This window comes from Jaculus jaculus, chromosome 20 (genome assembly GCF_020740685.1).
Source record: "Jaculus jaculus isolate mJacJac1 chromosome 20, mJacJac1.mat.Y.cur, whole genome shotgun sequence".
NCBI classification, from domain to species: Eukaryota; Metazoa; Chordata; class Mammalia; order Rodentia; family Dipodidae; genus Jaculus; species Jaculus jaculus.
In genome coordinates this window covers 5,881,657-5,942,604 of record NC_059121.1, presented here as the reverse complement: position 1 = coordinate 5,942,604, position 60,948 = coordinate 5,881,657, and the positions used below count along the sequence as shown (strand labels likewise).

The window sequence follows — 60,948 nt, the reverse complement described above, 5'->3', positions numbered from 1 at the left end:
GCAGGTGTGCATCAACACATCCAGATCCTCCTGCAGGTGTGCACCAACACATCCAGATCCTCCTGCAGGTGTGCATCAACACATCCAGATCCTCCTGCAGGTGTGCACCAACACATCCCGATCCTCCTGCAGGTGTGCACCAACACATCCAGATCCTCCTGCAGGTGTGCACCAACACATCCAGATCCTCCTGCAGGTGTGCACCAACACATCTAGATCCTCCTGCAGGTGTGCATCAACACATCCAGATCCTCCTGCAGGTGTGCACCAACACATCTAGCTGAATCTAGCTTTTTTTTACACTTTATTCACAGATATATTCGCATGTCTTTGAGAGTCCAGCCCCAGCACCGAGGGTCCCATTTTGGAAGGCTTAGTATGAGCGGGTGGTATGGCCCCCTAGCTCCTCAACCTTCACAGTGGTAAATGCCTGGCCTCTGCCTTGGGCTAGCTGGGCGTCATCTGACCTGGCAGTTTTTGAAACCTCAATGAGGCAAAAGTTCAGACTCTCAGAATCTTCTCTCTTCCCCAGGTGCTCAGCTGAGCCCTGGGCCAAGGGAACATCATGTCTGGGTGTGTCACAGAGCCTGAGAGGGCACTCTTTCCCGAGGCTGGCACAGGAACGCTGCACCCTGAGAACAGGCCAAGCAGCCACTGCAGGGACCCCCGCACTGAGGGAGGCTTCTGTGTGTGCTGTCCCCACGGCAATGACACAAGGCACACAATCCTGTCCAAAGGAGAGGGTTTCATGCCTCTGCCAACCTGGTATTCAGAAAGATGGGTGCTACCTCTAAATTTGCAGTGCCCACCCACAGCCCTCAGAGACCCTGAGAACTTCCGGTACTCCCTGAGCACGTGGCTTTCAGCTCACAGGAGTGAGTTATCTCACGACTCCACATAAGCTGTGGCCCGTACAGCCAACAGGCAGCTTAGTGTCTCCGTTACCATGAGCCAAATTCTAGTGTTAGGGTTCGGGTGTCTCTGAGATCAGTCTGAAATCCTTTCCCGCAACCACAGTTGTGTGCACCCGCATGTGTGACACACTCTATCATACATCCCTGCTACGGAGATGCTGTGTGTCCCGACGGCCCCAAGCCGCAGGTGGATAGAACACAGCTCTTTGGAAAGTTTGCTTTATTTTCTTATTTTTATTTTTATTTTTTTAAATTTTGAAGCAAGGTCTTCTTGCTCTCAGCACAGGCTGTCTTGGCATTGACTATGCCATCTCACTGACCTATCATCACAATCCCGACCTTTCTTTGCCTTTCAGAGCTTGGGACAATCATAGCTTTTGAAAAGGGTGCAGAACCTAACGGAAATGTGAGAAAATGCCCTAAGGGTACAGAGTAGGGTTCACTAATGAAACTGCAGCCTATCATTGGATCAGCAATAGAAAAGAAAGCCACTCGGACTGCATCCTCTCCCTCCAAGTCCCCGAGGGGGAGCAGGAACGATCATCAGTCTGTGGATTCCAGGGCTCTACGCGGTCAGAGCGACTTCTCTAGGAACGAACCACAGAAATGATCCCTGAAAAGTCCAGCCTTGGAAAGCTTGTTTTAATACAGGGCATGACATATTACAGAATGCACGCATTTTTATGATGGCGACAGGAACATCTCCGCGGCCAGGTTGGCACTCACTTGCTTTTGCCTTCGAAGCCCCGCGGGCCCGCGCACACGATGCGTCCGTGCCTGGAAGCTCTGGGGCACCATCGCTCCGTAGCAGGGAGCCCCAAAGGCCACCCCTGGTTGAAGGGCCTGCCCGCCTGGCTGCAGAGGCATCTTGACCATCCACTGTCCCCTCCACCCTGCTTGCCTGGACCCCGGGCCTGTCCTCGTCCACCTCTGAGAACGCTGGAGGCTCCAGGGACCGGTGAGCCCCACATGTAACCCATCGAAGACCCTTCTACTGTGGGTGACCCCCACATCTATTGCTGATTTCTCTGGTCACCCTCTTGTGCTGTGCTGGGCGTCATGTGGGGGAATACAGGATGCTGGGGACATGGAGGAAAAGCCACTTGCTCCTCAACCCCAGCCTCTTAACTTTATAATGAATAAACCTCAAAAATTCTGCAGTTTTCGTCCAACTCCCAGCCACAGGACGGAGACAACCCAAGGCACCCAAAGGCCGAAACACCATGAGGATGCCGGGAAGAGTATCCAAAATGTCCCAATCTGCATCACCAGTGAGAGGATTGGGCACTGTCCTGCCCTCGGGTCTGGGCTGCACGGATCTCACGGAAGCACGCGTTACTGGGAACCATTAGGAACATCGAATGTGCTGGTGTCTGCCTGGAATCGAGGAACATACTCGGAGGAGGGCTTTGTCTATGAGCGCCTGGCCTGGCACCGTCTCCCTGGTGCCCAACGTGACGTGTGCAGTCGGGTGTTGAGCTAGGGGATGGTGTCACTCACCCCTCCCCCTGTGGGCACAAGTTGGCACCTTCTCCATGCCCTGGAGGGTGAGCGGCTATGCAATGCAGTCCGGGTGTGGGAGGCCTGCGTGGAGGCTAGGATGGGTGGAAATGGTGATGGTGGTGGTCATGGTGGTGGTGGTGATGGTGATGGTGATGGTGGTGTTCATGCCGCTGGATCACGGGCACCGCGTAGCCCTCAGCCCCAAGCGTGGGCGGCAGGTCTCGCAGCACCTCATGCTCCGCCGTGGCAGGCTGGCCGTGCCCCTTGAGAGGCGAGTGACCCTCCCTGCCCTTCTGCCGATACCGCTTGTGGCCATAGGGTTGCGGCGGGGGCTGTGGTGGGGGCTGTGGGAGGTGGTGACCATCCTGGGTGGCTTGGGGCAGCGGGACGACAGGCAGGCAGTAAGTGAGGGCTTTCCCAGGCTTGTTGCCGCCCGGCGCCCCGAAAAGCTTCCCTGGACCCTTGGGGGATCTGAGGAACTGCTTCTCTTGTCCCTTGAACCGGGGCTGTGCAGCCAGGGCCCGGGTGGCGGGCTCCACGTTGGGCACAGGATGGTCAGCCAGCACCTGGGACCTGCGGTGGTGCACAGCGTGGGCATCTGAGTCCTGGGAGCGGGACCTGCTTGGCAGATGGGTAGCCCTGCTGTGGTGCTCCTGCCTGGCCTGCTCTGGCGGTGACCCTGGGGACAGAACACAGCACGGGCCCGGAGTGAGGCCTGGGACTCGTGTCACAGCGGCACGGGGGATCCCCATCGGAGAGGTCTTGCTCTGATGGCCGCGTGTGCCAAGCCATGGGCAGAGGTCCCGTCTCGGAGCACTCTGGGCGCCAGCTGTGAGTGGGCACATCAGGGGCCTGGTATCACCCTTTTGAGAGAGGCCCAGACCCCATGGAAACATGCAGGTTAAGCATTTCAGATCAGCCTTATACGGTGACTTGAGGCAGCACCCCTGAAAGCCCCCCCCCGATAGCATATAGGACCACCTCTTCACAAACGAGGCATCCTGCCAGGGACTGCCAGCCAGGATATCTGGAGCCAGTTAAAGCCATGCAGTTATTGTATTAGCGGTTGAACCGACTGGGCAGTTTGGTCCCCAGCTCTTAAGGTGCCAGCAACTGTGGTTCAGATATCTCTCTCTCTCTCTGTCTCTGAATGCCATGAGGGGCACTGCCTGATCAGGAAGGGGTGGTGGACAGGCCCTCGGGTATCCACAATGCTGGCTGGCCACCTCTTCTGCTCCAGCGGTAATCCTATCCTAAAATGTCAACTCCCCAGTGGTGGCAGGGGCTCCTGAACCTAAACCCAGTAGTCTTGCATCTTCCCTGGGCCCCGAGCGCCTCTGAGCACAGTCTCGCACCTTCCACGCTGCAGGCAGAGATATGAGTCCATGCCTGGACAAAAGGACCACTGGGGGCCCAAGAGGGGCGTGGACACTCAGGACCCAACACAGAGGGAACTTCAGACCGCCGTGCCTTCAGGGAGGTGCCTGGGAGGAGGGGTTCCCTAATACCCACCGGGACCAAACTTGGATGTGTAGTTCTCAATGCCAGCGAGGTCTAGGTAGTGGTTTCTGCGCTCCGTGTTCTCGTCCACGCAGTAGGATCCTCGTACGGAGCAGGGCTGGTGGTCAGCATTGGGCCTCCTGCGTGCAGCACAGAGGACGGGCCTGGACACCTGTTTGTGGCCAGAGCCTCAACCCTCTGTGGAGGGGGTGTCTGCAGAGGTTGGGGGGGCTGAGAACCTGACGAACTTCCACTGTCCAAAGTGGGAGACTGGGCATACAATGTTGTGTGTCATTAAAAAAAAACATCATGAGGGCTGGAGAGATGGCTTAGCAGTTAAGCGCTTGCCTATGAAACCTAAGGACTCCAGTTCAAGGCTCGATTCCCCAGGACCCACGTTAGCCAGATGCACAAGGGGGCGCACGCGTCTGGAGTTTGTTTGCAGCGGCTGGAGGCCGCTGGAGGCACCCATTCTCTCTCTCTCTCTCTCTCTCTCTAAGTGCCTCTTTCTCTGTCACTCTCAAATAAATAAAAATAAACAAAAATAATTTTTAAAAAGATGGGGCTGGAGAAATGGCTTACTTAAGGTGCTTGCCTGTGAAGCCTATGGACTCAGGTTCAATTTCCCAGAACCCACGTAAGCCAGATGCACAAGGTGGCGCATGTGTCTGGAGTTCGTTTGCAGTGGTTAAAGGCCCTGGCACACCCATTCTCTCTCTCTATCTCCCTCTCTTGGTCTCAAATAAAAAAAAAAAAAATCTTAAGAAAACAAAAAAACAAAAATGGGCTGGAGAGATGGCCTTGCAGTTAAAGCACTTGCTTGTGAAGCCTAAGGACCCACATCTGACTCCCCAGATCTTAAGCAAGCCAGACACACAAGGCGATGCACACACAAGGCTGTACATGCTCACAAGGTGGTCTGCATGTCTAGAGTTTGATTACAGTGGCTGGAGTCCTTGGTGTGCCAATTCTCTCACTCTTACACTCCCTCATTAAAGGCCAGTCTGAGCCGGGTGTGGTGGCACACGCCTTTAATCCTAGCACTCAGGAGGCAGAGGTAGGAGGATCGCTGTGAGTTCGAGGCCACCTTGAGACTCCATAGTGAATCCTAGGTCAGATTGGACTAGAATGAAACCCTACCTCAAAAAACAAACAAACAGAAAGGCCAGTCAGTTGGGCTTGCCTCAAAAGAAAAACAAACAAACAAACAAACAAAAAGACACCCAAGCGCACAGCTGATCACGGCTGCCCAGAACCAGTATGGTCATCAACCACAGGCCTCATGGGGATGGACTGGGTCCTGACCGTTAGGGTGCTCTATGGGCTGTGCTCCCGTCAATTCCAAAGGCAAAATGCCAGAGCGGTCTATTGGATCCCTCCAGCAACTGCCCGTTGGAACCCAGCCCATTCCTCGGACCGACAGCTGGGACGCCCTCACTCCTGTCCCCTTCTACAGCACACAGGACCCATCCCAGAGGTCTGCCTGGGTGCATGGCCCGCAGGAAGCACCCCACTTCTTACCTACTGTAGGCAGACAGCCGCCTGTCAGTCACTCGGGGCTCCTCGGCGAATTCGCTCTCTGCCCGGCTGCGAGCGGGCTCCCGGTCTGAAACAGATGGTGCATTCACTCACCCCTCACCTGTCTGTCCATTCATTCCTTCATTTCGCTCCTTGCCCCATTAGTTCTCACCCGCCTCCTACCCACACGCTCCTCTGTGCCTTTACTGAAGCTTTCTCCCCTCACTTGTCTGCCCTCGTTCTTTTTATTTATTTATTTTGGTTCCTCGAGGTAGCGTCTCACTCTGGCTCAGGCTGACCTGGAATTCACTATGGAGTCTCAGGGTGGCCTCGAACTCACGGCGATCCTCCTACCTCTGCCTCCCGAGGGCTGGGATGAAAGGCGTGCGCCACCACGCCCGGCTTCTTTTTAACTTTTATTTATTTTATTTTTGAGGTAGGGTCTCACTCTAGCCCAGGGTGACCTGACACCCACTCTGTAGTCCAGGCTGGCCTTGAACTTGCAGCGATCCTCCTAAGTCGGCCGCCTGGCCCTCATTCTTCATCCCTGTCTTACTTGGGCATGCATCTATCCACTCATGCTTTGCTTGTTTATTTTGAGGTGGCATCGCTGTGTAGCCCATGCTGGCTTTGAACTTCCGGCCCTCCTGCCTAAAGGCTAGGATTCATAGACTTTCACGGCCACACCCATGATTCATGCATTCCTTTTCTTGATCATCTGTCTACTCACTGAGCAGTTTTGTGCCTGGCCAGGTTGAACTTGGGACTTTGTGGAAATGAGAGGTTTTTTTTTTTTTTTTTTTGTTTTTGCCCTGAGGAGAACTGAGGGCGGTGGACAGGAAATGGGCATAGTTAAGCACCGATCCAAGGCACACCGGGGAGGTAATAGCTATGAGTCGGTGGCTCTCAGGGGTGGGATGCTCCTGAAGGCCAGATTTTTGGGGCAGCGCTTGCGGAGATGGGGCCGAGTGGGGAAGGCTTCCCGGCCCGCAGACTCCACCTTGGCCCGCGGGAGGACACTCCTTCCTCTTGCTGGAGGGCTCGGGGCTGACGGTGAGCTTCACGCGGAGGGTCTTGCTACTGCCTGAGGAGTGGTTGATGGAGGCGTCCACAACCTCATAGATGGTGTGCATCAAGCTGGACATGTCCTGGGACCGACAGAGCAGACATCATGGGACACTGCCCACCCTCCGTGTCGGACACGCCTTCATGCCCGGCTACCCCAGGGACCTTGGTTCCGCTCGCTCCTCATCCCAGACTGACAAGTGCACGCAGGTGTCTTGTCTGGGTGGCTTTGCCTTTTCTCTAGATCAGCCCAGGACACCGTGGAGTCACATCTCTAACCCTCTCCAGTCCATAGCATTAGATAAGCAAGCACGTTCACTTTTACCCAGACAGATGTATTTCACTGTATTAATGTCCCGTGGCCAACACAGGTGCTACCTTTCCAAGTGTCCTTGGCCATCCTGGACACAGCCTGGCTGACCAGGGGCCACTCCAGGGAAAGAGGCTGCCCGGTAAGGCTGCTGCCTTGGGCTCGGCCTAGGAATACTGCAGCTATAGTCAAAGACCATGTTGGGCTAGATACACGCCATCTGCCAAAGTCAGGGTTGTCTGTCTACACATCCTGGGGATCAGAAAGCTGTCTGTCCATATGTCTATTAAACCAACTTAGTCCCACTGGGATGACCTAAAAGGCACAATAGTACTGAGAAGAAGTGACGGAGGAGTGTCCAGCACTGAAACGTATCTGTCACACCTTCCAAGGCTCAGGGTTTAATGTGGAAGAGGTGGCGGAAAGAATGTAAGAGCCAAAGGAAAGGTACCACTCCTTACATACAACTGTCCAGACAGAATTTGGCCTTGATATCCATGACTTCACAGTGCCTAGCAATACCTTCACAAGACCCTCATAGCAGGAGAAAAAGACAATGACGTCAAAATAAAAGAGACTAACGGAGAGAGGGAGGGGATATGACGGAGAGTGGAGTTGTGAAAGGAAAAGTGGGGGGGAGGGAATTATCATGGTTTATTGTCAGTAAGTATAAAAGTTGTCAATAAAAATAATTTTTTAAGAGCTAGAGAAATGACTTAGTGGTGAAGGCATTTGCTTACAAAGCCAAAGGACCCAGGTTCGATTCCCCGGGATCCACAAAAGCCAGATGCACAAGGGGGCGCGCCCGTCTGGAGTTCGTTTGCGGCGGCTGGAGGCCCTGGCGCGCCCATTCTCTCTCCCTACCTATTTATCTCTCTCTCTCTCTCTCTCTCTCAAATAAAGAAAAAAAAAAAACCCAACTTGGTCCCGATCTCGTCGGTCACACCCTGACCCCAGCCCACCCCCAGCTGTCTGTAGCACGAGCAAGTTACCTCCCTGGTGACCTTGCCGCTGTTGTCAAAGTCATAGAGTGTGAACGTCCACTCCTGGCGGTTGTCCTCCTCCACGGAGACGTCACACTGGAGGGCCTGCAAGTGGCATGTGGGGAACAGCGGGCAGGAAGCACTCATCTGGGGCTCCAGCCCAGGAGTCTCTCTGGCTGGGGGCAGGAGGTGGGGGGGTCTTCCCGTTTCCAGCCAGGAGAGGGGAGCCCAGGGGCAGACTGTCTAGAACCATTCATTAACCCTTGCCTGGTCGTATCCTTCCTCATTGGGAGCTGTCTCAAAGCCCCACGACCCAAGTTTTCCCCACGGCGGCATGTGTCAGTGCCCAGCAATCACGTGGGGACCAAGTGTTTCTGCTGCCCCCTGCCTGTGCAGGGGGGAAACCCCGCTGTTGGTTCCCATTCTAATGTGCCGAGGACCCGCCTGGGAGAACTCTGAGATTATTCAGCGTCCCATTGGCCAGGCGTGGCCAAGTTCACAGCGATGTCCTCTGCCCACCCAAGAAGCGTGTTCTAGTCTTACTTCAAGGTCCTGAGACTGGCTAAGGAGACCACAGGGTGTGAATGCCCCTGGCCACCCATTTAGGCACTAGCATTCATGCTGGTTCTAGGGACCCCCCCCCCCACACACACACACTCAGGTATGCAGCAGGGAGGCACCCCACCCACGTGAAAGGACCTACGTCAATATTTAAGGACTTTCTGCCAGGTCCCCGTGGACCCTCGCGGCTGGTTGCTTTCTCCACGTCATCCACGTTGAATTGCTGAGCGGGATTCTCACAGCCTTCAGCCTTCTCTGGGGGCAGCACCACTGAGGAGACAGGAGCTGGTGAGGCAGGGGCCAAAGGGGCCGAAGTAGGGAAGGCAGAGACGGTCCTGAGCAAGAGTCTGCCTGGGGATTCGAACCGGGGTCCTTTGGCTCCAGAGTCAAAGGCTGTAACCGCTAAGCCATTTCCTGGTTCGAGTCTGCCCCTGTGTACCAGGCACCCAAAAGGGAAGGAGGTCTCACCTGGCCAGTCACAGCCAAGCACACTCTCTTGCAATGCCACAGAGCCCAGCCTGGCTCCCAGAGGGGCAGACTGTCCCTCTACCCTTGGATGCAGCTGTCACGGCACAGGTGGCGTGGGGGAAAGGCCCTTCAGGCCCATGGCAAAGCGGCCCCTGCTCCAGAAAATTCCCTGCGCTTCCCCAGTAGCCTTCAAGCTCAACCCACCGACAGAGTCAGTCGCACGCGGGGCTTTTACTCAGCTACACGGACGGCTTCGTCTCCCCTGCATCCCAGTGTGATGAGGAGCCCACTCTGGTTCTAACAGTAAGGTCCCTAGGACAGGAGCCCAAGGCTACTGGGCCGATCCTTGTCTAGGAGCGAGCGGGGAGGGTGCTCCGATCCTGAGCTTTCGGCAGGTAGGGCTGGGAGCCCCCCCCCGGGCTTCAGCAGATGTATGAAGGTGGCTCTGGAGTCGGACCCCTGCACCCACAGGACCTGTCACACGCCCCAGGTGGGGCTGATCACACCAAACACATATGTGCATGAGTGTCTTGGCTGGGGCTCGTGTCGCAGGTGGTCCATTCAGGCAGCGCTCCGTATCAGCACAGGACACAGCCCCGCCTCCCTGCTCAATCCTGGAACTCCAAACAGAAAGCAAATGAAGGGCGGGGGGAGGGCGGCTGGAGGGATGGCTTAGCAGTTAAGGCGCTTGCCTGCGAAGCCTTAGGACCCATGTTTGACTCTCCAGACCCCACGTAAGCCAGACACACAAAGGTGAGGCAAGCGCGATGCTGCGCATGCCCACTAGGTGGCGCAACCGTCCGGCGCGCGATTTCGGTGGCTGAGGCCCTGGCGTGCCAACTCTCACTCTAAAAATAAAAATTTTAATTAAAAAAAAAAAAACAAAAAACCAACCAGATGCACAGGGACATTGTAGCTTGGCTTTCTGATTTTCTGACTCCTGGGTCAGAGCCTCCTGTTCTGTAAGGACCTCGGCCAGAGTGAGGCTACTGTGTGCTCCCAAGCCAGCTGTTCTGGAGCCTGGGAACTGCTTTGAGCTCATGCAGGAGGGGATGCCCAAGGCTCTGCACTGCCAGCCCTGCTCCCAAAGTCTGGGAGGCCCAGCGAAGAGCAATTGCAAAGCCCAACTCACCTTCTAGGGAACCCTGGTCCTCTCGGAACGGCTCCTCTTTGGGATCCCCACTGGGAAGTTCCTGCAGGAGGACAGGACAGCAAATGACCATGAGGCTCAGCTGGGCAGATCGGGGAGAAAGGGGAGTGATAGACATGAGCTCTGCAAGGCTTGGACCAGAATGGACACCATCCTGAGACCTCATGGGTGTCTCAATCTCTGGTGCCAGAAACAGCAGCCTCCCAATCTCACACTGCAGAAGTCACACACAGGCCTCCGTGTGCCAAGGTCATTTCTAGTACTTAGCTCTTGCTGCCTACAGCGATGCCTGCCATTCAAAGTAAGATTTTTTTTTAAAAAAATATTTAATTAATTTATTTATTTGACCGAGAAAGGGTGGGGAAGAGAGAATCCACGTTCTAGGGCCTCCAGCCACTGCAAATGAACTCCACACACGTGCACCCCCTGTGCATCTGGCTAACGTGGGTCCTGGGAAATTGAACCAGGGTCCTTTGGCTTTGCAGGCAAACGCCTTGACTGCTAAGCCATCTCTCCAGCCCTCAAAGTAAGATTTGAGTCCATGCTGCAGCCAAGCTCCATGCTGCTGACCCCTGGGGGCCTCAAGTCCAAAAGCCCCACCTGGTCCTCTTCCCGGTGGCCCAGCCCACGGTGTCTCCCGCCAAAGCTGTCGCTATGGTTCCCCAAAACCCAAGGTGGCGCCCACCCTGCTGGAGCTACGGAGGGACTGGCACCTCCTCCAGGGCTGGGCTGAAGCATGGGGCCACCCGCCGGGAGACGCGCGCTGGGCCCACAGCTGATCTCAAGACTAGTTATGCAGAAACAGGAAGGACTTCAAACACATCCCAAACGTGTGGCAGCCAAGAAAGTCCGCGGAACAAAAAGCTCACATGGTTCTCGTAAATAAACCACAGAAGCAAAGGATACGAGCAAGGAAACATAAACCGTGCCAGGGAAGCCATCTGTAATCAAAGGGCCCCCGCGTGGTGGGGGGATGTGGGGTCTCCGGCTCAGCACTGGGTGGGGGCGGGAGGAGTCCTTGGGGGTGTTTCCTGACAGTTTCCTGCCATTTCTGTTAAGACTCCAGGTGGCTTCAAAGTCTTGAGAGCCGTAAAAGAGACGCGAAGCCAAGCTAAGACGCCACCCCCCTCCCCATCCAACTGACCAACTGGCTGTGTCCCTGGGGATGACATGAGCCAGAAGGAGACAAGACCCCCCTCGATTTTATGTCTCATCCAGAGCATTTTGAGAGCCCAAGTGGCCTGGCACATTCTCACCCCACTGCACTGACCACAGGAGCCAGAGAACATGGTCACATTCCTCACCGTAAAGAACAAGGGGACGTCTGGCAGGGTCATGTCCTACCAGACCACTTAGCACCATTTTCATGGGGTTTACGCCCACCTTTAGGATACAAAGGACGCAGCTTCCCTACAACCCAGAGCAAGGAGTCATAAAAACAGATGCTTTGGGGACAGGGTTGGGGGGGGGTGGTAAGCATCCCATCTCTAGTAGCAGACATAAGGCAATAACTGTGAAAAACCCCAAGCACTGGGCTGGAGAGATGGCTTAGCGGTTAAGCGCTTGCCTATGAAGCCTAAGGACCCCGGTTCGAGGCTCGGTTCCTCGGTACCCACGTTAGTCAGATGCACAAGGGGGCGCACGCGTCTGGAGTTCGTTCGCAGTGGCTGGAGGCCCTGGCGCACCCATTCTCTCTCTCTCTCTCATCTACCTCTTTCTCTCTCTGTCCCTCTCGAATAAATAAATTAAAATGACCAAAAAAAGTCTAAAAAAAAAAAAACCCAAGCACTTCAACCCAAATGGACAAACTACTCAGGAGACGTGAAAGAGACGCGCCAGACATGCTCAGAACAGCTCAGGTGCGCAGGATACGCAGGACCGCAGCCAACACGAGTTAGGCTGGGCGTGGCGAGGATACAGACCCACGTTCCTCGTGGAGAAGGGAGCCAGGGCCTCCTCAGAACCACCTCTGGAGGACAACGCGAACACCTACCGGGGACTGGTCACAGGCCCCCCCCTCCACTCCCCGGGTCCTGGAAAGCTTAGCTGCGTGCATGCGATGGCTGGGCCACTGTGGAAGCCAAACCCCAACTTTGCAGGAATCTTTACTTCAAGAGCACTGCTGTGTGGAAATCAAAATGAAGGGGTCCCCACCCTCACATGGAGGGGGACCCTGCCTTTCATCTCCAGAGCTCATATGAGCGCTCCCAAAATATTTTTATTTACTTACCTAAAAGAGATAAAGAAGCTAGAGACATGGCTTAGAGGTTAAGGTGTTTGCCTACAAAGCCAAAGGATCCCTGTTCAATTCCCCAGGACCCACATAAGCCAGATGCACAAGGGGGCGCATGTATCTGGAGTTTGTTTGCAGTGGCTGGAGGCCCTGGTGCACCCATTCTCTCTCTCTGTTTCTTCCTGCCTCTTTCTCTCTCTCTACCTCTTTCTCTCGCTCAAATAAATAAATAAAGAGAAGGAGAGAGAGAGAGAGAATAGTCATGCGTGGGCCTCCAGGTATTGCAAAAGAACTCCAGACGCATGCGCCACCTTGTGCATTTGGCTAACGTGGGTCCTGGGGAATCGAACTGGGACCCTTTGGCTTTGCAGGCAAATGCCTCAACCACTAAGCTATCCCTCCAAGCCCCAAACCCAGTAAATTCTAAAAAACTTGATTTGTAGTGTCTTTATTCTCTAAAGTCAAGACAACCTATGAAGCTGCGGTTCCAACTCCTGTGAGGTGTAGAGTGGGGGGTCTGGAGCCCAAAGATGTGCACTCCGCGGGCTCAGCTTCGTCTCGGAGAGACCCGAGGGGCCACAGCTCACGGGTCTGCTCCAGGTTACAAGACCGGGCGCTGCAAATCTGTGGCGAGCAGAAACAGTGACCCAGGGAAGTCAAGGCCAGTTGGCACCAGGCCACAGGTTGTGGTTTCTGCCAGCAGGGAGGGTGTGTTGTGTAAATGACAAGGCAGGTCTACGGCCACACCACCCTGAACGCGCCCTGTCTCCTCTGATCTCGGAAGCTAAGCAGGGTCGAGTCTGGTTAGTAGTTGGATGGGAGACAAAGAAGGCATCCCTGGGGCACCTGATCCTACCCTCAGGAGCCCTGCTCAGCCTAGACATGGGGGTAGGCAAGGGCAAGGAGGCTGCACGGTAAAGAGCTCTGAGGTTCTCGCTCTCCTCTCCCTGTGGCTTGTCCCTTCCCCCGTTAGGCTCTGTTAGGTGACAGAGCTTAGATCCTGTGTTACCAGATGGTCCTTAGCTTGTGGCAGCAACGGCCCTTTCGGGTCTGAGAGCCACATGCCAGCGGGTCTTGCGGAAAGAACTCCGCATCGCTCGACACACGGCCGGAGCCCCTGCCCCACACTGCACAAGTGGCAGCTTCCAGAAAACTGTCAGGAGCCGGAGAAGCTGGAACAGTCCCTGATGACCAGGGTTACAACGGGCAGGTTGAAGCCTACAGTTACCACGGCCCCCAGCCTGGCTGCCGATGGGCACCACGTGCCCTGCCCGTGAAGCTCAACAACTCTGTGAGGTTTACACCCTGTCTGTGAGGTTGCAATAGATGATCAAACGTGCCTTTCACGCCTTTAATCCCAGCACTCTGGAGGCAGAGGTGGAACGATCACTGTGAGTTTGAGGCCACCCTGAGACTACATGGTAAATTCTAGATCAGCTGGAGTGAAACCTTACCTCCAAACAAAACAAAAAAAAAACAAATAATAATCTGAGGCAGGAGAGATGGCTTAGCAGTTAAGACACTTGCTTGCAAAGGACCCAGGTTAGATTCCCCAGGAACCACGTAAGCCAGATGTACAAAGTGGCATATACGTCTGGAGCTCGTTTGCTGGACTAGAGGCCCTGGCGTGCCCATTCTCACTGTCCCTGTGCTTCTCTCTCTCTCTCTCAAATAAATAAAACAGGACTAGAGAGATGGCTCAATGGTTAAGGCACTTGCCTTTGAAGCCTAAAGACCCATGTTCAAACTGTCCAGATCCCTCATAAGCCAGGCACACAAAGGCGAGGCAAGCGCAAGGTCGCACATGCCCACTAGATGGCACAAGCATCTGGCGTTGGATTGCAGTGGCTGGGGCCCTGGTGCACCAATTCTCTCTCTCTCTCACTAAAATAAAAAAGAGGAAAAAAACCCAAAATATTTTTTAAAAAAATAATCTGAGCACCAGATTACTTTTTGGCACTTTGGCTGCACACAAGACTGAGGCATGGACATTCAAAACAGAAAGGGGGCTGTGGATGGAGCTCACAGGAAGAGTACTTGGCACAAACAGCTCTAGATTCAAAGTCTAACACCACAAGAAACAGAAAAAGAGGAAGAAGGAGGAGGAGGAGAAGAAGTAGAAAAGAAAAAGAAAAAAGATCCTGCACTGGTCTCCTGGAGACATTCCCAAGGGTGCTGTAACTGACCAAGACCACACTGGCTGTGCCCCCAACCTTGGGCATGGTCACCACAGCACAGTGGGTTGGCACACAGCAATCCTAGGACATGCAGGGTTTATAAGCGCTAAGCCAGCAGTGGCCGGAGAGCCCGGGCACCGAAGAAGGAAATGAGCGTTTGCGGGAAGAGTAATTCTGGCCTCTGCCTGGCGATTTCAGTCAAATCTGTCCTGCTTACATAGAAACGCCCTTTAATCTTAACTGTTGCAGTTAAATAGAAGAGCTGAGAGCTTTAATTGTAAGACATAAAACCTGTTCATAGCCAAAGGCCAGACATGGGCCCCCCCTTCCCCCGGGGCAGCCACGTCTCTATAACTTGGGCTCCCAGGCATGGCTGGCACACGTGGCCGTCGCCTCCCCCCGCTGTGCTGGAGCCTGGCCGCCTCAGCCCCCAACTGTCTCTCCTGAGGGCCCCACCCCCACATTCACCTCCCAAATCGCCTGAACCCCACATGAAACAACCGTCTGATGGACCCTGGCTGCAGATGCTACAGCGGTCACTCCCTCTGGCTCCGGCTTGCTGATTACACTCTGAGCTGCAGGACACTCATGTCTATTTCTGTCATCACCCTGGGACACTGCGCCAGGGTGGCCAGGACGCTCAGCCACCCAGTGAGGCTATCGCTTGGCAGTCTGTGCAAGCTCCCTGGTGCCTGAGCCATGGGCATCCTTGAGCCTGCCTGTCGCCCTGGTAACCGGGTCCCCTCCTTGTCCAGTGTCCTGGCGACTGCTGTCTGTCTGTCCGTGGGGCCCCTGTCCTAGTGTGAACACTACCCACAAAGACACTGGCAGGCGTTCATGGCACATCTGTGACCCGCTCATGTCGGCCTTGCCCGGCTGCAACGTCCCTGGACAGGTCAGACTTCGCAAACACCCAGGCTTTTTTTTTTTTTTTTTAACCATGCTCACCACTGTGGGGTCCCCATAGTCCCAGCCCTGCTTCCTTGGTCCCACAGAGTTTTCTCCTTCCAGGCCACCACCAACGTCTCCTACTGACTTGCTGTGGTGCTCAGACTCCAGGCAGCTGCCCCTTAAGCCACAAGCTCTTTAACACAACTCGCCCCTGCCTGGCACTGGCCATGGTGAAAATCAGCCCAGGCTACAGCTCCTTGGACGTTCCCCACAGTGGCCACTGGGTGGCGGTAGCAAGCCAGGCTTCCCATCAAGCTGCACTTCCACCTTCTAAGGTGTGTGGGGGGGGGGCAGCCTGTCTTGCCGCCAGCACTGGACAGGACCAGGGACAGTGATTAGCATAAGCCCCCACCATCAGCAGACGGAAGCGCGTCCCTGAGTTACACTGATAGAGATGATGCCAAGCCATCTACCCCTGCAAGGGTCCTGGGAGACCACACCTTAGCATCCTCACGGAGTTGAGCCAGTTCAGGGTGGGAGGGCCTCAAGGCAGTTAACTCCCCCCAGGGTTTTAGCTGGGTGGCTGAAGGTGCCAAGTTAGAACGGAGGGGACCCCATCCAGGCCAGGGACAAGCTGGTGCCAAGAATAAAGTTACTTTAGGCCTGCTTCAAGGGTCCTAAGCACCAAGATTCCTTTTTTATTTGGAAAGAAGCCAAGATATGGAGAAGGGGTTGCCTTGCCAACCACCTGCCCTTGAAGTGTGGGTTTCTGGAACAGTTGTGTGCATTGCAAACTCCCCCCAACACACACACACACACACACATCCAGGACCAACAGCATATTCGGCAGAGATGTGGCCTTGTCTCTAGCCACCCAGACCAAGTTAGGAACTCCTGATCTCATGTGACCCCCAACAATGAGGGGAGATTGAGAGTCCATAAAGCCAGAGCCATGGCTGTACGCATGCGGGTCCTCACTGGAAGGAATGGGTATGTTGGCTTGCATAGAAACCTCCTCTGGCTCCTTGCTGAGAATTTGTTTTTTAATTTGAGGGAGAGAGAGAGAGAAAGAGGCAGATAGAGGGAAAGAATGGGCGTGCCAGGGCCTTCAGCCGCTGCTAATGAACTCCAGACACATGCGCTACCTTGTGCATCTGGCTTACGTGGGTCCCGGGGAATCGAACCTGGGTCCTTTGGCTTTGCAGACAAGCGCCTTAACCACTAAGCCATTTCTCCGGCCCTGAGAATTCTTTTTATCATCATCATTAGTAGTAGTAGTATTTTGGAGGCAAGCCGTCAACAGGCGAGTCTTTTTTATGTGAGCCAGTGAAAGAGAGAGAGGCAGAGTTGGTGCTTTGTAATCGAACTCCAGATGTTTGCACCCTCTTGTGCACATGTTGGGTCTTGCATTTGCCTCACTTTTGTGCGTGTGGCTTATGTGAGATCTGGAGAGTTGAACATGGGTCCCTAGGCTTCATAGGCAAACGCCTTAACCGCTAAGCCATCTCTCCAGCCCTGTTATTATTATTATTATTGCTATTATTATTGGTTTGCTTTTTGTTTTATCAAGGTAGGGTTTCACTCTAGCCCAGGCTGAGCTGGAATTCGCTACATAGTCTCAGGGTGACCTCGAACTCACAGTGATCCTCCTACCCCTGCCTCCCGAGTGCTGGGATCGAAGGCGTGTGCCACCACGCCCAGCGCCTATTATTATTTTTTGAGACAGGGTCTCTGCTAAACCAAGATGGCATCTAATTCCCGGTCTTCCTGCTGGGATTATAAATGTGTACTACCACACCCAAGCTGGTGAGAATTCTACCTTTTCGCAGGGGCACATGTCTGCCCCCATCCAGAAAATAAACTCTGTTTCTTGTCCAAGAGGCAAGACCGCATTTCTCCTCCTGCCCTCGGCTCCAGGGACTTGTGCCCAGGCGCGCCAGGCAGTGGGGGCTCAGGTGAGGAGAGCGGGCATCTCCGTGGCAAAAACGCATGTGTAACCCTTAACCAAGCTCATAGCTTCCCTCGGTTCATGGCTTCTAGCCACGGCCTCGGGTTTTGGAAGCCCTGGTTGCAGCCATCAAATGTGAGTGAGGTCAAGGCCATGCAGCCTTCAGGGTACACTGGATACGCTATCAGGTCTCCTCAAAGCACCCCAGAAGTGGGGACAAGAGAATGGGGCTCAGTTTGTAGGAATCCGACCAGGAGATGGAGTGGGGTGGAAGACAGAGACACAGGGCTGGGAGAGAAAGAGAGAAAAAGGAATAAAGATCAGGTTTGGGGAGGGCACTGCCCCAGGAGAGGGAGCTGGGTGGAGGTACTCTCCACAGCTGTGCCCGACAGAGCAGTGACCACTGGGTGTCCCAGGCCCCCTGGAGAAGAGACATCTGTCAAGCACTGGGGAAAGGTTTGTGCGGGTACCCATCCCCTACTGCCATTGGCTACTGGTCGCCAGGGAAATCGCCCGCGCCAGTCCCCAGTAACCCCCCCCCCGGAGCTACTGTGCCCCCAACCAGAGGCAGAACCCTCCAGAACCACGTGACGGGCTTCCAGGAGGATCCCTCCCTCTCTTCAGCGCAATCCATCAGAGTCAGTCCCGTCCACTGTGGAGTCCAGTGCTGAGGTTGGGGCTGAGAACAGCCTGCTGGGGGGCCAGTGTGAGGCTTGCAGCGGGTTTGTGGGCTTGGGTCGGAAGGTGGGGGGCTGTAGGAGATGAGCCACTTGCCCTCGGGTAGGCTACAGCACACAGGCTCAGGTGAACACATGCCACGCAGAGGGCAGCAGCGACCCTGGTCAAGGGGAGGACTGTCTGCGCTTCGGTCTTCGGGGGATGTTAGGGTGTTGGACGTAGGATTCACGTGGGTTTCCCTTAAGCAGCTCACTACCCCTGAAACAGACTACACTCTTGGGACAGGGAGGACCACTATGGGACCCTAAGGAGCCACAAAGGCCTGGAAATTCATGCCGGTAGGATATTGCTGAAGAGGCGGAGGAAGGAGGATCAGGAGTTTGAAGCCAGCCTGGAAATTCTTGAAAGAGATAGCTGGAAAGGAGCCAGAGCCATGGTGCTTTCTTTAAAAAAAAAAAGAAAAAAAAAACTGGGCTGGAGGGATGGCTCAGTGGTTAAGGCGTTTGCCTGCAAAGCCAAAGGATCCAGTTTGATTCCCCAAGACCCACGTTAGCCAGATGCATAAGGGGGCGCACACGTCTGAAGTTCGTTTGCAGTGGCTGGAGACCCTGGCACGCCCATTCTCTCTCCCCCCACCCATCTTTCTCTGTCAAATAAATAAATAAACTTTAAAAATATTTTTTAATTAATTTATATGAAAGAGAGAAAGAGGCAGATAGAAAGAAAAAGAATGGGCACGCCAGGGGTCTCTAGCCACTGCAAAGGAACTCCAGATGCATGTGTGCCACCTTGTACCAATCTGGCACTATATGGGTACTGGTAAACTGAACTCAGGTCATTAGGCTTTGCAGGCAAGCGACCTGACCAGTGAGCCATCTCTCCAGCCCCATGACTCTTTTTCTTGTTTTGTTTTTCAAGGTACGGTCTCGCTCTGGCCCAGGCCGACCTGAAATTCACTACATAGACTCAGGTTGGCCTCGAACTCACGGCGATCCTCCTACCTCTGCCTCCCCGAGCGCTGGGATTCAAGGAGTCATGCACCACCACGCCCCGCCCATGTGCTTTTAAGGGGGGCTGGGGCTGGCAGGGTCAAGGGGGACCACAGCCCACGTGATGGCGTGGGCACTCGGTAAGGCAGAGTGAGGTTCAGAAGGAAAGAGGAGGTCTAAGGAGAGGGCTACGGGTAAAGGCGGGCCGCAGAGGCCTCGGGAGGAAATGAGCTGGGAGCCCTCAAATGTAGAGGTCCCGTTCCCCCACAAGAGTTTCTGGAAGGTGTGGCAACTGGCCCCAGGCTCCGAGGAGCAATATTTTCTTAGGAGAAGGCGCGGGAGCTGCTTTCCTGGCCGCCAGGGGCTGGAATTCCACTTCCAGGTGCGCCGCCCGCGCGTCTGTCTGGAAATGCACGGCCAGCTTTGAAGTCACGTCTCAGTTTCAGCGGCTAAACAGTTTCAGATGTGACAATGTGGTTTTATGGGCTTAATAATTCCAACACATGTGCAGCAGAGGCCCAGCGGGTCCCCTTCGTAAGCTGAGGGGGCACATGGTCCTGATTGCCCAAGTCGACGGCGGCGGGTAGCGAGGCACCGCGGGACGAGGATTGCAGAAATGCACAGAGGATTTCCTGCGTCGTCCGAGATCTGCAGGGTATTTCTTCTCTGCCCACTCATGCTTCTGGGTGAGGACCATTTTCAGCAGAGATTTTTATCCAAACTTGAAAGTTACATTTAGATGAGTAACTTGGGGGCGGTTGGGGGGGGGGTTAACAGAGTTTCCCAAAACATACGAACATCAACATACACCAGCACTTTGCGACCACTGCATTTTCCAGGCCAGAGATACAAATATTTCCATCTTGATATACCACTTCCACAGTCTTTCATCATCTCTAGCATCTTTAAAAAACAAAAGAACAACAAGGTGTTTGCCTGCAAAGCCAAAGGACCCAAGTTCGATTCCCCAGGACCCACATTAGCCAGATGCACAAGGGGACACATGTATCTGGAATTCGTCTGCAGTGGCTGGAAGCTCTGGCACACCCATGCTCTCTCTCTGTCTCCCCCTCTTTCTCTGTCAAATAGATAAATAAATAAGATATTTTTAAAAAACGATCTTTTGTTTTCATTTATTTATTTGTGAGAGATAGAGACAGGGAGAAAGAGGGCGCACATGGGTGTGCCAGGGCCTCCAGCCACTGCAAACACACTCCAGACACATGCACCCCCTTATTCATCTAGCTTACGTGGGTATTGGGGAATTGAACCTGGGGCCCTAGGCTTCACAGGCAGACATCTTTACTGCTAACCCATCTCTCCAGATCATCTCTATCATTTCAATAGAAAATGTGTTTGGGGTTGGAGATGGTTTAGTGGTTAAGCGCTTGCCTGTGAAGCGTAAGGACCCTGGTTCGAGGCTCGGTTCCCTAGTACCTAGACGTAAGCCAGATGCACAAGGTGGCGCATGCATCTGGAGTGCATCTGCAGGGGCTGGATGCCCTGATGTGCCCATTCTCTCTCTCTCAAGTAAATAAATAAATAAATGTTGGGGTTTTTTTTGTTTTTTTTTTAAAAAAAAGAAAGAAAATGTGTTTTCTCACACTTCCATCTCCTGGCCCATGGGAACTGACTCGTTGGCACTACCGACTCACTCAGAAATGTACTAATCCCACACGTGGCCCCAAAGGAATTCCTGTTCCATGTGTTCTGGGGACATGAGTGTCCACACATGTACCGGGGGGTCCAGAATGTGTGCAGTCACTCATCACCTGGATGAGGGACAGAGTGAGTGAATGCTACGAGAAAGCGTTACAGGACTGAGCCGTGGCCACTTGCTGGAGAAATTTCTCCCACACGAGACAGTGCAGGAAGGGTCATAAGCAGTAAGTGGTCTAGAACTTTCTACCTCTTGCTCAGATAGAGGGACTCAAGTGACTTGGGTCACCCACAAGAACCAACGCAAGTGAGAAAGAGAAACTCAGCCCGCAATTGTCCCTACACCCCCACACAAGGAGATTCCACATCTCTCCCCAGCAACCGTCATCACCCAAGATGATTGTGGGAACAGAGGACCGACCCTCCAACAAAACACACTTAGCATAGTATTAAGCCCCCCACCACCACACGTACATGCGCTTCCTGCCCAGAGAATTAAGTGATCATAAAATAAGCTACTTCCCTGGTTTTTTGCTCAGTACCCTATGATTGTTATTTATTTATTTATTTTGTGTGTGAGGCAAACCCAACAGACTGGCCCTTTTTTCAAAAAAAATTTTTTTGAAGGTAGGGTCTCACTCTAGCCCAGGCTGACCTGGAATTCACTACGGAGTCTCAGGGTGGCCTGGAACTCACAGCGATCCTCCTACCTTTGCCTCCCGAGTTCTGGGATTAAAGACGTGTGCAGCCACCAGAGAGAGGGAGGGAGGGAGGGAGGGGGAGGGGAGGGGAGGGGAGGGGAGGGGGAGAGAGAGGGGGAGAGAGGGAGGGAGGGAGGGAAGGAGAGGGAGAGAGAGGGGGGAATGGGTGAACCAGGGACTCCAGCCACTGCAAACGAACTCCAGACACATGCACCACCTTGTGCATCTGGCTTATGTGGGTCCTGGGGAATTCGAACCTGGGTCCTTTGGTTTTGCAGGCAAACACCTTAACAGCTAAGCCATCTCTCCAGCTCATCCCTGTCACTTTTGTCTTCAGAGCTGGCCGTTGAGAATTTTATCAACAAAGGAAACTAAGCCTGGTGGCCTCTCTCAGCTTACCCCCCGCCCCCCGCAGAGCTTGCAAAATGACAGGCAGAACTCAGACTCGGGTCTGCCTGACTCCGAACCCCACGTCCTCAGCCTCTGATCATGTGACGCTGGCCTCCACCGCACACACCCCAGCACAGTGAAGTTCCCTCTGGAGACCCGCCAGACATCTTTGATTCATTCCTGTTAAAGCCCCCACGTCTCCCATTCCAAAGGCAGATGGATTCCAAAGCTGGAAGTCAAACCGACTGAACCCAAAGTCACTGTTTTCCTTTTATTTTAGAAGGCACCGTGTGTTAGCGTGTGATGCGATGTCCTCAGCAGAGATAAGCAGACTGGAAACGGTGCCAGGCCCCTGGGGAGGGAGCAAGAACTCAGAAACAAGCAATAAATGGTGTTTCTTTCTTTTCTTTTTCTTTCATTCCTTTTTCTTTCTTTTTTTTTGGGGGGGGGGTTAGTGCCCTCCTGAGAGTCCTGTGGAAACACGCCCTGAACAGTTTGATGGCCCCTCTCTGACTCTGCTGCCTGGCTGGGCTGGAAGATCAAAGGGGGCCTCCCCCTATCTGGTAACGGGGCTGCAGAGGGCCTTAAAGGGACAGAGGCCAATCCTTGCTCTTTCAAACCCACCCTAAGAGAACTTCATGAGGCCCTGTGAGAGGTGGAAGTGGCCACAGGCCCACGTATCTGTCCCGTTAGACGACAGATGATCTTGTCTCAGAACAGGCTCTGGGAGGCCACAGGCTACAAGGCAGCGTTTAAGGGGCAGGAAACCCCAGCAGGCCTCACAGGCCACTGGGACACAGAACAGCAGAAAGACTGGACCGAGGACACGGCCACTGGGCTGGGGGATGGGGCTCTGGCCTGGTCACTTTACCCTTCGACCCAGGACTTGTCCACCAAGGCCTCGGGCCCCTCAGACCGAACTGTGGACAGTGATGTGCCCATTGCACCCCTCCTTCCGCTCCCTGAGAAATCCCAACACAGGGGTGGTATGCTCTGGTTGCCCTCCAACCCCCGTGCCGACCTCTGTCCTTCCCAAGCAAAAGGAATCACGAGGTCAACCTCCAAAGAACATTCAGGCTGGTGCCCCTCTGACAGCATGTGGAACAAAGCCAGCAGCCAGTTCCTGTGCCACTCAGCCCTGCCTCGGGGTCTTTGCACTAACAGGACTCCTTTGGAGATGGCCCCCCTTCACCCAAACCACCATCCCACTCATGTCCACACCAGAGCAGCCCACCCTTCGGTCTTCTCCTGCATGCCCAGCAGCCTTCAAGAGCCCCGGTCTGGGGTGCCCCCTGGCAGAGGTTCAGCTGAGGTTCTAGGCAGGCAGACAGCCTAGGGGCCGAGGAGCAGCTCTGGGCAATCTGCCTGGGTTGGGATCCTGGCTCCAGGACTCAACACGGTGTGCCTTGAATTCCTCCTTTCAGAAGGGATCTTGGAGCTGGAGGGATGGCTTAGTGGTTAAGGCACTTGCCTACAAAGCCTAACCATCTGAGTCCAGTTCCTTAGTACCGACGTGAAGGCAGATGCACAAAGTGGCGCATGCATCTCGAGCTCATTTGCAGCAGCTGCAATCCCTGCTGCATCCATTCTGTCTCTCGTCTCTCCATTTCTCTTTGCTTACAAATAAATAAATAAAAATATTTAGGCTGGACAGATGGCTTAGCCCTTAAGCACTTGCCTGCAAAGCCAAAGGACCCAGGTTCGACTCCCCAGTACCCATGTAAGCCAGATGCACTAGAGGGCGCATGCATCTGGGGTTCATTTGCAGTGGCTAGAAGCCCTGGCATGCCCATTCGTGCCCATTCTCTCTCTCTCTCTCTCTCTCTCTCTCTCTCTCTCACACACACACACACACACACACACTCAGTTTGCCTCTTTCCCTCTCTCAAATAAATTTAAAAAAATATTAAGAGCCGGGTGTGTTGGCGCACGCCTTTAATCCCAGCACTCAGGAGGCAGAGGTAGGAGGATCACCGTGAGTTTGAGGCCACCCTGAGACAGCATAGTGAATTCCAGGTCAGCCTGGGCCAGAGTGAGACCCTACCTCGAATAACAAAACAAAATTAAAATTAAAGTATTTTTTTAAAAACAGCAGGACACTAAGACATACAGGTTGCTGCGGGCTGCCCTTGTCTCTGAGAATGCACCCCACGTTGATTTCCCCACGCTATCTGGGACACGCTGAGCTTCCTGGGCCTCTTCTTCAGATCTTACTCATTCCCACCCTCCCGTCCACCCAGGTCAGGGAGTCGGGCTGCTGGAAGTTTCTCCATGGGCTGGGCCTCCGGCCAATTCTCTCTAGGCCTCGGGGTCATTTCTGACTCTGCAACCCACTCTCTTAGCTGCACGGGGGCTCCCCCTCCCAAACATGCTTCTGCTTTCCGAACCACCAGAGTTCTTTCCCCTGACCTCCAGAAACCAGCTCCCTCCCACTGATGCAATACGGAAGGCAGGTCACCCCAGCAAGTGTAACTGCACTTTTCTTTCCCTGGCAGTCTTTCTTGAAACTTGGTGTTCTCTTCAGACCAAAACCTCTTCTACCCTAGGGCAGCAGGGCTCCAGGACTCCCACACAACGCTGGAGCTGACCCAAGGCCACTGCTTACGACCACAGTGAGCTGCAAGCAGAGGGCACCCATGGGTACCTGGACAGACAGCCCCAAGGACGAGGTGAGCCCAGGGATCCTGGCTGGCAAACCAAATGAAGTGTACAGGGGTTTCAGTGGGCACCCCCTAGGAGGACGAAGCCTGGGTTACATGCCACCTTAACCACCCAGCTCCAGCTTAGTCGAGGTACAAGGAAGAGCTATGAACCTCAACAGGGCATGGGGTCCACACAGCCAGACCCCCTCTCCCACACACACCCCGACCAGAAGTCCAAGAACAAAGCCCCCGGGCCAGGGTTCACCATAGCCTGTGAGACCCCAAATAGGAACAGAGGGTTTTTTTTTTAATTTTTTGTTATTTTTATTTATTTATTTGAGAGTGACAGACAGAGAGAGAGAAAGAGGCAGCTAGAGAGAGAGAATGGGCACGCCAGGGCCTCCAGCCACTGCAAACGAACTCCAGACACATGCGCCCCCTTGTGCATCTGGCTAACGTGGGTCCTGGGGAATCGAGCCTCGAACCAGGGTCCTTAGGCTTCACAGGCAAGCGCTTAACCACTAAGCCATCTCTCCAGCTGGAACAGAGGGGTTCTGACCATCCCACCTTCACTCTGAGCTCCTCTTGAGAGCGAGCTGGAGGTTTCTGCAAGGAAGAGGGACTAACTGGCCAGTTGCCAGGTCCCTGGGGGCAGGCAGGAAGAGGTACTTGGATAACAGGGGTCAGCCTCTCCATGCAGTTTCTGGGAAGAGCTTCCTCAAGGCTGGACACAGGACATACAAAGACCTCACTTCCCTTCAGCCGACAGGAAGCTGCGTTCTGGGAAGTTCTCCACTCAAGACCCCAGATCTCTCGGGTGGGGCAGAGCCAGGAAGAGCACCTGCTGCTGTTTCCCGGACAAGGTGAGCGCTGCTGAGCACCCACAGCCCCAGGGGACACATAGAAGGGAGACCTCGCGGGTTCTGGAGCACAGTACAAGCTCCTTAGAACTCTAGACGTGGGCTGGAGAGATGGCTTAGCGGTTAAGCGCTTGCCTGTGAAGCCTAAGGCCCCTGGTTCAAGGCTCGGTTCCCCAGGACCCACGTTAGCCAGATGCACAAGGGGGCGCACGCGTCTGGAGTTCGTTTGCAGTGGCTGGAGGCCCTGGCGCGCCCATTCTCTCTCTCTCTCTCTCTCTGTCTGCCTTTCTCTCTGTGTCTGTCACTCTCAAATAAATAAATAAAAAATGAACAAAAAAATTTGAAAAAAAAGAACTCAAGACATAGATCCACCGGGATGTCTGACGGTGTGCTAATCTCCATTTCAATTTCTGTATTAAAATATTACATGGGTATTTTTTTAAGCTTCTCTGGTTTCAGAGCTCAAAACTAACTATGGCTTCCTTGGAAAACTCTGCAGAACAAAAGTAAAATAAATCTCTCCCTCCGGCTGCCGGCCCGACGTTGCAGTTAGTGCCTTCCAGCTGTGCGCGGCAAACAGGATCCAACAGACCCAATTTGTTCAATGTTGGCATGAAGGGCTGCCAGCGGGGCACTGCCAAATCTCCCATCAGTGTGAAAGCAGATTACACACGTGCCAACCCGGCAGCGGGCAGTCTGCTGTGACGTGGACGGGTCAGGGGCCTGCGCCAGCTTCTGACCACGGGCAGGATCTTCGGTGAGCGACAGATCCAGTGGACCGGTACCACCAGATCCCGCACTGCACTGCACTTCTGCCTGGAATGGCTTCAAGGATCCAGCAGGCCATGGCGGTACCCAGCATGTGGGGGACACCTCTCACCTCTCACGGGCCTGGCCAGGGCTTTCCTCCGTACAGCCCCCTACGCTAGGCTTCCGTGAGCGCTACCTGGAGTCCAAGCCAAGGAGACAGGATAGACAGAGCCTGAAAAGGACCCTCTGTCCCTACTGGGTGGTCCAACAAATGCCCGCTTGCCCTGACCCATGCTAAGTGCTCACACTAGGGGAAGGGGCACCCTCTTGTGTTGTGATGACCCACGATCCCCCCCAAAACGAGCAGAGAGCCTGCGGGGAGCTATGGGAATGACACCAACAGCCTCAAACTTTTTACCCAGCACATGTGACCACTCACTTTTCCAGGTGCCACCCTCTCTGCCAGGAGTCTAACCCATTTTGCACATTCCAAGGACCCTGTGCTGCCCCAGGGCCCCAAGCTCCTCCCAAGACCACCTGCAGGCGCCAAGGACATGAACAGTGGCCTGATGGGCCACAGCCACACAGCAGAAGGGAACTTTTCCCTTCCTTTCCCATGAAGGTGATTTCAGCTTCTCACCGCCACCCCCCAGGAGGGACTCGGGGGTCCTGTCCTGGATGCTGGCTCTCTGCTCCCCCTCTGGCTTCGGAAAAGGCTCTTGGCCCACTCTGTTAAGTGGAAACAGCTGAGCAAGGAACTCAGAAGAAAGGTGTTTGGTGGTGGCTTTTGGCCTCAGTACCCCCACGCTTATAAGAAAGGAAGCCCACCTAGAGAGACTACTTACAAGTGGGCCAGGACAGTAGCATGCCTACCAGAACCTTCCAGAACCTTCTAGGCATACGTGTCTTGAGCTGCTTGTCTCTGCGTCATGGGTTCGAGCCACACGCTTCTAGAATCGGCCCAGAGCTTCCGCACGGAGGCCGGCTGAACGGCGCGGGGCATGAACCCTGCGGTGCCTGTTCATGTCACTGGTCATGTCACCCAGGAGCTCCGTGAGCAGGCAGGGTCACGTGCTCAGCTCGAGGCTGCAGGCCACACGCGTCCCTGAGTAGCTATATAACAGCGCGTGTCACAATAGCAAAAGGTCGGACACCTCTTCCTGCTAACATCACCCCTGGGAGTACAGCAGAAATCTATCGGGATATTCTGGTAATAACCCAGAGCAGGGTGTGCAGATGGGCTGCCCTGTGAACAGCTGGTTCCCTGTGACCCATGGGGGCCACACAACTCTGTCCCCGAGGGCCACAGCCCTCTCTGCCGGCCAGGCAGGAGTAGCAACCTCCCCACAGCATGATGAGAGTCCAAGGAATGCTGGCCTTGTGAGTGACTTTGGGGACTGCCAGGTGACTCAAAATTCAGGAGGAAAGTTGCTCACTGCAGCCACATCCGCTGCTGCTTCTGAGCGACCTTTGCTAACTCAGACACGGCACGCAGGGCCAGCGGGTTCCCTTCCCGTGTGACCTCTCGGCATCCCGCCAGCGCCGGGGTCCTGACCTCACCAGGGAGGTTGCGGAAATCTGCCTGTCCAAGGTGCTGGTGGTGGGGGGAACACTCTTTCAGTGAGAATGACCGTGCGGACCAGCGTCCTAGTGTGAGGCTGGCCTCACCTGTCCCGTGAGGTCACAGCATTCATCTTCACTGGTAAAAGTCCAAGAAGGCAAAAGGCTCAGGCAAGCCTAACCACTGTGCTTTCTGACCACTGTGCGTGGCAATGCAGGTGGCTCTACTGAGTATTAGCGCTCGTCGTTCTCCAGGCCTGTCCCAGGAGAGAGAGGGGACAGTTTTTGCTAACTCACGTATCGTACGCCACCTCATAGTTCTGCACCAACGTGCACAGCATTCCGGGCACTGGGTCTCCACCCATACCATCCAGGTGCAGTCTGGCCCACACAGCCACCGGGAATGATGACTAAGCCAGCTCTTAAGACTGCAAACCAGCAACGAGCTTGAAAGAAGAGGTAAAACGCACTCTTGGGGCTGGAGGGATGGCTCAGTGGTTAAGGTGCTTGCCCGCAAAGTGTAAGGACCCAGGTTCGATTCCCCAGGTCCCTCTTAGAGCCATGCACAAAGTGGCATATGCATCAAGAGTTTGTTTGCAGAGGCTGGAGGCTCTGGCACACCAATTCTCTATTTCTTTCTGCTTGCAACTAAATAAAAAAAAAAAAATTTTTAGGGGGCTGGAGAGATGGCTTAGAGGTTAGGAGCTTGCCTGTGAAGCCCAAGGTACCCGGTTTAAGGCTAGATTCCCCAGGACCCATGTAAGCCAGGTGCACAATGTGGTGCATGCATCTGGAGTTCGTTTGCAGTGGCTAGAGGCCCTGGCATACCCATTCTCTCTCTCTCTATCTGCCTCTTTCTCTCTCTCTCTCTCTCTTAAATAAATAAATGAAAATAAACAAAAATTAAAAAATATTTTTAGGGCCAGAGAAATGGCTCAGTGGTTAATAATAATAATATTAATAATAATATTTTATTTCTTTAAAAAAATTTTTTTGTTCATTTTTATTTATTTATTTGAGAGTGACAGAGACAGAAAGAGGGAGATAGAGAGAGAGAGAGAGAGAGAGAGAGAATGGGCACGCCAGGGCTTCCAGCCACTGCAAACGAACTCCAGATGCGTGCGCCCCCTTGTCCATCTGGCTAATGTGGGTCCTGGGGAATCGAGCCTCGAACCGGGCTTCACAGGCAAGCGCTTAACCTCTAAGCCATCTCTCCAGCCCATTTTATTTCTTTAAGAAAGGGGGAGAGAGAGCGCCAGAGAGAGGCAGAGGGAGAGAATGAATACACCAAGGACTCCAGCCACTGCAAATGAACTTTAGACACACGCGACACCTTGTGCATCTGGCTTATGTGGGTTCTAGGAAATCGAACCTGGGTCCTTAGGCTTCACAGGCAAGCACCTTAACTGCTAAGCCTTCTCTACTGCCCCTTAATTTTTTCTTTCCAGGTAGAGTCTCATTCTAGCCCAGACTGACCTGGAATTCACTATGTAGTCTCAGGGTGGCCTTGAACTCACGGCGATCCTCCTTATCTCTGCCTCCCAAGTGCTGGGATTTAAGGGATGCGCCACCATGCCTGGCTCCCTTAAAAATAGTCTTAAAAATGTACTCAATTTAAGAGCCAAAGGAAGGGTAGGACTCCTTACAACGTGCTCCCTCCAGACATAAAATGGCCTGGATATCCATGACCTCACAGTGCCTGACACTACCTACATAAGACCATCATAAGAGGAGGAAAAGATCATGACATCAAAATAAAGGACAGACTGATTGAGATGGGGAGGGGATATGATGGAGAATGGAATTTCAAACGGGAAAGTGGGGGGAGGAGGGTATTACCATGGGATACTTTTTATAATCATGGAAAATGTTAATAAAAATTGAGAAAAAAAATGTACTTGAAAAAAACAAAAAATAAATAGATAAATAAAATGTATTCCTAGCTAACAAAACCCAGAAACCTCAAAGTCATTTAATTTATTCAGCCACAAGTAAAAAAATGAGGAAGTGGGCTGGACAGGTGGCTTAACAGTTAAGGTGTTTGCCTGCAAAGCCAAAGAACCCAGGTTCGATTCCCCAGGAACCATATAAGCCAGATGCACAAGGAGACACACCCATCTGGAGTTCATTTGCAGTGGCTAAAGGCCCTGGCATGCCCATTCTATCTGCTTCTTGCTCTCTTACTATCTCTCTCTCAAATAAACAAATAAAAATAAGCTTTAAAAAAGAAAGAAAATGGGCTGGAGAGATGGCTTAGCGGTTAAGTGCTTGTCTGAGAAGCCTAAGGACCCCGGTTCGAGGCTCAATTCCCAGGACCCACGTTAGCCAGATGCACAAGGGGGCGCACACATCTGGAGTTCGTTTACAGAGGCTGGAAGCTCTGGCGCACCCATTCTCTCTCTCTCTCTCTCTGTCTCTCTCTCTGCCTCCTTCTCTCTGTTGCTGTCAAATAAATAAACAAAAAAGAATTAAAAAAAAAAAAAGAAAGAAAGAAAATGTGTATGTGTGTGTGTGTGTATGTTTTGTTTTGTTTTGTTTTTGTTTGTTTGCTTTGTTTTGTCATCTGATGTAGGGTCTCACTCTAGCTCAGGCTGACCTGGAATTCACTATGGAGTCTCACAGTGGCCTCGAACTCACAGCGATCCTCCTACCTCTGCCTCCCGAGTGCTGGGATTAAAGGCGTGCGCCACCACGCCCGGCAAGAAAATATTTTTGTTTTAATTTTTTTAAAAAGTGAGGAAGTGACGCGAGCTCTGGAGAGGAAGCGACCTCCGCGGGTCAGCAAGGTGAGGAGCTCGGACGCCCAGAAACCCGAAACTTCAGCTCCTTCAGCCGCAAACATCTGGGAACTGAAATCTAGATGTGATCAGCCAACCGCTTTCCCTGGCTTCGTGAAAACCCCCAGCTGCAGACGACAGCCCGGGACAGGGTGTCCCACATCCCGGGGGGCTGCACGTAAACGCTCTGCACAGGGCTTTCCGCGCAAGTGGGGGTTCCCAGGCCTGCGCTGCCTTCTCTTTCCAACAGGCATTTCCTGTACATCTGCCCGGTGCTTTCTGACATTTCTGCTGGGCCAATTAAGTCCTCCGGAGGCAGGGGCTGGGGACCCCTGGGCCCAACCCAAGTCAGGTGTGGTTTCAGAAGCGCAGGAGGGGCAGTTGGGCAGGATGCCACCTGCGCTGGAAGACCGTCCCCGCCCCCAGTGCTCCTTGGAGTTACAGGGTCCTTCTTGGCCTTGCATGCAAGGAAGCCCCCCGAGCTCCTGTACGATGCTGTGCCAACCTGAAAGGGTCAGGGTGGCACCTAAGACAATCAGGGGCAGAGCTTGTGTGCCCGGACGCAGCGTGACTTGACGCCGAGGTGCCACACGTGGCCATCCCCACTCCTGCTCCATACCCTGGTGCCTCCAGAGCCTCCTCCCCAGCTGTCTGGGCAATGCTTCTCTTTCAGGGGGGCCCCTAAGGCCCGGCACACGAGGTGGAGACATAATATTCCTGTCATCTTCTTGACGCGTGAACGTGTCTCACGGCCCCTGTGCCGTGTCTCTGTGTTGGCTGGGGACATGGAGGGGTGCAGACTGGGACCGACGCGTGAGGATTTTCCCAAGAGCTCACGTCTGCGCTCTCCAAACCCAGGCCCAGGTTAGGGGAAGGAGTGCCTTGTTCCTGCCACAGAAGGAGCTGCGGGCCCGAGGGTCAAAGACCCCCCGCAGCCAGCTCCAGAGAATGGTGACCAGCCAGGTGTTGTAGTCAGGTTCGCATTGCTGGCAGAAATCGCCCGACCAAAAGCAGTTTTTTGGGGGAATAAAAGGGGGTTATTTTGGCTAACAGTCTCAAAGGGGAAGCTCCGCGATGGCAAGGAAAACGATGACATGAGCAGAGAGTGGACGTCACCCCCTGGCCCACATAAAGTGGACAATAGCAACAGGAGAGTGTGCCAAACACTGGCAAGGGGACACTGGCTATAACACCCATAAGCCTGCCCCCAACAATACACCGCCTCCAGGAGGCTTTAATTTCCAATTGCCATCAGCTGGGGAACCTAGCATCCAGAACACCTAAGTTTATGGGGGACCCCTGAATCAAACCACCACAGGTGTGGGACCATGAATGAAAAAGCCTCTTGGTTTCAGGGGTGACTACAGGCAAGGCCATGCTGCGGTCTGGGGGACTTTGCTAGAGGCCAGAGGCCTTGACAGTGAATGCCTAAAACTCAGCCCTCAAAGGAGTTACAGGGCCTCAAACTCACTCCCAAGCCCTGTAAGACTCTCTCGCCCTGGAAGGTGCATGACATGTCAGCATGCACAGAACAGCTATGTGGGGCCAGAGAGGTGGCTTAATGGTTAAGGCGCTTGACTGTGAAGCCTAAGGACCCAGGTTTGATTCCCTAGTTCCCACGTAAGCCAGATGCACAAAGTGGCACATATGTCTGGAGTTTGCAGTGGTTGGAAGCCCTGGTGCACCCATTCTCTCTCTCTCTCCTCTCTCTCGCAAACACACACACACATTTTTTGGGGGGGGTTTTCAAGGTAGAATCTCACTGTAGCTTGGGCTGACCTGGAATTCACTCTGTAGTCTCAGGGTGGCCTCAAACTCACGGCAGTCCTCCTACCTCTGCCTCCCAAGTGCTGGGATTAAAGGCGTGCGCCACCACGCCCGGCTTAAACTATATTTTTTAAAAGAACTGCTATGTGGGATGTATTTGGAGCCAGCGAGTTGTTCGGTGAAGCTAGGGCTTGCTGAAGATGGCTGCACACAGCCCTCAGCAGACCACACAGCAGCGTCCTTCTCTCCCCATGTGGACAGCTTATGGAATCCCCACGGACAGCCACTAACATGGTCCCCCAAGTGGCCCCCTGAATTTACACACAGGCCTTTAGAGTCCAGGTTGAAACCCCACCGCTAGAGTTAGCAAAATGTTCCTTCCTCGGGCTTAATGGAAATCTGTGTTTAATTCACAACAACAACAAAACAAAGAAAAAAAAAAAAGAAACAGAAAAAAAAAAACACACACACACAGTGACTTGCGTCTTCTGAGCAATTTCCTGCCAGCCTCAGGGAGAGCTGGAGAAATTAAAGACAGTCTGGTGGAGCGAGTGACGCACGTCCAAGGGGACTGTTCTGCGCAGAGCCACACAGAGACGCCTGCTGCTCCTCATGGCCACTTTAAGGACGGCCGCCACTGTGGCTGGAGCCACAACCGTATCACTGCTCCCCTTCTCACTGCCCGACCTCCGTTGCTCTGGCGTCACTTGATGCCCTGTAGATCAACAATCAGCTATCCCTAAAAAAAAAACAACCCCACAGCCTGGGCTGGAGGGATGGCTTTGCGGTTAAGACACTTGCCTACAAAGCCAAAGGATCCAGGTTCGATTCCCCAGGACCCACGACGTTAGCCAGATGCACAAGGAGGCGCAAGTGTCTGGAGTTTGTTTCCAGTGGTTGCAGGCCCTGGCGTGCCCATATTCTCTCTCTCCCTCTTTCTCTGCCAAAATAATAAAAATAAAATTTTTTTTGTTCATTTTTTAAATTTATTTGTTTGAGAGTGACAGAGAGAGAGAGGGAGAGAGAGAGACACAGATAGAGAGAGAATGAGCGCGCCAGGGCTTCCAGCCACTGAAAACGAACTCCAGACGCGTGCGCCCCCTTGTGCATCTGGCTAATCTGGTCCTGGGGAATCGAGCCTCGAACCGGGGTCCTTAGGCTTCATAGGCAAGCGCCTAACCGCTAAGCCATCTCTCCAGCCCTAAAATATTTTTTAAAAAAGCCCATCCCTTCAGATGCCCTCGGGCGGGAAGCCACACAGACCCCGTTGAACTTCTGGGAATGCCAAGGACAGCCCCTCGGGGCACACGGCAGAGCCCCGCTGGACAGATGCTGAATCCAAGGGATTTCCACAGACAGTTGCAGACCTATCTAGCTCAGTAACACAGCCAAAAGCCACCGCAGAGGTGGGGAGATGGCTTAGTGGGTAAGGCACGACGGACCTAGGTTCGATTCCCCAGCACCCACGTAAGCCAGGCGCACAAGGTGGCACATGTGTCTGGAGTTCATTTATAGTGGCTAGTGGTCCTGGCGCGCCCATTCTTTCTCTCGTCATCTTCATTTTGTTCTATTTCAGGGAGAGAGTGGAGAGAGGGCAGCTGAGAGCTGGCATGTGGACCTGGCACCTGAGAAACACCAAGAAGAAGAAGAGGGGCCAGTCTCCGACGGGTGTCACTTGGGGGTACAATGTAATCGGGGCTGGCCTTCTTCAGGGCCTGTCCCCGGGAGGACAGAGAAGAGTGGGAGTGGCCACCATGTGGAGGGAGAAGGGACACAGACTCACTGAAGACTGTCCCCACTAGCTTTCTGGACAGCTGGGGCAGTGAAAAGGGCGATGGTGGACCCTGCTGGGACGGCACAAGAGGGGCAACAATGTGACTGTGAGGACATCTGGGCCTTATGAGGGTGGTGGCTTGGGGTGTCAACTCCAGGCGGGTGCCTCACAGGGGCTCATGGGCCACAGCCAGGTAAGGAGGACGAAGCAAAAGCAGTGCTATTTTCTTCTAAGATGTTCTTCTGATATTTATTTATTTGAGAGAGAGGAGCAGAGAGAGAATGGGTGTACCAGAGGCCCCAGCCCCTGGAAACAAACTCCAGATGCATGCACCCCCTTGTGTTTCTGGCTCACGTGAGTTCTGGGGAATTGATCATGGCTCCTTTGGCTTTGCAGGCAAGTGCCTTAGCCACTTAAGCCATCTCTCCAGCCCAGACTAAGATGTTCTTAGTTGAACCAGTTTTACTTTTTTTTTTTGTTTTGTTTGTTTTTGTTTTTGTTTTTCAAGGTAGGGTCTCGCACTAGCCCAGGCTGACCTGGAATTTACTCTGTAGTCTCAGGTGACCTCGAACTCACGGCGATCCTCCTACCTCTGCCTCCCTAGAGCTGGGGTTAAAGGCGTGCGCCTCCATGCCCGGCCAGTTTTACTTTTTTTTTTTTTTTTTTTTTGGTTTTTCAAGGTAGGGTCTCACTCTAACCCAGGCTGATCTGGAATTAACTATATAGTCTCAGGGTGGCCTCGAACTCACGGCGATCCTCCTAACTCTGCCTCCCGAGTGCTGGGATTAAAGGCGTGCGCCACCACGCCCGGCTCAGTTTTACTTTTGAGATGCTCTCCTTCACACTTTACAGAGAGCTCTGATTCACGAAACAAGGCAAAACCTTGTAGGAAATACAAGTCTCTTGAAACGTCTTGAAACGTGACCTCACAGTGCTAAGATCATAGCCGCACTCCCGCAACGCACAGGCACACAGAAGCGCTCCCATTCTCCAGAGAGGCTCTGTGGCCCCACGCCCCGAGTTCACAAAACGTTCGCAAAACGTCCAGAACCTTCCATTCACCAGGCATCAGAAGGTTATGCGTTCGCTATATTGCGCTCTATTCTGAACACCGCCGCTCTCTATCTTGGACCTTCAGAGTCAAACACACACAGCCTACCAGGGAGAGGGGACTGGCCTAAACCCTCACCCACGGGGAGAACACAAGCCCCAGCTTCCCAGAGGCCAGCCCTGATCTCACATCTCGGACCAACAACACCTCTGAGAATGGAGCTATCCAGAGCATCATCCAAGCACCTACGCGTCTTTGGCGAACAACTGACCCAGGTGTATGGTAGCTCCCTGGATGCCTCGCCTGCCCCCCCCTGCTGGAGAGGGACAGCATCTCTCTTGGCTCCCCACTGGGGACCCACAGTGGCTCAGCATGCACTCTTCCAGAATGTGAACATACTCCGGAAAACACAAATCCAAACCCCAGCACCTGCTGTGTTCATCTGAGCTTATCTAACCTCCCTCCATGAGGAGAGGGCCACGCAAAACGTTCACAAAACGCCCAGCACTTTCCATCCAGCAGCCATCAGAAGAAGGTCACTGCTTGCTGATTTCACGGAACCTCCGAGGCGATACAGCCAGTACAGTGTGGTTGGCTGTCTATAATAACCCAGCTGCCCCCCTCCCCCCCAAAAAGACACCAATGACAGTCTAAATGTCCACTTCGTCCTGCTGGGAGCTATACGCATGTCTCCTTTACCCAAGGGCCCCCAGGGACCCTGGGCTGAGATGCTTCTCTGCTCCGGGACAAGACACTCTCCTTCCTAACCCACCCTTGGGGGGCACCAGGATAGCGCCTGTTTTTCCACTGACCATGCAAAAGATGGGCCAGGCTGAACCCTAAGTCCTGCCAACTTCCATGCCAAGCAACTGACCCCACAGCATCCATCAACGGATGCCCGGGCCCCCACCCCCCACCCAACTCCTCCAACACGGAACATTGGCTCTAGGGCCCCCAGCCTCGGCCCCGCAGCCTGTCCCCCAGGGTTTGGAGAGTCCCAAAACCTCTACCCAGGCCCTTGCAGGGATATCACCAGCTGCAGGGGCAAGACGGGCTTTCTTTTGCCAGCCATCTGGACGGTGCCTTCTCCATCTCACTGGGTGAGAGGACCAGATCCCCCCCCCCCCATCGTGCCAGGCCCGCGGTCGCCAGTCTACTACCTGCTTGTCCCGCGCGCGATGCTCCCCGACGCCGCCTGCGCGCCGCTCCTCCTCCTCCGCGCCTTTGCGGCCACCGCTCGCGTACGCGGACACGGCGAAGCTGTCCCCTGCGCCGGCCGGAGGACGCGCGGGAAACGCGGCCACCACCGAGGAGGAAGGAGACCGTGAGCCCCGCTGCGCCGGCCTACCAGGTCCCCGGGAAACCCCCGCCCCGTACGGCGTGGGCATCAACGTCTGAGAACCAGGGCCGCGCCCACCCGGTCCTCAGGACCCCCCCCCATGCGGCGTGGGCATCACCCACTGAGAACCAGGGCCGCGCCCACCCGGCCCCTGGGAACCCCCCCCCTCTGCGGCGTGGGCATCACCCACTGAGAACCAGGGCCGCGCCCACCCGGTCCCCGGGAACTCCCCCCCATGCGGCGTGGGCATCACCCACTGAGAACCAGGGCCGCGCCCACTCGATCCCCGGGACCCCCCCCCCATGCGGCGTGGGCATCACCCACTGAGAACCAGGGCCGCACCCACCCGGTCCCCGGGACCCCCCCCCATGTGGTGTGGGCATCACCCACTGAGAACTAGGGCCGCGCCCACTCGATCCCCGAGACCCCCCCCCATGCGGTGTGGGCATCACCCGCTGAGAACCAGGGCCGCGCCCACTCGATCCCCGGGACCCCCCCACGCGGCGTGGGTATCACCCACTGAGAACCAGGGCCGCGCCCACCCGGTCCCCAGGAGCCCCCCCATGCGACGTGGGCATCACCCACTGAGAACCACGGCCGCGCCCACCCGGTCCCCGGGACCCCCCCATGTGGCGTGGGCATCCCCCACCGAGAGCCGGGCCGCTCACTCGCCCGGTGAGCCCCACCCGAGAGCGGAGGCAGGGCGCGCGCCGGGCTCAGAGCTGTGCGCATCCGGCCCGGGGGGCCACCTCTCGCTCCGGCCGCGCCCGCGCTCACCTTCGGGGCTCTCTCTCCGCTTGCAGGCTGCGGTGGCCGTGGCGCAGCCGGATGACCCGGGAGAGAGGGAAGGGACAGTGAGTGGCCGCGCCCGCCCGTCCTCCGGCGTTCCTCCCGTCCCCTCCTGCCCCCAGCCCGCACCTCACCATGCTTGGACTGAAATTTCCCCATGTTGCCACCGGACCGGGCCAGGAACAACCTCCCCTGCCCCCCAATCCGCAAGCAGCGCGCTCAGGTGCGGAGCCCGAGGTCTCCGATCCTGCGTGGTGGGTGCGATTCGCAGAGCCCGGCTCTCTCCAAAGCCCCCCCGCCCTGGGCGCAGGAGACAGCGGCGCGGGCAGCGGCCCGGCTCCCTCTGAGCGCGCGCGCCCGCCGGCGCCCCGGCTTTAACCGCGGCTCCCGCAGCGCCCCCCGCGGCTGCGGCCCGAAGCGCACCGTCCCCGCACGCCGCCCGCGTTCGCAGGGCAGCTTTTCCCGGGCCAGCCGGGACGAGGGGAACCGGGGACCCCACTGCGCATCCGACAGCGAAGGGGACAGACACCGGTGAGTGAGCGAGGTCAGGGGCTGCAAGTGGATCCTGGGGTTTCACCGAAGACTCCTGTCCGAACCTTTTTGGTCTTGGGATCCTGAATTCAAGAGGACCCTACTGTACCCCTCCCTAGGGAGGAAGGACCCCCGGGGACACTTGGAGATTCAACTTGTCTCCTTTGGCTTGGAAAGTGGATGGGTGTCGGTTCTGAAGTGGGGTGGGGGGGTGCAGGAGCGTCCGGGCAGAAACCTGGGGAGGATGGGAGAGCAGGGGTCTCCAGGCGGGACCAAAAACTGCGCAGGCTCAGGTGGGCTCTTCGTGCCCCACCTTTGGCCTCACCTTGTCCTGCAGACACGTCTCTCCTCTGCTCCCCAAGTCCCTGTTTTATTAACACGTGTCTCTGGAGGAGCAAATTCAACCTTTCCGCCAGCGTCCAATCTCCGTTCTTTCCGGGCTTTGCTGAGATGTGACTCATACCCTGCAGTCCACCCCCTTAAAGTGCACAATGCCATGGCCTTTAATTGTGTTCGAAGATGTGTGCCAGCCTGGCGCGGTGGCGCACGCCTTTAATCCCAGCACTCGGGAGGCAGAGGTAGGAGGATCACCGTTCGAGGCCACCCTGAGACTCCATAGTGAATTCCAGGTCAGCCTGGGCTAGAGTGAGACCCCACCTCGCAAAACAAACAAACAAAGAAACAAAGATCTGGTGAGCCGGCACCACAGTCGGCTCTACAATGCACTCAAAGGGCGGGGAATTCACTCAAAGTGTTAGGAATGTGGCTTAGCATGCTTGAGTGAGAACCCCCCCCACACACACACACACGCATGAACAAACCATTTAGATAGATCTCTATGTATGGGCCAGGGGGAGAAGTCAGTGGATTAAAAACACTTGTTCCGGGCTGGAGAGATGGCTTAGCGGTTAAGCGCTTGCCTGTGAAGCCTGAGGACCCTGGTTCGAGGCTCGGTTCCCCAGGTCCCACGTTAGCCAGATGCACAAGGGGGTGTACACGTCTGGAGTTCGTTTGCAGAGGCTGGAAGCCCTGGCGCGCCCATTCTCTCTCTCTCCCTCTGTCTTTCTGAGTCTGTTGCTCTCAAATAAATAAATAAATAAATAAAAACAACAACAACAAAAAAAAACACTTGTTCCTTAAGCATGAGAACTTGAGTTTAATCCCCAGCGCTTGCCCGACATGCGGGCACACGCCTTTAATCCCAGCACTCGGGAGGCAGAGGTAGGAGGATCACCATGAGTTCGAGGCCACCCTGAGACTGCATAGTGAATTCCAGATCAGCCTGAGCTAGAGTGAGACCCTACCTCGGGGAAAAAATAAAAGATGGGTGCCCTCTCTCTCTCTCACACACACACAGGCACACACGCCTGTAACCTCGGCTCTGAGGGGGAACCGAGATAGAATTGTTAGGGCTCACTGTCACCCAGTCAAACTGAGAAAACAGCAAATCAGGTTCAGAGACTGTCTGAGAGGACAAAAGGAGCAGTAGATGGATCTGATGTATCCCTCTGGCCTCCACCGAAGTGCGTATCAGCATACACCACACGCACTTCCTACTGCATCACAAAACGCATACTCACCACACATCCTCAGTTCCTCAGAGCGACTCCCCATCTTTAGCCTTTTATTCCCCCATCTCCCCCAAAGCACTCCAGCCCTAAGCATTGCGTTTCCCTGTTTTGGACATTTCATACAAGTGGACTCTCCTGGTGTATGGTCTTTTGTGTGTGACTTTCTTCCCTTCCCTCCTCTCTTTTTCTTTTTCTTCTTTTTCATTATAGTCTCAAGCTGGTCTCAAACTCACAGTGATCCTCCTACCTCCGCCTCCAAGTGCTGGGATCAGAGGCATGTGCCATGCCTGGCTCCCAACAACCCCCCCCCCCCCCCCCGCGCCCTTCTGACCTAGAAGTCACTAGGTAGTCTCAGGGTGGCTTTGAACTCACGGCGATCCTCCTACCTCTGCCTCTCGAGTGCTGGGGTTAAAGGCAGGCGCCCAGTTTATCCCCCCCGCCCCTATCTCTTTTGAGACAAGGTCTCATGTATCTCAGTCTGGCCTGAAACTCGCTGTGCAGAATGACTTTGAACTCCTGATCCTCCTGCCTCTACTTCTAGTGAGCTCGGGTTACATCGTGAGTGACCAAGCCCAGTTTATGCGGTACCGGGGATCGAACTCAGGCCCTTGCACATGTTAGGTAGGCACTCTCCCAGCAGATTTACAGCTCCAGCCGTAGCCTCTGGCTTCTTCCCGTCGGGGTCCAACGTTCAGCGTCAATGTTGCCAGTACCTCGCTCCTCTGTGTGGCCTAAGAATGGTCCGTTTTGCGTATCCATGGCATTCGGTTTCTATCCGAAACGGCACTGGGGTAAAAGTTCACGTTCAAGTGTTTCTGTGGATATGGTCTCATTTCTCTTGGGCCAGGGGCGGAATTATTGCCACACGCAGCAGCAGCTCTGCTTAAAAGTGCTGAGGAACGACTGAAGTGTTTCCCACGCAGTGCAAAGCTGCATCTGGCAACACACTTGCCAACACTAGCCAACCATTCAGTTCTAGCCTCCCTAGTGGGTGTGGCATCTTGTAGTTGCCTTTGTTTCTCTCTGATGCTGGACTGCAAAAGGCGGCTATCTTCCCACCTTCGTTTGCCTTTTGTGATGTTGAGTTCCACCAGCAACTTTGTATACGTTGTAGATGCGAGTCCTACATTGCAAACGTCCAAGGCTGTCCCTTTTACTTTCTCAGAGTTTTCCTTAAAAGGGCAGAAATCAACCAGGCTTGGTGGCGCACACCTTTAATCCCAGCACTTGAGAGGCAGAGGTAGGAGGATCGCTGTGAGTTTGAGCCACCCAGAGATTACATAGTGAATTCCAAGTCCAGTAGCAAGACCCTCCCTACTTCGAAAAAGCCAAAAAAAAAAAAAAAATTAAATAAAAGAAGGGACAGACATCTTCCATTTTCCTCTCATCCAGTCTACTTGCCGTGTCATTGGCTGTTCATGATTTGGGGGATACCTTTGGATTATTTGGGCCACACTTCACTTTCTGCCCATGTGGCACCAGCCAGCGGTCAGGCACATTGCTGGTTCAGGGAAGTGCCCGAAGGTTGTTTGTACCGAGGAGTCTTGATCACAAGAAACACAAAATTGTTTCTCCCGCCGGGCATGGTGGCTCACGCCTTTAATCCCAGCATTTGAGAGGCAGAAGTAGAAGGATCACTGTGAGTTCCAGGCCACCCTGTGACTCCACAGTGAATTCTAGGTCAGCCTGAGCTAGAGCGAGACCCTACCTCGGAAAAACAACAACAACAACAACAAAAGTTGTTCCTCCCAAACAACGGGGTCACGGCACAACCACAGATGTGGCAGAGGCAGAATGGACCCCCCCCCCCTTGTGACTATGGGGACTGCTTCGTCACTAGGATGCTCACCTGGCCTCATACCTCCTCTGCCAGAGAGTTCCACCCACGCCCAGAAACCGACAAAGAAGTAAGAGGGTCCCAGGAAAGGACCCATAGACAGGGCAAGAAGTGGGGGCAGCTACCTCCTGTCGAGAAAAATGTTACTCTGATCTCATGAGGGTCTCATGTTGGTAACCACAAACGCTCTGTTTCAAAATCGTGACAGAAGCCGGGCGTGGTGGCGCACGCCTTTGATCCCGGCCCTCGGGAGGCAGAGGTAGGAGGATCGCCGTGAGTTCGTGGCCACCCTGAGACTCCATGGTGAATTCCAGGTCAGCCTGGGCTAGAGTGAAACCCTACCTCGAAAAACCAAAAAAATAAAAAATTTTTTAAAAAGTGACAGAAGCCATGTTCAACTCTCCAGATCCCACGTAAGGCAGATGCACAGAGGTGAGGCCAGCGCAAGGTCGCACACGTCCACTAGGTGGCGAAAGCAATGGAGTCCCATTGCAGGGACTGAGGCCCTGGCGTGCCAATTCTTTCTCTTTCTCACTCTGTGTTTCAAAAATAAATAAATAAATAAGTAAGTCTGTCATCCGCGTGTCAGAGCCCCCCGACTTCATGTGGCCGACTGGACATGCCTTCTCTGTGGTTGTCTGCAGGGCAGGCCCTGCCTCCTTCATCTGAGGGCTTTCGGCCATCCCCACCTCACATTTCTGTCTGCCATCTCTCAGGAGAGCCTGAACTTGGGTCCCTCTAAATGGCACAGTGGCTACTCTGGTCAAATGTACTTGTCCCTCGGGATGGCCGGTGTGATAAGGCTGAGCACCGGTGGCCAAAGTCAGTGAGCACTCACTGGTCCAGCGTGCCCGGTCCTGCACCCCACATCCAGCATCACGCTTCCCTCAGACCTGAGGCCTTGGGAAGCGTCTGTCCGTTGATAAAAATCAACTCTCAGGACTTTCAGAGAGCAAGACGCTCATTAACTTGTGGTCTTGCAGCTCTGCAGAGTTTTATCGCTATTTATCCTAGGTGGGCGGGACAGTGCTCCTTATCTCTGAGATGAAGAGACGCTACCTGGCATCCACCTCCGGATCCTGGCTGTCGCCGCCCGTGTGCCCAGGTTCCTCCAAGCACTGTGTGCACCGCCCAGCGAGCCCTCAGCTGTGACACCCGAATAGGCTATTCTCGCGGGGGCTCCACTGCGTGACAAGACTGGCTTGTCCTGTTGCAGTGGCTGTCTGTCCCCCACTGGGGCTGCCCTTAGCATTGTCCTTCCCCCTTCTGAAATGAAAGGAGGTGCTGATGTCCTGGGACCAGTCCAACTGCAGCCAAAGGGCGGGAAGCAGAGACGCTGGGGTGGACAGAAGGACAGTGGGGGCCTGGGCACGCAGAGCTGAGCCCACACTTCTGGCTGGGGACCTGATCCTGCCCTGTGCAAGGCAGAAGTGACCACTGGTGTCGCAGTCACGTCCGCATTGCTGGCGGAAATCACCCGACCAAGAGCAGCTTGTGCCGAGAAAAGGGGTTTATTTTGGCTGACAGGCTCGAGGGGAAGCTCCACGATGGCAGGGAAAACGATGGCCTGAGCAGAGTGGACATCACCTCCCAGCCAACATCAGATGGACAACAGGAACAGGAGAGTGTGCCCAACACTGGCTATAATACCCATAGGCCCGCCCCCAACAATACACCGCCCCGTGGAGGTGTAAATTCCCAAATCTCCACCAGCTGGGAACCGAGCATTCAGAACACCTCAGTTTATGGGGGACACCTGACTCAAACCCCCACAGCTGACAATGCGGACTAGGGCACCGGGACATCCTCCCTGTCCAAAGCCGACTACTGGCCAAACATATGTTGCAGAAAATCAAACAGGGGCCCTCCTTGTGTCTGGACAGACCTGTCTTCTGCTGTCCCTTTATAAGTGCGCATCTCGGCTCTAGCGCTGGATCTTGGGGTTGCTGGAAGCCTCTGCGCGCTCACTGCCCTCGAGGCCAGGGTCTGAGGAGGAAGTGGACGCAGCAGGACCTGTGTGAATGTGTGCTCATGGCAAGCCGGAGCTGTCCTGGTGGGCACCAGGAGCATTGTCCTCCGCCTCCCCTTGGGCTGGACCTCAGCTTCCGCTGACCTTGGATGTTGATTGCTGGAGGTTTTGGGGAGGGTTCTGGGTTTCTGACTCCTGTCCCACACAAATGGCTTTCTTCACGGCCCATCTTTTTGCACAAGGCTTAGCTTTGGGGCATAACCTCTGCCGACGTGGGAGATACTCCCTTGAGAGGCAGGCATGGACCACCGGCCACAAGGGATCACAGTGTGCCACTTCCACGCAGCACGAGGCGGAGGGCCACTGTTCATGGCCCCTATGGGTGCTGCGGGGCCACCTGCACCTAGAGCTCAGGGTCTTGCTGTCAGGGCGTAAAGATGGCCGTGGACGCCAAGAGGAATCCCGTGTACAAGAGCCCGTACCCGGCCACGGCGTCCGCACAGAGGCGATGACCCTACAGCCCCAGAGCCCTTGCTCATGGGTGAATGGCCTGGCACACACAAGGCAGCCATGGGCGGCTCACATGGAGCCCACATCCACCCTCCTGAGCTGCAACATGGGGCATCCGGAGGTTTCCTCAGACAGACTTGACAAAAACATACAATGCACCTGTACCGGAAAGAGGGGAAAAAGCATTTTTTAATCTTTTTTAAAAAAAGATTTCTGTTGAGCCGGGCTTGGTGGCACACGCCTTTAATCCCAGCACTCGGGAGGCAGAGGTAGGAGGATCGCTGTGAGTTCAAGGCCACCCTGAGAAACCATAGTGAATTCCAGGTCAGCCTGAGCTAGAGTGAGACCCTACCTCGAAAAACAAACAGTGCCCTCCAGACACAAAATGGCCCAGATATCCATGACCTCACAGTGCCTGACACTACCTACACAAGACCATCATAAGAGGAGGAAAAGATCATGACATCAAAATAAGAGAGAGACTGATTGAGATGGGGAGGGGATATGATGGAGAGTGGAGTTTCAAAAGGGAAAGTGGGGGAAGGGAGGGTATTACCATGGATATTTTTTATAATCATGGAAGATGTTATTAAAAATTGAGGGAAAAAAACTAAAAAAGATTTCTATTTATCTATTTACTTATTCATTAGAGAGAGGGGGAGAGAGAGATAGCACCAGGGCCTCCAGCCACGGCAAATGAACTCCAAACACGTGTGCCACCATGTGTTTCTGGCTTACATGGGACCTGGAGAATCTAACCTGTGTCCTTAGGCTTCACAGTCAAGTGCCTTAACCACTAAGCCATCTCTCCAGCCTTGAAGTACCTTCTTATGCAGTCCAGGCCCGGGGCACAGGGTGGGAAGGTGTAGGTAGGCAGTATCAGTGGTTAGAGCCCCTGGAGAGAACCTAGCAAACAGCTTCCTTCACAACCTTATTTATGTACTGGGAGAAAGGGAGGGAGGAAGGAAGGGAAAGAGAGAATGGGCGCGCCAGGGCTTCCAGCCAATGCAAACGAAGTCCAGACGAGTGCGCCCCCTTGTGCATCTGGCTAATGTGGGTCCTGGGGAATCGAGCCTTGAACCAGGGTCCTTAGGCTTCACAGGCAAGGGCTTAACCTCTCAGCCATCTCTCCAGCCCCTTATTTTTGGTTTTCTGAGGTAGGGTTTCACTACTGTAGCCCAGGCTGACCTGATCCAGTCTGTAGTCTCAGGGTGGTCTTGAACTCACGGTGATCCTCCTACCTCTGCCTCCCGAGTGCTGGGGTTAAAGGCGTGCGCCACCACTCCTTCTGCCTTCTCTCTCCCCTACGCTGTGAGGAGGCTGGAACCTTCCAGATGCAGAGGACATAGAATAAGACCGTGTGTTTGTTTAGCAATTAATACCTGGGCGAAGGTGGGGTGAAGATCTCATCTGGGCCCTGGAGCTGGGGATGGGCCCGTTTTGTTCCTGATTGTCCCCTGAACAAGAAGTCATGTTCTCTGTGGCTACTGGCACCAGGCACACCCTGCCCTCCTCCCATTGCAGACTTCCTGCTCCCACGGAGGAGGATCTATTTATCTGAGAAAGAGAGAGAGGGAGAGAGAATGGGTACGCCAGGGCCTCCAGCCACTGCAAATAAACTGCAGACACGTGCATCCCCTTGTGCAGCTGGCTTATGTGGGTCCTGGGGAATCGAACCGGGGTCCTTAGGGTTCACAGGCAAACGCCTTAACCGCTAAGCCATCTCTCCATCTGGATATATGTGAGTGAAATGAATATTCACGGTTTGTGAGACACCAGATGTACTGGGCCATCCAGGAGACTGCTCATCTTCAGGAGCCACACGCAGAGCCCGGCTCTGGAGCTGGGCAAGGGCCGGGACTTGAATTTTCCAGGGCTGTTCCCCCATCCATCCAGTGGGAGGCTCATGGGACACACGCTGTCCCCTTGTCACGTGGGTTGACAGGCCCGCAGACTGGGAGGCGGTCTGCACAGAGACGTGTACTCACACCAGGAGGCTTCAGACACCGGGAGGCGGCCCAGGCACAGGACATAGAATAAGACCGTGTGTTTGTTTAGCAATTAATACCTGGGCGAAGGTGGGGTGAAGATCTCATCTGGCCCCTGGAGCTGGGGATGGGCCCAGCAGAGGGCATGCCATCTATCAAGCAGGTGGACTGCGGTCTGAGCGGGGGGCGTGGCCCAGCCCGCGAGACTGTCTAAAGGCGGGAACATCACCCTTGTGCATCTGGTTTATGTGGGCCCCGGGGAATCGAGCCTTGAACCTGGGTCCTGAGGCTTCACAGGCAAGCGCTTAACCACTAAGCCATCCCTCTAGCCCTCATCTTTTTTAAAATTGTTTCCCTGTTCTTTTTTAATTTTGTCTATTTTTATTAATTTATTTGAGAGCGACAGACAGAGAAAAGGGCAGACAGAGAGAGAATGGGTGCACCAGGGCCTCCAGCCACTGCAAACGAACTCCAGACGTGTGCGCCCCCTTGTGCATGTGGCTAACGTGGGTCCTGGGGAACCGAGCCTCGAACCGGGGTCCTTAGGCTTCACAGGCAAGCGCTTAACTGCTAAGCCATCTCTCCAACCCCCTGTTCTTTAAAAAAAAAAAAAAAAAAATTTTTTATTTATTTGTAAGCAGAGAAACAGAGAACGGGCATGTCAGGGCCTCCAGCAGCTGCAAACTCCAAATGCCTGCACCATCTTGTGCATCTGGCTTACGTGGGTCCTGGAGAGTGGAACCTGGGTCCTTGGGCTTTGCAGGCAAGCGCCCTTAACCACCAAGCCATCCCTCCAGCCCTGTAGATCATCTTGCTCACAGTGGACACAGAGTCAGTCAGACACTTCACCCAGAGCTGGCGAAAGGTTTCCCCTGGCAGGTTGACCTGCAGGCCCGATTCGATGGGAAAGACGGGGCCTGCAAGGTGTCGACTTCCACGTGCGTGTCTCAGGAAGTCAGTACACGCCGTCTCTTCTGATCCTGAAAGCCACAGCTGGGAGGCCCGGCGGGTGCTTGGGCAAGAGAGTACTGATGTCTCCAGAAGTCACAGATACGAACAGCAAACGTCCTATAGCGTTGTGGGGCAAGGGGCAGATGCCAACAGGGCCAAGAGTTAGGCACAGGAAGGCAGTTCTTACAGGTAACGCGGGGTAGGGCGTGTGTTTGAGATGATGCCCTTGTGGAATGGCCCCCAGCGTGTGAAAGCGTAGGCGCGTTAGCCACAAAGCCCAGAGCACAGACAGGCTCATCCATCCCAGGCACTGGCTCGCCCGCGCCTCTGGGCTGGACCCAGGACCCGCCTAGCCCGGGGACAGAAGCTGTCTGGTGTCTTCCGTACCCACAGCTCCTTTTCTGTGATCATGAGAGCCTGTGTGGGTGGCTGTCGCTATACCCATTACGGTTGGGGTGAGCCCAGGGCCCGCCGTGGTAGAGAAAGGCTGTGTGGGATAGCTCTTCTTCTCCATCTGTCCCCAGGAATGACGTAGACATATGCAGCGCTTGCTCTGGCAAACGTGGCTCACCTGTGCACAGGCATGTGTGCACACACACGTTCACACGCACATGGAGGTAGGGCCTTCCTCAGAAGGTGACCGCACGGGCCCAGCCTCTAGCAGCTGCTCTGTCTGCGCCCTGGATTCCCAGAGACACTTTTTTCCTTTCTTTTTCTTTTTTTAGTTTTTTCAAGGCAGGGTCTCACTCCAGCCCAGGCTGGCCTGGAATTCACTCTGTAGCCTCAGGATGGCCTCGAACTCATGGCAGTCCTTCTACCTCTGCATCCCAGGTGCTGGGATTAAAGGCGTGCACCACCACGCTCTGCCCAAGAGACACTTTCTTTATCTCAATAATGATGTCTTTGGCTCCAGCTTCAGAGTTCTGTCCTGAGGGGTCCAGGGACCAGAATGGGACCTGTGGCATGCAGGGTCATCAGAACTGGCTTGATCTAACCCCGTGACTAGGCAGGGTTCAGAGTGGAACCTCAGAACCCTACGAGCCCTGTAGTTTAACGTTATGAAGGGTTGACAATTAAAACAAGATAGAGCCCACACAGCTGGCCACCATGTGGCTCCTACTGGCCTTGGAGTGACATTTGATCCTGTATGACTGAGTCTGGAGTGAGGATGGGTGTGAGGTAACAGGACTTGGGCCGGGGTGGTCACCGGGTTGAGCATGGCTCTGTTCCTTTGTTCACTGAGAAGATGGGTTTGGTGTGAAGTTCATCATGCCTGTCCTTACGTGTCCACATCCCACAGCCCTGAACACTCTGTCTCCTCGGGTCACAGGGCCACCGAGACCACTGTCACAGTGGGAAGGACGGGTTACTTGGCCAGGTCCTGTGAGATGGGGCTTGCAGTGGGGCAGGATGGCCTCTCTGGGTGAAGAAGCCAAGTGGTCTTTCAGCAGGTTCCTGGGCAGGGACATATTTTTTCCATTTATTTATTTATTTATTTATTTATTTGAGAGTGACAGACACAGAAAGACAGATAGAGGGAGAGAGAGAATGGACGCACCAGGGCTTCCAGCCTCTACAAACGAACTCCAGATGCGTGCGCCCCCTTGTGCATCTGGCTAACGTGGGACCTAGGGAACCGAGCCTTGAACCGGGGTCCTTAGGCTTCACAGGCAAGCGCTTAACCGCTAAACCATCTCACCAGCCCTTTTTTCCTTTTTAAAATACTTTTTAACTAATTTATTTATGAGAGAGAGAGAGAATGGGCACACCAGGGCCTCAAGCCACTACAAACAAACCCCAGACTCATGCACCCCCTTGTGCATCTGGCTAACGTGGGTCCTGGGGAATCAAACCTGGGTCTTTTGGCTTTGCAGGCAAATGCCTTAACCGCTAAGCCATCTCTCCAGCCCCTGAGCAGGGATTTTATTCCCGATTGTCATACAGAGTGGTACACGTGTATGTCCTTGTCCTATCGGACTTGGCTGCTCCAGAAACTGAAGGTTCCACGTGCCCCCTGGCCCTGTGCCATCTGGGAGAGCAGCAGCGGACACAGTCCTGCCCAGGGGGACAGCAGACCTCCTCAGATGTCACATGGAGTTGGGGAAAGCTTTCACGCAGAGCGAATGTCTGGGGTGGCTGCCCAGATAAGGTCCTGAGCAGGCTCAGGGCCGTGGCTCAACACAGGGAAAACCCCGTATGTTTGTCGTGAGTGAACACGAATCCCAGAATTGCCCAGAGAAGCAACAGTTCGTCCCACTGCCAGGCCTCCGGGATAAGCGCCAAGAAAGTCTCGGTGCAACTCTGAGCTGCTAGAGGCCCTGGCAGGGCTCCGTGTAAGTGACCTTGGGGAAGGCTTCCAGGGTTCCAGGTGGCTTCCATGTAAACATGACAGGAGGTAAGAAAACCCAAGCCCAGCGCCGGGATGGCACCCAGCCAGTCCTGGGCATTTGGAAGGCTCTCTGCCCCTCTTCCCAGAGCAGCCATCCCCCAATGGGCTTCTCCCTGCCCACGAGGCTCAACATATAGTGGGTTAGAAGCTTTTATCTCCTTGGGGACTTGCATTTTGGTGTGAGGTGAAGAGACCGGGGACCCCTTTACCAGGGACTCCCAGATCTGACTCCCCGCCCGCACAGCCAGATGTGGGGTTTTCAGGGTCTGCAAGGCCCCGTACGCCTGTGTTTCTCTGAGCACCCCTGCACGGGGTCCCTGCCTCGGGCTCTTCAGTTAGGAAATGATGGGTGTGTTCCTCACCTTGCCCCCTGGTGATGACGGTCATTATGGCCCTCTGCAGTCAGCAGATGGATCGTAAGGATAGAGCCAGGCAGCTGTCAGCAAGGATGGGCAGGAAGCTAACGTCACCCCGACCTTACCCCGGGGTGCTAACCCAGACACACCTGGTGGGGGCGTTGGAGCAGGATGTCTCTACAGGGACAGTGACTGCCAGTTGCTCAGATCTGCCACCCCTAATTGTTCCTCTTAAAGACCCTCGCCTTACCCGGGGTCATCAGGGTCGCGGTAAAGCATGTCTCACTTAGTGCCTGGGGCTCAGCGATGGACAATGCACGTGGAGCCCCCTGGAGGGCTTTTGGGTGTCAGCCAACTTGTTGTCTGGCAGATGCTGGTCCTGCAGGGCAGGCCCTATATCTGGATGCCCCCCAACTCCGGGAGCTCTTCAAGACAGGCACGCCCTCCTTCCTGGGGGCCTGAGGCCTGCGCCCCACATCAATCCTCAGATGAGGAGTCGCGGACGTGCTCCTACCTGGGCCCTAAGATTCTGGTGTTCCCATAGCACAGGTGAGGTCCAACACTGGAACAAACAGCACCTCAGCGAAGACGCAGGATGCCGGGGGACCCCCACGGGGGCACAGCCTGCCTACCAACCCCATCCTTAGTCCGGCCCCAGCCTCCTTGTTCCTGGTTCAGTGAGGCAAAGCTATAGAGAGACAGTCAAGAGGTCTGTGAACACTGGTCGTTTTGGATACTGGGTGCCACCCTCCGCACTTGGCACCTCTGGCAGGACTTTTTTTTTGGATGATAATTTTTTAAATTAACAACTTCCATGATTGTAAGCAATATCTCATGGTAAATGCCCTCCCTCCCTACATTTTTCCCTTTGAAACTCCACTCTCCATCATATCCCCTCCCCTCTCAACCTGTCTCTCTCTTTTATTTTGATGTCATGATCTTTTCCTTCTCTTATGATGGTCTTGTGTAGGTAGTGTCAGGCACTGTGAGGTCATGGAGATCCAGGCCATTTTGTGTCTGGGGGGGAGCACGTTGTAAGGAGTCCTACCCTTCCTTTGACTCTTACATTCTTTCCGCCACCTCTTCCACATTAGACCCTGAGCCTTAGAAGGTGAGATAGAGATATTGCAGTGCTGAGCACTCCTGTCACTTCTTTCCAGCACCATGGTGCCTTCGGAGGCATCCGAAGGTCACTAGGCCTTTCTTTATGTACACACCAGCAGGGGTGGGAACAATATTGGTCCTGAGTCCCCAGTGGACGTGGCCCCTACAGCCTGGAGCCTCTGTTTCTTATGAGCTTGCAAATCATATAAGGTCGGGGGAGGGAAGCTTGAAGGCTTTGCCGTATGGGTAGAGATCTCTGATTTCCATCAGGGCTATGAAAGAGAGAGAAGGAACTCTGAGCAGAAGACCTTACTATGGGGATCTGAAATCTGGTTGAGCCCTGTGTCCACAGTGGCCTGTGGTCGTGAGGTTCACACTGACCTGAGCAGGTTGTGAGGAGGAAGGAGACCAGGGACCCTTCGTACTACAGGAGCTAGGGTGATGTTGACCTAGACCTCAGTCCTTGGCTGGTGGGACTCGCTGTGGTTCCGCTGCCTTGCAAAGCCCTCTCACTTCACTTTGGGGGAGTTCATGTGCAGTAGCTGAAGGCCCTGGCGCACCCATTCCCCCCCACCCCGCCTCTTTCTCTGTCTGTCGCTCTCAAATAAATAAAAAAAAATAAACAAAAATAAAATTAAGGGCTGGAGAGATGGCTTAGCGGTTAAGCGCTCGCCTGTGAAGCCTATGGACCCCGGTTTGAGGCTCGGTTCCCCAGGTCCCACGTTAGCCAGATGCACAAGGGGGCGCACGCGTCTGGAGTTCGTTTGCAGAGGCTGGAAGCCCTGGCGTGCCCATTCTCTCTCTCTCCCTCTATCTGTCTTTCTCTCTGTGTCTGTCGCTCTCAAATAATTAAATAAAAAATTTTTAAAAAATTAAGTTAAATAAAAAAAAAAAAGCCAGGTGTGATGGCACATGACTTTAATGCCAGCACTTGGGAGATAGAGGTAGGAGGATTGTCGTGAGTTCGAGGCCATGTTGAGAGTACATAGTGAATTCCAGGTCAGCCTGAGCTAGAGTGAGACCCTACCTTGAAAAGGAAAAAAAAAAAAAATCATGACAGCATACAAGAGGCAGAGCTCTTGGGATGGGACCAGAGACGATTGTTTATAAAATGAGTGAATGGGGCTGGAGAGATGGCTTAGCGGTTAAGCGCTTGCCTGTGAAGCCTAAGGACCCCGGTTCGAGGCTCGGTTCCCCAGGACCCACGTTAGCCAGATGCACAAGGGGGCGCACACGTCTGGAGTTCGTTTGCAGAGGCTGGAAGCCCTGGCGTGCCCATTCTCTCTCTCCCTCTATCTGTCTTTCTCTCTGTGTCTGTCGCTCTCAAATAAATAAATAAAATAAAAATTTTTTAAAAAAATGAATGAATGATTGAGGTTATCAGGGGCCCTTCCTTGGAGGGTGGAAGAAGTTCCTGCTGGGGGTGTTGGCACTGTGGGAGATTTGCTCTGTGGAGAACTGTGAAGAACCCCAGGGTAGAGTTTGGAAGATGCAGCTTCCCAGTTACAGGAATGTATTAGTCAGGGATCTCCAGAGGAACAGAACCGATAGGATGAATTATATTAAAAAAGGTGGGCTGGAGAGATGGCTTAGCGGTTAAGGTGCTTGCCTGCAAAGCCTAAGGACCCATGTTCAACTCTCCAGATCCCACCAAAGACAGACACACAAAGGTGAGGCAAGCGCAATGTCACACCTGCCCACTAGGTGGTGCAAGCATCTGAGTTCAGTTGCAGCGGCTGAGGCCGTGGCAGGCCAATACCCACCCACCTCTCTCTTTCTCCCCCTCGGTGTCTCTTTTTCTCTCTCGCTTTCTCTAAAAATAAAAATTAAAATCCAGGCGTGGTGGTGCACGTCTTTTATCCCATCACTTGGCAGGCAGAGGTAGGAGGATCACTGTGAGTTCAAGGCCACCCTGAGACTACATAGTGAATTCCAGGTCAGCCTGGGCTAGAATGAAACCCTACTTTGAAAACAAAACAAAACAAAACAAAATTTAAAAAGGGCGGGGGGGGGGGGCTGCTGGAGAGATGGCTTAGCAGTTAAGGAGCTTGCCTGCAAAGCCAAAGGGCCTTCGTTCAATTCCCCAGGACCCACGTAAGCCAGATACACAAGGGGGCGCCTGCATCTGGAGTTTGCTTGCAGTGGCTGCAGACCCTGGCCTGCCCATTCTTTTTTTCTCTCTCTCTCTGCCTCTTTTCCTCCTTCAAATAAATAATTTTTTTTTAAAAAAAAAAAGCTAAGTAGCCACAAATCTACTTTAAAAATAAATAAATAATTTGTTTAAAAAGGGAGTATTTTTGGGGTTAGCTTATGGCAATCCAACCAGAGCATTCTGCAGGCTTGAGATTGTTAAGGAGCCCGGGAGCTGCTCAGTCCCCGAGGCTGGAAGCCTCAGCAGTCCCAGTCTGGAACTGAAGGCCCGGGGGGGGGAGGGGGGGGTTCCTGGGGGGCTTCCTGGAGAGACACTGCTCTTTGGTCCCTGCAGGAGGGCTGAAGGGTGAAGGGACAGGAGAGATGCATGCCAGCAAGCAGCGCCCGCCACAAGGGAGAAGGGGCCCTTAGCCCCCAGAGCTTCCTCGCGAAAGCCGCCCACCACCAGGAGTGCCGCCCACTCTGGAGGACGACCTCCTCCTGCAGTCAGTCCTTCCTGGAAGCATCCTCAGAGGCCCCCCTCAGCCCCCCCAGGAAGGAATGTGGCCTTAGCGTCATGAGGAGATATTTCTCACACCTCTTTGACACCAAGTTCTTCCTTCTTTCCTTTCTTGTTTTTTTTTTTTTAATTCTTTATTTATTTTTATTTATGTATTTGAGAGCAACAGACACAGAGAGAGAATGGACACATCAGGGCCTCCAGCCACTACAAATGAACTCCAGATGTGTGTCCCCCTTGTACATCTGGCTTACATGGGTCCTGGGGAATTGAGCCTTGAACAGAGGTCCTTAGGCTTCACGGGCAAGCACTTAAGTGCTAAGCCATCTCTCCAGCCCTTGTTTTTTTTGTTTTTTGTTTTTTTTTTTTTTGGTTTTTCGAGGTAGGGTCTCATTCTAGCCCAGGCTGACCTGGAATTCACTATGGAGTCTCAGAGTAGCCTTGAACTCACAGCGATCCTCCTACCTCTGCCTTCCAAGTGCTGGGATTAAAGACGTGCGCCACCACGCCCGGCTTGTTTTTGTTTTTGCTTTTCAGTTAGGGTCTCACTCTAATTCAGGCTGACCCAGAATTCACCATGTTGTCTGAGGCTGGCTTAGAACTTGTGGCGATACTCCTACCTCTGCCTCCCGAGTGCTGGGATTAAAGGTGTGTACCACCACGCCCGGCCAAGTTCCTTTTTTTTTTGGCCATTTTTATTTATTTATTAGAGAGAGAGGGAAAGAGGGAGAGATAATGGGCACACCAGGGCTTCTAGCCACTGTAAACGAACTCCAGAAGCATGTGCCGTCATGTGCCTCTGGCTTATGTGGGTTCTGGGGAATCGAACCAGGGTCTTAAGTATTCACTGGCCAGTGCCTTAACCACTAAACCAACCCTCCAGCCCCACTTTTTTTTTCTTGAAGTGCTTCATTTGGGATACATTCTGTTCCTATAGTTTTAAGATCACGACAGCTACTGTCCAGAACATCTGCTGTACCATCCACCACACCTCTCAGATCTGTGATTTGCACCAAGAGGTTCAGTGTTGGTCTTTAAAAATAAAAAATAAATAAATAAATAAACAAATAACTGTGCTTCTGGGCTGGCAAGATGTCTCAGCGATTAAAGGCACTTTTTGGCAAAGCCTGATGTGGCTTGGGTTCAATTCCCCAAGACCCACGTAAAGCCAGATGCATAAAGTGGCGCATGCATCTGGAGTTCATGTGCAGTGTTTGGAGGCCCTGGCTTGTCCATTCTCTCTTTCTCTCTCTGCTTGCAAATAAATAAATAAAAATATTTTTAGGGCTGGAGAGATGGCTTAGCGGTTAAGCGCTTGCCTGTGAAGCCTAAGGACCCCGGTTCGAGGCTCGGTTCCCCAGGTCCCACGTTAGCCAGATGCACAAGGGGGCGCACGCGTCTGGAGTTCGTTTGCAGAGGCTGGAAGCCCTGGCGTGCCCATTCTCTCTCTCTCCCTCTATCTGTCTTTCTCTCTGTGTCTGTCGCTCTCAAATAAATAAATAAATAATTAATTAATTAAAAAAAATATTTTTAAGTGGCACACACCTTTAATCCTAACACTCAGAGGTAGGAGGATCGCCACAAGTTCTAAGCCAGCCTGAGACTACATAGTGAGTTCCAGGTCAGCCTGAGCTAGAGTGACACTCTACCAAAAAAAAAAATATATATATATATATATATATTATATATTTATTATATACATTATAATATATATTGTATGATATATATGTGTATATATATGTATGTATATACATACATACACACATATATATATAGAATAAAATAAGACCTTTGCTTCTACACAACTCCTACAAACCAACCTCTGGCTTTCTGAGAAATGCTCACCCTGTTTTGATGTCATTGTGGAATCTGTGTCACTTGGGGGTGTGTTTGATTTTTTTCATCATTATGAGTCACAGTTTCCTGCTTTGCACCTTGCCAGTTCCCTGTTGAATGTCAAGCGTGGCTGTGGACCGGGCTCAGCAGAATACTGGGCCTGTTTCTGTTCCTGTATATGTCCTCAGGCTTTGCTCTGGGACGAGGTGGTGTGGAAATGCTTTGGCTGTTTCTGCTAGAACAGTAGTGAGTCTCGGGGTAATCCTGGACCCTCTGCTGATGAGGAATTTATTAACAGAAAAGCTCCCTTGGACATAGGGAGGAGTCCCAACCACGTTGCCTCTGACTGGGGGATAGGATTGGGGTGTTTTTAAAAAATATTTTATTTATTTATTTACTTATTTAAGAAAAGGGGGCTGGAGAGATGGCTTAGCAGTTAAGCGCTTGCCTGTGATGCCTAAGGACCCCGGTTCGAGGCTCGGTTCCCCAGGTCCCACGTTAGCCAGATGCACAAGGGGGCGCACGCGTCTGGAGTTCGTTAGCAGAGGCTGGAAGCCCTGGCGCGCCCATTCTCTCTCTCTCCATCTGTCTTTCTCTCTGTGTCTGTTGCTCTCAAATAAATAAATAAAAAATGACCAAAAAAATTTTAAAAAAGAAAAGGAAGGAGAAAGCGCCACATGTTCTCCCTCATACGTGGATCCTAGCTACAGATGATTGGGCTTCTGTGTGAGAAGGAAAATACTTAGTAGCAGAGGCCAGTAAGTTTAAAAGGAGATATAAAGGGAAGAGAAAAGAAGGGAAGAGGGGACTTAATAAGTTGGTATTGTATATATGTAGCTACAATGATTGAGATGGGGAGGTAATATGATGGAGAATGGAATTTCAAAGGGGAAAGTGTGGGGGGGAGGGAGGGTATTACCATGGGATATTTTTTATAATCATGGAAAATGTTAATAAAAATTAAATTAAAAAAACAAACAAAAAAAAAAAAAGAAAAGGAAGGAGAAAGAGAGAGGAAAAGGCAAACAAAGAGAGGATGGGCACACCAGGATCGCCAGCCACTGCAAACAAACTCCAGACGCATGTGCCACCTCATGCAGCTGGCTTACGTGGGTCCTGGGGAGTTGAACCTGGATCCTTAAGCTTTGCAGGTAAGTGCCTTAACTGTTAAGCCATCTCTCCAGCCCCAGGGTTGGCTTTTAAATTTTATTTATTTATTTATTTATTTGCAAGGAGAGAAAGTAAGGCACCCTGTCATTGCAAAGAATCTGCAGATGCATGTGCCACTTTGTTCAACTGGCTTTATGTGGGCACTGGGGAATCGAACACTTTGCAGGCAAGCAAGTGGCTTTAACTGCTGAACCATTTTTCCAGCCCAAGGACTGTTTTTTTTTTTTTTTAATTTTTATTTATTTACTTGAAAGTGACAGAGAAAGAGGCAAATAGAAAGAGAGACAGAGAGAGAGAATAGGTACACCAGGGCCTCAAGCCACTGCAAATGAACTCCAGATGTGTGCACCACCTTGTGCATCTGGCCTATGTGCGTCCTGTAGCTTTGCAGGCAAATGCCTTAACTGCTAAGTCATCTCTCCAACCCTAGAATTTTTTTTTTAATTATTCCTCACCTTTAAAATAGAAGGTTTGGCCTATAATTTTAGTCCCCTCTTTGTGTTTATTGAATTCAACTATGGCTCACATAATTCTCTCTGAGCTACTTTTTTTTTGTTTGTTTTGTTTTTCGAGGTAGGTTCTCACTCTAGCCCAGGCTGACCTGGAATTCACTATGGAGTCTCAGGGTGGCCTTGAACTCATGGCAATCCTCCTACCTCTGCCTCCCGAGTGCTGGGATTAAAGGCGTGTGCCACTATGCCCGGCAAAGCTACTTTTTAAGTATATATTTTAAATATTTTATTTATTGGGCTCGAGAGATGGCTTTAGAGGTTAAGATGCTTGCTTGTGAAGCCTAAAGACCCAGGTTCGATTCCCCAGTGCCCACATAAGCCAGATGTACAAGGCAGCACATGAGTCTGGAGTTTGTTTGCAGTGGCTAGAAAGTAGCATGCCCATTTTTTTTCTCTCTCTAATAAATACATAAATATTTTAAAATATAGATGTTTTATTTATTTGCAAGCAGAGAGAGACAGACAGACAGACAGAGAATGGGCCTGCTAGGCCCTCTAGCTGTTGGAAATGAACTACAGACACATGTGCCACCTTGGTCATCTGGCTTTACGTGGGCACCGGGGGAATCAAAACCTGGTTCATTAGTCTTTGCGCACAAGTACTCTGTCTGCTCAGCCATCTCTCCAGATCCTCTCAGAGCAACTTTGATTATGCCCACAGGTAACTAAATATTGTACTTTCACTATCGTTAAGTTGAAATGTGTGCATATGCTAATAATCCTTTCTTTTTTTTGATTTTTCAATTTTTTTTAAGATAGATTTTATTATTTATTTATTTGAGAGAGAGAGAGGAAGAGACAGATAGAGAGAAAGAGAGAATGGACACTCCAGGGCCTCTAGCCACTGCAAACGAACTTTAGACACATGCACTCCCTTGTGCGTCTGACTTATGTGGATCCTGGGGAATTGAACTGGGGTCCTTAGGGTTCGTGGGCAAATGCCTTAACCGCTAAGCCATTTCCCCAGCCCTGATTTTTCAGTATTTTGAGGTAGGGTCTCACCATAGCCCAGGCTGACCTGGGATTCACTATGTAGTGTCAGGGTGGCCTCGAACTCAAGGTGATCCTCCTACCTCTGCCTCCCCAGTGCTAGGATTAAAGGCATGTGCCACTATACCCAGCTCTTTATAAAAAAAAATTATTTATTTTATAAGCAGAGAGATAGAGAGAGGAACAGGCATGCCAGGGCCTATAGCCACTGCACACAAACTCCAGATGCATGAGCTACGTTGTACGCCTGGCTTTATGTGGGTCCTGGAGAACTGATCCAAGCCATCAGCCCTTACACGCAAGTGTGTTAACAGCTGAGCCATCTCTCCAGCCCATGTTTCAAAATGGAATTGGTTTTGTTTTTATTTTCTAGGTAATTAAAACCTTTTGTCTTATGCTATGACAATGGAGTCCATCTGTATGTGCGTGTGTGTGCGTGCGTGCATGCATGTGTGTGTTTGGATTCTTGCATCAGCAGCAGTCCCGTGACCCATTCATTCCCTCTTTTGAATCCTACGAGTGCTCCAGATTGTGTCCAGGGGCTGGGGGTGTGGCTCAGTTGCTAGAGCACTTGCCTCCCATGCATGAGGCCCTGGGTTTGAGTCCCAGCACCATACAAAGCTGGTGTGGCGTCACATGTCTATAACCCTAGAAGTGGGGACTTGGAAGCAGGAGGGTCAGGAGTTCGAGGTCACCCTGTGGGGAGTTAGAGGACCTAGGCAGATAGGGAATGGGTCAGGGGGCTGCTGACACAGGGAATGCGGACAGTCAATTTATACAATTATACAAGATTTATACAGGGGCACAAAGCAGAAGCTGGGAAAGAAAGGAAAATAGAGTAAAAATGCCAGTAGTTTTATTTATTTTTTATTTTTTTAATATATTTATTTATTTGACAGAGAAAGAGGGCATGTACCCCCTTGTGCATCTGGCTGACATGGATCCTGGGGAATCGAACCTGGGTCCTTGGGCTTTGCAGGCAAATGCCTTAACCATTAAGCCATCCCTCCAGCCTGCCAGTAGTTTCAGATGTATTGGTGAGGAACTGATGGGCTCAGCTGAACCCTGGCCCCTCATTACCCTGACAGGAGGGAAAAGAAGGAAGCCAAAGCCCGTGAAAGCCAGCCCCGGAGCCTGCTCAGATGAGCTTCCAGCGCTGGGCCCCTCCCCTGCCGAAGGGAGCTTTTTACTCACGATCGAGTTTGCTGTTTCTGCTTTCACAGTACTGCCAAGCCTGTCTTCATTTTTGGAGCTTCCAAATCTGTGTTAGCTTCAAGAAAGGATTGTGGCACTGGGGAGATGGCTTAGTGGTTAAAGCGCTTGCCTGTAAAGCCCAAGGACCCAGGTTCAATTCTCCAGGATCCATGTAAGCTAGATGCACAAGATGGCACATGCATCTGGAGTTTGTTTGCAGTAGCTAGAGGTCCTGACATGCCCATTCTCTCTTTCTCTTAAATATACAAACAAACTATATATATGTTGGTTTTGTTGGTTTTGTTTTTCGAGGTAGGGTCTCACTCTAGCCCAGGCTGACCTGGAATTCACTCTGTAGTCTCAGGATGGCCTCAAACTCATGGCGATCCTCCTACCTCTGCTTTCCAAGTGCTAATTTTTTTTTAAAGAAAGAACTTATGGCACCCTAATTCCATGGGGGACAATAGAACACGTTTGAGGCCAGGCTGGCCTATATGAAACTCTGCCTCAAGGAAAAACAAAGTGGAGGTGTGTGTGGGGGAACATTGGGCTAAAGAGATGGCTTAATGGTAAGTGCTTGCCTACAAAGCCTAAGGACCCTGCTTCAATTTCCCAGTACCTATATAAGCCATATGCATAAGGTAGCAACATGCATCTGGGTTCATTTGTTGTGGCTGGAGGCCCTGGCATGCTCATTCTTTCTATCTGCCTCTCTCTAAATGAATAAATATATAAATAAATATATCTTGTTTTGTTTTTAAATATTTTATTGATTTGAGAGAGAGAGAGGGAGAATGGGTGCGCCAGGGCCTTTAGCCACTGCAAACGAACTCCAGACACATGCGCCCCCTTGACCATCTGGCTCACATGGGTCCTGGGGAATCAAACCTGGGTCCTTTGGTTTTGTAGGCAAATGCCTTAACCACTAAGCCATTTCACCAGCCCTTGTTTTGGTCTTTCAAGGTAGGGTCTCACTCTAGCTCAGGCTGGCCTGGAATTCACTATGGAGTCTCAGGGTGGCCTCGAACTCATGGCGATCCTCCTACCTCTGCCTCCCGAGTGCTGGGATTAAAGGTGTATGCCACTAGTTTTCTACGTATAGCCGCTGCATACCCACTCCAGACATGTGCATCTGGCTCATATGGGTACTGGGGAATCGAACCTGGGTCCTTTGCCTTTGCAGGCAAGAGCCTTAACTGTTCCGCCATCTCTCCAGCCCATCTGTTTTGTATATTCAAAGCTGTGTTTTGTGGTGCCTGAGCAGCTTGGCTCATATCTTGTGCTGGGCCGAGTCTCTCAATGTGGTGTTTACCTTTTCCCATGTAGTGAGTTTGCCCCTATTTGTGTTTCTTATAGAGACACGCTGTTAGTTAGCCCTTGCCTGGCGTTTCCCTGTGCCTGGCCTCTAGTCCCTTGGAGCCTGGGTCTGTATCGCCTGCTGGGCATTTGGTTTGGGAGAGTCTCTTAGAAACAGAATCTACTACTTTTAATTTAATTTTTTACTTTTGATTTTATTCCAACTGAGACCCTGTGTCTCACAGTGACACCACGGACTGAGAGGAAGGTGACCCGCACGCGGAGATTCAGCCTCTCCAGAGCCCTGAGTACAAGGACAGGCCCCCCCCTCACCCCCCGCGTGGGATTCCTGCGGCCAGGGGTGGGGAGCTCTGAGTATGAGATTCCTGTGGCCACAGAGAATGGGAAGCACAGGTGGGTGGCTCGAACAAAAGGCATTCTTTGTCTCACAGACCTCACCTGGGAAGCTGAGATCAAGGTGTGGGCAGGGCTGTTTCCTCCTCAGGCCGAGGGAGTGTCCAGCCTGGCTCTCAGCTTGTGTCTCCAACAGTCTTCCTGGCTTCTGAGGTAACATGGATGGCTCCCCCACAGCGCAGAAGGCTTCTCGAAGGACAGTGGAGAGAGGAAGTGTGGTGGTTTGATTCAGCTGCCCCCCATAAACTTACGTGTTCTGAACGCTAGGTCCCCAGCTGCTGCAATTTGGGAATCGGAGCCTCCTGGAGGTGGTGTATTGTTGGGGGTGGGCTTATGGGTGGTATAACCAGCTTCCCCTTGCCAGTGTTTGGCACACTGTCCTACTGCTGTTGTCCACCTGATGTTGTCCAGGAGGTGATGTCTACCCTCTGTTCATGTCATCATTTTCCCCTGCCATCATGGAGCTTCCCCCGGAGTCTGTAAGCCAAAATACACCCTTACCTCCCACAAGTTGCTCTTGATCGGGTGTTTTCTGCCAGCAACACAAAGCTGGCCACAGTAGGAGGTATGCGGTGGAGGTATCCAGCTGCTTTGAAGAGTGGTCTGTGGAGGGCTGGAGAGATGGCTCATGTTATGCCCAGTTCTCAGCGCCCCCAGTGACCACCAAGGAGAACCAAACCCGCCTGCAAAGGCAAGGGGCTTTATTTCTGGCTTAAGCTCGGACTCTTGACTT

General features: G+C 53.2%; 1 protein-coding gene and 1 pseudogene across 1 annotated transcript; both read right to left on the bottom strand.

Moving 5' to 3' along the window:
• Positions 1-1,401: 1,401 nt before the first annotated feature.
• LOC123456316 lies at positions 1,402-1,544 on the bottom strand (annotated as a pseudogene).
• Nkd2 (NKD inhibitor of WNT signaling pathway 2) lies at positions 1,536-37,276 on the bottom strand. Its single transcript, XM_004666118.2, has 10 exons — positions 37,082-37,276; positions 36,936-36,962; positions 35,980-36,086; positions 9,955-10,015; positions 8,497-8,624; positions 7,803-7,898; positions 6,436-6,583; positions 5,439-5,523; positions 3,930-4,057; positions 1,536-3,096 (listed from the first exon to the last, which is right to left on the bottom strand). Exons 1-10 carry the CDS (start codon positions 37,104-37,106, stop codon positions 2,510-2,512), a joined length of 1,392 nt encoding a protein of 463 aa, XP_004666175.1. The 5' UTR covers positions 37,107-37,276; the 3' UTR covers positions 1,536-2,509.
• Positions 37,277-60,948: the final 23,672 nt, after the last annotated feature.

Bases quoted from the DNA above. Each gene is read 5' to 3' on its own strand.
- Nkd2 (XM_004666118.2), bottom strand. From the start codon at position 37,106: ATGGGGAAATTTCAGTCCAAGCATG. The intron at 8,625-9,954 runs GTGAGTTGGGCT...CTGTCTCCTCAG, and splicing joins GGACCAGGGTTCCCTAGAAG to TGGTGCTGCCCCCAGAGAAG. The intron at 6,584-7,802 runs GTAACTTGCTCG...TGTCGGTCCCAG, and splicing joins GCGGCAAGGTCACCAGGGAG to GACATGTCCAGCTTGATGCA.